Source organism: Anguilla rostrata, chromosome 1 (genome assembly GCF_018555375.3).
Source record: "Anguilla rostrata isolate EN2019 chromosome 1, ASM1855537v3, whole genome shotgun sequence".
Taxonomy (NCBI): Eukaryota; Metazoa; Chordata; class Actinopteri; order Anguilliformes; family Anguillidae; genus Anguilla; species Anguilla rostrata.
Window position 1 is genome coordinate 25,876,405 of NC_057933.1, and position 71,576 is coordinate 25,947,980.

At 42.0% G+C, this 71,576-nt stretch overlaps 4 protein-coding genes across 9 annotated transcripts; 3 read left to right on the forward strand and 1 right to left on the reverse strand.

Moving 5' to 3' along the window:
• Positions 1 to 14,985: 14,985 nt before the first annotated feature.
• On the forward strand, positions 14,986 to 44,891 carry emilin1b (elastin microfibril interfacer 1b). Its single transcript, XM_064331960.1, has 8 exons — positions 14,986 to 15,686; positions 32,897 to 33,022; positions 36,943 to 37,142; positions 37,427 to 39,535; positions 40,218 to 40,343; positions 40,564 to 40,581; positions 40,960 to 41,094; positions 42,709 to 44,891. The coding sequence occupies exons 1-8, from the start codon at positions 15,514 to 15,516 to the stop codon at positions 43,029 to 43,031; spliced, it is 3,210 nt and encodes a 1,069-aa protein (XP_064188030.1). The 5' UTR covers positions 14,986 to 15,513; the 3' UTR covers positions 43,032 to 44,891.
• A 3,314-nt stretch (positions 44,892 to 48,205) lies between these two features.
• Positions 48,206 to 60,518, reverse strand: khk (ketohexokinase). Of its 6 annotated transcripts, none has more exons than XM_064331988.1 (8): positions 60,264 to 60,518; positions 59,003 to 59,119; positions 57,484 to 57,705; positions 54,682 to 54,754; positions 53,578 to 53,724; positions 52,567 to 52,655; positions 51,738 to 51,895; positions 48,206 to 48,720 (listed from the first exon to the last, which is right to left on the reverse strand). In XM_064331988.1, the coding sequence occupies exons 1-8, from the start codon at positions 60,353 to 60,355 to the stop codon at positions 48,623 to 48,625; spliced, it is 996 nt and encodes a 331-aa protein (XP_064188058.1). In that variant the 5' UTR covers positions 60,356 to 60,518; the 3' UTR covers positions 48,206 to 48,622. The 6 variants fall into 6 exon arrangements, with proteins under 6 accessions (XP_064188058.1, XP_064188076.1, XP_064188067.1 ...); XM_064332006.1 differs by lacking the exon at positions 57,484 to 57,705 and adding an exon at positions 57,120 to 57,254 and having other exon boundaries at positions 60,264 to 60,517; XM_064331997.1 differs by having other exon boundaries at positions 57,571 to 57,705; positions 60,264 to 60,515.
• A 297-nt stretch (positions 60,519 to 60,815) lies between these two features.
• Positions 60,816 to 61,825, forward strand: LOC135241657 (ankyrin repeat and EF-hand domain-containing protein 1-like). Its single transcript, XM_064312216.1, has 2 exons — positions 60,816 to 61,061; positions 61,407 to 61,825. The coding sequence occupies exon 2, from the start codon at positions 61,412 to 61,414 to the stop codon at positions 61,823 to 61,825; it is 414 nt and encodes a 137-aa protein (XP_064168286.1). The 5' UTR covers positions 60,816 to 61,061; positions 61,407 to 61,411.
• Positions 61,826 to 61,999: 174 nt separating this feature from the next.
• ankef1b (ankyrin repeat and EF-hand domain containing 1b) lies at positions 62,000 to 69,806 on the forward strand. Its single transcript, XM_064331975.1, has 8 exons — positions 62,000 to 62,325; positions 62,846 to 62,995; positions 63,186 to 63,309; positions 63,900 to 64,752; positions 65,172 to 65,398; positions 66,945 to 67,093; positions 67,751 to 67,888; positions 68,646 to 69,806. Exons 1-8 carry the CDS (start codon positions 62,275 to 62,277, stop codon positions 68,733 to 68,735), a joined length of 1,782 nt encoding a protein of 593 aa, XP_064188045.1. The 5' UTR covers positions 62,000 to 62,274; the 3' UTR covers positions 68,736 to 69,806.
• The last annotated feature ends 1,770 nt before the right edge of the window (positions 69,807 to 71,576 follow it).

The following is a 71,576-nucleotide window of genomic DNA, read 5'->3' on the forward strand; positions in this document are numbered from 1 at the left end:
AACACACCCAACTATCCCTTTAAAATGTGTTATTAATAGTTTGCATGAAAAGGAACAGTTTTTCTAAAATAGTCTGTGCACTTTATTAAATCGCGTGCCAATGACAGGTCACTGACATGAAATTGACAAGAGAGTGGGGGGGTATTTAATTCAAACCATGTTTGAGAAGGGGAGTTCATGCATCACATTGGCAATATGCCAGGGTGGCTTGGGTTTTTGTCAGTTGTCACCGTGAGTTAAAATGATGCATATAAAATTGGAGATGTGACATCATCGACAAAAACAAGATCTTAGCAAGGCCTTTATCCGGCAACCCCCAACACCAGAATCTGGACACCCGCATCGTCTCTTCATCTTTCAAGCCCCTTCTTCTGATCTGCATCCAAGTTTTCACAGTTTACTTTTCTTTATTGTAAAATTGCAAGCATTTAGCTGTTTTTTTATATCCCTCTTTCCCAACACCACCCCCCAAACACACTCACACACTCGTAGCTGTTGTTCAGATTAGATTCTTAAGCAATGAGGTGAGAATTTATTGAAGCGGCACAACAATAAACAGGCATAATGCTCCGTAGTCTGCAATTCAAATTAGATCACTTTTTGTGAACAACGTCCAAGATGCAGTTGGCCACCCCCCTCCCCCGCCCCACCTTGGTCTTGTTGCTTTTCCCATGAGACCACTGAGTTTAGTGAAAACCACTAGCTTCAACCAGTGAAGCCATTACTGAGAGGCACACAGCTGGTTTATATTAGAGGAAGAGAAACACTGGCAAAACGAGTACATCTGGACTGGACACGTGACGTATAGCATTTCATTAATTTTCTCATATATGATTTGTACAGTGGAGATGAGGCTCTACCAGATCATTTTGTGTTTTTTCTGACTTCAAGTGAAACATATGATGATATAGCTGACTTAGGCCACTTAGCCTCCAGTCCTATCGAGTGCTGTAAGCTTCTGTGGTCTTTGCCACAGCATACCATTTGGAGGCTCTACAAAACCTTTCGGCAAGAGAGAGGGAATGTCACCATAATAGAGCGCCACCATATCTTTGGATCCACCCTTATTTATTCCATATTAACCCTGACATGTTTTAGCTGACAAATAAACATAAGAATAAATGATGTAACAAATGGAGTGCACAGTGGTGCAGTGGGTAGCACTGTTGCCTCACAGCAAGAAGGTGCTTGGTTTGAATCCCGGCCTGAATCTGGGCGGAGGTTGCATGTTCTCCTCATGTCCATGTGGGGTTTCTTCCCACAGTCCAAAGACATGCAGGTTTAGCTAATTGCAGAGTCTAAAATGATGTGAGTGAATGGTGTGTGTGTGTGCCCTGCGATAGAGTGCCAACCTGTCCAGGGTGTATTCCAGCCTCTTGCCCACTGCATGCTGGGATAGGCTCCAGCACCCCCCGCGACCCTGACCAGGAACAAGTGGGTATACATAATGGATGGATGGAACAAATGCAATAGGTTTCCTGTTGCCTCTGCTTGGATCCCTACATATCAGTTTTATACCTTGTGCCAGATCTACTTTCTCCGAGCGCAGCAGTCCCGGTTTGTACGAGCCATAGGAAATACGTCCAGCAGGAAATAATGGAAATATCCACAAACATACGATATCAGGAGGCACAATTTTGCTGTACAAGCTGCTTTGGAGTTTAATAGTTGAAGCATGCTTTTTGGCTACAGACCACAAACCCCAGAATCCCTCAATGCCAGCTATTGTAAAGATTATGAGTAACAAGACTTTTCTGTTAGTATATAAAATATCCTTTATCGCACACAAAAGAATTTCCGGACAAATCAAAAACATACATTTGAAATTAAATGATACAAAAAACCCACAATGCAAACTGTCCCTTTTTAATTGTTTGAAAAAAAAACATTCTGCACACTTTATTAAATAACATACCAATGACATTTCACTGCCATCCCTTACAAAGCGATAATTCAAGTGATTAAAAGTATTTTCACACAGTTAAAAATAGCAACAACCATGACTGAGAAAAAACATTAACATAGAACTGATATTAGTATCTTAACTCAAACTTCAGAGAGGTCTGTTTTCTGTTTTTCTTTTTTCTTTTCAGCTTTTCATACAAATGCCAAAAAGCTGTTGGGAACACAGTTCTCCTTGGAGCAAGTCAGCAGGGGTGGGGGATTTGTTAATGAGGAATGTTCCCAAGTCTGGTGTCCTTTGTCACACTTTAACTCCCTTCACAACAGAAGCGTGCTTCGATTCTTTAACCTGAGAATGCTTCAGCAGGGGAGCCAGTGTTTGTGGATGTTCTGCGAACAGATAATTGATTAAGTTATTTGGGCATGTATTGAATTCAGGGCTGTCTGTTTAACTTCTACACATTCTGTTCTATTATTGGGGAAGACTCGCTCCCCAATGATTCTCCTTCTTCACCCAAAAATGAATGCTATACATTTACTGTTTGCTTGTGCATCACTTCTAATACAATAACACACCCAGAAGTGGCTTTACAAAAAAGTGGCTTTATAAAAAGTTAACTTTCCCCAGATTCTGGTTATTCTGATTCTGATGCAACTTCTTAGCTTCTAAAGAATTTTTACAACTCAGCACATGCTGATTATAGCGTGCCACTTGTAGAGATAAGTAAAGGTTTGTACGACACTATTCTAACACTACATCCTGGATATTGTTGCTATGAAAATTACATGAATGGCAGTGAGTTTAATGCACCTTAGGACTGTCACAACAGCACAAGATAATAATAAAATTATCAATAAAACCGTAGTATTCATTCGTATATAATTTTCAGAAATCTCTGTACTCTGTTGACTTGTGTTAGACACCATGTGATCCCATACCTACAGAAACATTCTTTGCGAGGGAGGGAACATCACTATAAACATGTTTTGCTGATATTCTGAAATAACATCCAGAATTTTATTACCCTTCCAGGAAGGATGATTCAGACCTGATTGTAGTGAAAGTATAATTGAAATGCTGAGCTTGCAGGAGATGAGATGATGTATCAACACACAAGTATATTATGTAGACCTTCTATCTACTGTGCACATATTGATACATGCCCATGCACACATACAGTGTGTACAAACACAAAATCACACACCCCATCCTTTAACTCAATGAGCTTCCAAATCTCAAGGGAAAAATCTACTCTGACAAAAACTTGAGCATGAAATTTGTGTTTGTATTTTGGAATCCGTTGCTGTGATAAGTCTCAATGCAATAAACAAGAGCGGAATAAGCAAAAGAAAAAAAAAAAACATTTGCAGCGAAGATATGATTTAAAAAAATAATAAATTCAATATTTGTTATTTTTGTTTTCTTTTTGTTGTCAAGTGAGTGATTGTATGATTTTTTTTTTTCTCAGGGTTTGCTTGTATATTTTTGTTGTGTTGTCGTTCACAATAAAACATCGGTCTAGGTTTTAGTCTGGGGCCCTGGCTCACCACGGTATGCAAAGCATGGCCTTGTTTTGCCTGCATGGTCGCGGTGTGCTCTGTTTATTCCGTCTCTTTCCCAGGGGATCAGGTCTGGGCCTTTACGTTAATAATAACGTGCAATACTGTGGGACTAACGTGAGATAATTCCATTTGTGGGCACGCATTACGTTCCCAGTTTATAATTCGCCACCACAAAATGGCTTTGTGAGCCTGCATTTATGTGGTCTGCCTACTTCAATGCAAGTGGTAAAAAGTGTTGTTAAAATACACTGTGCAGGGGAATGTCGCCATGGTGTTTAGAGGAACTGAGTAGCACATATGCTTTAGGCTTAATGTCAGTAGCTTTTCTTCCATTCAGGCCTTTTCCCAGCAGACTCACAATGAGGCAAAACTCCCACCCTCTTTCTTGCAACACTAGCCGTACACAAAAAACTCCCGGCCCAGTTCCCACACTAACCATTGCATTACAATTCCAGATGGTAATACTAATGCGGATAACTTATTAAATACTTATTTGGAACTCATTCGTTCAGCATATCAGCACCACGTAGCACTGTGTAATATGTTTGCAGTGGATACTGGAAAGGACAGGAGTTACTGTTACACCGGCAATCTGGGGCATTTGGCCCGTGGGGCTCTGCGACGTGCATCCTTTTTAGTTTTACTGGCCACGGTATAAAAGCCCTTTTTTGTTTTACCGGCAGAGAGAATGAAGCCACGCTACGCTGCCTCATCTTCCAGCTGCAAACCTCTTTAAACGTTGCGCAAAGGAGCCAGCTAATGGAAAAACCTGTGGCACACCAGATGTGGAAACCTCAGTATATTTATCCTCATACATAGGTCACCAGGCAATGGCTTTTACCTGACAGTGATAAAACAAGAGGATAGATAGAGCAGACGTGTTTATTGATCTAGAGCTCATTTCCAAGGTGGCCAGTGGATAGTGTGAGAAGAGACAGACAGAAAATATTTTTGTTGAAAAAAAAAAAAAGCGGCTCAGATTTTTGTTTTCCTTGACAACAAAGATGAGAGGAAGTGACCCATTATAATTCGAAGGCTTTGGATTTATTCTTTGATCGGATCAACATTTTCCCTTACATTTAGTCTCAAAATTAGCAAGTGTTTATTTTTTCTTAGCAAACACAGCTTGGCAAGTTCAGAAATGAACATTAACATGCCAAACTGTTTGTAAGAAAACAAACACTCTCATTTATTTGTAAGCCAAAGCTAAGGACAAATGTTGATTGAATCCAGGCTCTTATCATGAAAGGTGGCATTTAACAAAGAGGAATGGAGTTTCCACTAAGGTTAGTGTACTACATAGTAATCAGCAAGATTATGCCACAAATACGAAGAGTCCCCACAAATACTTCAAGATCCAAATGTACATGAATATGTGCCATTTGAGTTGTCTTTAAAATGATTCAGGAAAAGAGATTCCCGACAATGCGTTTTGTATCCCATTGGTTATGTTGTTTTGTCTGGAAGGGACATCCTAGTCAACATGGCCGAATCCTGACTTAAGAATCCAAGCCATAAAATGTACTTCATCTTGGATATAATGCTTTTGCTGTGTATGTGTGTTAGAGAGAGCGCAAATGAGAGAGAGAGAGAGAGAGAGAACATGAGATGGTGGTTACCATATGCAACATGTGCTCCATAGTTGCACGCTGGACTCTTGCACTTAATGGAAGCAAGGAGGACAGATATAAATCGCGAGACAGACACAGTTTTTCATGCATGACTGGGGCCAACGGTGCCTTGGGAAAGGAGTGGAGGGGGGGGTGGTCTAGATTTTGGTTCTGAGCAACGAGGGGTCTGTGATCCGTCCCGTGATCCTACTGCTCTCAATCTCTCCTGTCTGGCAACGATAGAGCTGCCACCCCCACATCCTCAGCCTCCTCAGCCTCCTCCTGACCATTCTCCAGAGCCTCCCTCCTGCCTCGCATCACTGTCTGTGTCTGTCTAAACAGCCGCATTACCCCGAGCTATGTTTAGCGAGGGAAGGAGGGATAGCGAGAAGCCGCACGCTTGCGCTGTACGAGCAGTTTGGAGGAGGAAGTGGACGGGATGCCTCCGTCGGAGACAGCTGCTGCCTCGGCTCGGTGAGGGGAAGCAGCGTGCCCAATTTCCGTTCTCCTCGCGGCACCCTCGTTAAATTTGAGCTTTACTGCTTTTATGTTTTCTTTCAAAGCTCTTATAAACCAGTGTGCATCGTTCATTCGTTGTGTTCTCATCATATTGTGAGAAGGGGGGTGTTACTAAATTAGGGACTGGGTAACCCTAGGGTTCATGAAATATTCCCAGGCAGACCTCAGAAAAGACAAATAGCTTAGCTTTTGAACAAAGGTTATAAATACACATCTTTAAAAAATATACTGTGTTCTGTACTGTCAGATAAAAATAAACCTTGCATGGTTTACACATCCTTATTTTGTAATTATTGTCATCATTGCAATTGTTAAATATCTATATAAAGCAAAATCTCCTGTATAGATCTATGGTATAACAGCATCCCGATATAGTACTTGATATTGATCCATGTCCTAAAGTGTTAAATGGCCCTTGCATTACAGCTGGTAGTGGGTGTTGGATAAAGGTATTGGATGCTGAATGTAGATTTTTATCAAGGTGGAGTTACTCAGCCTGGGGGGGCTCTTGAGTTGAGAAATCTTTGAATCCGTTTTTCCAGTGATTACTTTTGCATCTCCTCTGGCCGTGCGGATCGTCTGCAAACGAACAAAACACCCGAAGTCGTCAGAGGGCCTGGAAACCGTGCAAAAACAGGAATCCTTGCGCCACTCTTGCACATTTGCTCTTAATTACCACAGATCGCTCCCGCTGTTGAGTCTGGGCTTCGAGAGGCCAAGCCTCTTCAGACAGGCCGTATAACCCGGCTGATTGCAATGCGAGGCCCCCGAGGCCCCGGTGCTGGGGGTGTCTCACCTGTTTAACGCTCGCGTCACCGATGCTTCCTGGTATTTCCCCTCCGGGAGAGGGGAAGTGGTCACTGTCTGGAATGCGGAGTGGGCCTTGCCGAGAGCCGGACACCTGGACCGGCTTCAGGGGCAGCACGCGGAAACAGGTAAATGGACGGAGAATAGCCCCGCCGTAAAACAGAACAAACAAAGGCGCCATAAAGTCATCCAACGATGCAGCTAGAAATGTCTTTTTTTTGTGCAGACTTCCAGGGATGAAAACATTCAATAACTGCATACAATGAGGTTTTCTCGAACTTTTTTTTATGCCACCTTCTTATTCCGAGCGCACTGTGCAACATCAGCTCAAACATCTACAAAGATCAGATCCAAATATTTTCGGCTGGCAATAATTCTGTTCCCATGAACTGGGAATCGTGGAACCTTTTCAAGAGAGAACAGAGCTGTCATGTTGGTTTGATTGAATATATTTATTTTAGCAGTTGGAATGAAAGCAGTTATTCCATCCATTTCACTTTAGATTTAGTTGCCATGACCACCATGCCCCCATGTTCCTCGTTTTGTACAACACTTTTGCATCAGTATAAGGCACCTCAATTTCTTATTATAAAAAACAAACTTATTAACAGCGCTACTAAATCAAATCTTGGCAGACTGACATGGCCTTCCACAGATTCACAACCCTTTTATGGGTGTCCAAAACTAACGGCACTAAAAATACCCCCCAAAAATGTAAGTGAAATGTGAAGACTCGCTTGTGTGGATAAACAGGACTTTGAAAAAGACTTATGGAATGTGTAGAAATATGAAGGCTGGGATCTTTTTCCACGCAGAAAGTTCAGACCATCTATCCTCAAAGGAGTCCATCTGCAGGTCACCAATGAGATGAAACATTCGCTGCTTTCCAGCCACGATATTTACACCTTTCAGGACAATAACACCCATCCTACAGGCTGGGTTTCATCACTCGCGGCACGCCAGCGTTTCTGTTTTTTCATACTTGTGCGGTCTGAGGTTATTGAAATGAACGAGAACAAAATGTGGGAGCATCAAAAAAGCCCGAGGGCCCTTACCGACAGGAAAAGGGGGGAGACGACGCGTGTGACGGATGGGAAAGGGGTCATGATTTGGTACGGCAGAAGTGTAAAACGTCCTGCTCGCATCAAAGAGGCCGTTACATGCGTGTTGCCGAATAGCCCTCCCTGAAGACCTTTGTTTCTGGTGCAACACGTGAGCGTTTCTGCTTGTAGAGCCTTTAATGGCGTGTTGCTCTAAGCTCAGAGAACAGCTAGATGGCGGTCATACAGAAGCACACTGCCGGCGGCGTGCGGATCGCCACAAAGCCTTCAGCTGTGGTGGCCCTGCGCTTTTCGCCCCACTAGACTAACCGCCCTATCATTACTGTCACTTAATCTGACTGCACATTTCTGCTGCATTAATTCACTTCGGGGGAAATGCAATTTGTAAGCTAACAAATCTGGAAACTTCTGAGAAGAAAATAACCTGGATCTACCATTTTGTCCTGCTGGCTTGCTTTGTCCATACGTTTACTACCGGTGGTGTCCTTATTGCTGATTGTGATTGTGCAAACACAAATACAAGTGCACACAACCTGTATATAAATCTACATATTCGCTGCCTATGGTAATGAAATAATTAACAATGAGATTGTGAAATATTTTTCATAACATAGTCCAATGAGTACAACGTATTACGTTTTTAATAAAATTGATTGAGCTCTTCTGGATTGGCAGTTCCTCACTAATTAGCCTGTACATCTGTGGCAATGCTTTTGAATTTGGGTACATAAGTTACACAATAGCACAGTTTTTCTGAAGAAAACAGTGTGATTAAATGTTTTAATTTTTTGCCTCAATTCAATTTCGACATAATGAGTAAGGATCGCTTATGAATTTAGCTGTGGAAGTTTACCAGTCTCCCAAATGACATCGTACACCCACGTCCCTGCTGTCACGACTACATAACGTAATTCTATTTTAGTGTTAAGGGCTAGAGATTAGTGACCTGTGACCCCTGGGGTCAGGGGTGAATCCTTCATGGGGCACCGGAGATTTAGCCAAGAGCAAGGCACTAAAATTAAGTGCCACTGTGTAGGGCTTCATAAAACTCCTAAATTAAGTGTTTCTCAAGAAAGCAATAAGACAAGAAATGCATGCCACAAAAAAACTGGTGACCAAACACCTGAGCCTTAAATCAATAATAAACTAATCAATTTAGACAATAATCTTAGGCAATATATTTTTTTTTCTCAGCTTTTAAAAAGATTTATTCAGCACATTACATTTATTTAAGGTTGCTGCCTTTCCATTGAACACCAGCTTATAACGCACAATGAGCCATTGTATGAAATATAATATTTAGGTCTATCTCTGACTGTAATATAATACAATACTTTATTTCCAGCTTGATATATATTTTGAGTTTTCATGAAAAATTTTGCCTTTCCTGCAGCTTAAATGTGGAGGTCCTTAAATGGACATACCAAGCGTGGACTGAGAAAATAACCTTTACACAGAAGATTTATAAATGTGTGGTAACATCCCCTAATGCAATTTTTCTGGGTCACTGGGCTGTCTTGGGACAACCTTTGGGGTCTTTCGGGGGTATAAAACATTATACCCCTTGAAAGGGAAGGTAGAGCGCATACATTCCTCTCATGCGCACGCTTATCTCCTGTGAGGTTTACTGAGGAATGACCATCACAAAAAGTCATTGTTTCCTACACCTGGGCTTGCCATGAGCACATTTTAGCATTTACTGCTTTTCAAGCTGTAAGACAATAATCGCTAAAGAAGATAACGATCTTTTGTAAAATACAGCATGCCAAGGCTCTCAGTATTTTCAAATACTGATCGAAACAGTTTTTCAAATAGAGTTTTTTATAACAACCGTTCATATTGGCTTTTCACCACTTAAGTTCATTTATTCGCAACGCATTTTCGATCTGAAAATAAATAAACGTCCGAATCACATCTGAGCGACCTCTTGTATAAGTGCATTATTAAGAAGGGAGACTCAGGTATTATGGTCTAACTCAGAGCTCACAGCTTTTGTCCCTTTACGGGGTCAAGGGTCACGAATGCTGCTCCTGTTTATTGTTGGTCCCCTGTGGCATCCGAGGACCGCCGGGGCGGGCCGGCCTGAGAGATTTAATCTAAGGCTACCACGCCTATCTTGATCCCAGATCAGCCATTACATTAGAAGAAACAAAACCTTAAAGGCTAGCAGAGAAGCGAAATTACCGAAAGCTAAATCCAGTGCAATCAGTGGGCTTGTTTTGGATTCTGTAGTAATCTTGCTGTTTTCATGGAGTTCAGTTCGGTAAAGAACAAATGAGCAGGACGCCTAACCTCTAATCCCAATGCTTGGCTGCCATTCACCGTTGGTGTGCGAGTGTCTCTGTGAATGAGAGGCATTCATTGTAGAGTGCTTTATGTAGCCACAATTGCTGAAAAAAATCACTATATTTACCAATTTATATATATATATATACAATCACCAGCCACTTCATTAGGTACACCTGTTCAACTGATCTAATCAGCCAATCACGTGGCAGCAACTCAATGCATTTAGGCATGTAGACATGGTCAAGACGATCTGCTGAAGTTCAAACCAGGTATCAGAATGGGGAAGAAAGCTGATTTAAGTGATTTTGAACCTGGCATGGTTGTTGGTGCCAGACGGGCTGGTTTGAGCATTTCAGAAACTGCATGGGATTTTCACGCACAACCATCTTTAGGGTTTACAGACAATGGTCCGAAAAAGATAAAATATCCAGTGAGCGGCAGTTCTCTAGGCGAAAATGCCTTGTTGATGGCATTTGATGAGGTCAGAGGAGAATGGCCAGCCTGGTTTGAGCTGCTAGAGAAAGTGGCAACAGGTAAACTGAAATAAACATGCACTTCAGTTACAGGCCGAAAGGCTATGCATCTTCTTCTGTTTCATCATCTTTTATCTTCCAGACGGACAGGAGATGAGTTAAAAGTGTATGACCGTGCTAGAGTATCAGGATATAATGGCACTGAGAATCCCATTAAACAGGAAGTCACTCAGAACAGAACAGTACAGCACACATTGTAATAACAGAGTTTGTCACCCTCAGAGCTACCCATTAACATCCTTACAGTAATAAAAGATATGCTCCCTCAATATGAACAATAAAACAACAGCTACAGTAACTTCTGTGTGTGGGTGGTCCTTCGACCACTCAGAATTCCCAAATGAGGGATAGAAAAATTTTATGAGCACTATGTTTGAATGTGAGGCAGGCGCTTTCTGTGAACTCTGTGTTAACACTGTGCACACATACCCCTCCCCCCAAAGCATCAGTCTGAACCTTGCTTGGTATGCAGTTGGCTGATTTGCAACTTTGCCTTATCAGAAGGCAGATGATATATGTCATTAGCATATCAGAAGGCAGCTAATATGTTTCAATAGCTGTAAAAGTGCCGTAAAAAGTTCTCCACCTCTTCATATCAGCCCCAGAATGCCCCAGAGTTACTGAAAGACCAATCAAATATCACAATCATTGTTATTTATTACTTGTTTATATGGCACCGCATATATCTCGGAGATCTATGGTATGTGATGCCCTGATTTACATATGGTTCTAAGGGCACAAGGGTAAATAGACCCAGTAATGCGGCCCATAATGGCCGTTGGCTAAAAGTGTCAAACGCTAACAGCTTTATTGAGGGAAGGTTCCCCCCCCCCCCGCCCAGTCCCAGAGTGGTCATTTCAGGGTGCCTGGAGATGAGGTTGTATAACTCAGGGCCGTGACATTCTGCAGGCGTGGATGCAGCCGTGGACATGGGCTTAGGCACTCACCGGCTTTAAGCAGATCTGCGTGTCGGACTGGACGACGACAGTGCTGCCCTAACAGCCTGAGTCTGACTCACGGCATTTTTGTGGGAGCGTCGGCACAACAGCTTGACAATGTCAGCTCGACGGCTGGTCCCTGCCTCCTTTTACTGTAATGTCCCCACAATGCAAGAGCACAGGGATAAGGACACAGGGCCCCCATTGTTATCTTGGTGATTTTGCAAGAGCGCACATTACTAAGATTATTTCCAGTTATCTTGCAGGAGACCGTTTATTTATATATTTAGTTATTTTTTGCTTTTCCATGGTTTTATTTGCAAATCCCCCTAACAACCACTGTGATGGAAACAGTTCAGCAGAGCAACAAAATGGGCAGCGGGGGACAGATTTGGTATTTGGTTCCCAGAGGGGGGACACACATAGGAACTGGGACATTTTGGGACAGTACACTAAAACCGGCCCAAATGAATGCAGGCTTAATATTATTGGAAATGTAATTTAGTTGGTTGTGCAACTCATTTTGTTCAACACTGACATCCATAAAAGGACTTCTGATCAGAACTATTCAGCTCCTGCATTTCACAATCACAGGAAGGAGGAAAAGGAAGGGCTTTTAAATTCTTATAAAATATGTTGAATGGTATATGACGTGTGCCTTGCCTCATTATCAAAGCCAGTGCAAAGTAGCATTGTGGCGTCTTCAAACCCTAATACTTTATTTGTATGGCATTCGGGACATCAAAGGCATTTTTACGGTACGTGCCAAAACAATGTGGAATTTCATTCACCAAAAGACAGTGATGAATTGTGTTTTTCACGCTTTTCTTTCCAGCTCTGTTCGATGCTGAGGGGCCCCTCACCCTCCACGTCTCTGTGAGCTCCATCCCTTATATGTTTGCCCCACAAAAGCCGAAAGCGCTTTTCGTGGAAACCCCATCGCCTGTTCAAAGCGGCTTTTCAGTGGCTCGGGGTCTCTGGTGTTGCATTTGGCGCAAAGCTCACAGTCTCCTCAGTATGGCTTCAGCAGGTGCTGCGTGGAAGCAGGGCAGTCCCAGGAACGGAGCTGTAGAGGCCAAAAGCTCATCAATTATCTTCTGCTTGACAGGTGAAAATTTAGAAAGATCCACATCAGTGCTTATTATATTTAAGAGCTTGAGCAACATGCTTGAAGAGCGCCTTTTCTTCTTGAGGACAAACATACTCCAGGGCAAGCACCCATGTCGTTTTTCTGCATAGGCAGGACATGGGTTGACAGGTGGCGTGTGCTGGGGGACCAACCCCCCCCCCCATGAAATCTGCGAAAGTGATTTGGCTCATTACTCAACCCGCCCCTGTCAGGGGGAAAGGTCGATTGAGGGCAGGCGCTGGCGGCCGTCTAAACCCAGCCCGGCGTTGTCATCCATCGTCCGCGATCTCCGCTTCTTCGGAGCACGTGCGTGCCGCTCCCTACCCCGCCGTTGACCTCTGACCCTTCGCGTGGCTCCGCCCTCCCGACGCCTCTTTGCCTCCCATCAGGCAGTTCAGCTGTTTTCTCCCAACGCCCTCGGCCTCTGGTCTTTGGTTCGCAGGCTCAGCCTAGCTGTCACGGGCCAAGAGAGGACAGAGGATGTGCATGACACGCATTCCAATGTGATATGCTGCTTACCAGAAATACGCCTAATGATGTGTGTTGTAGTGACACGTGGAAAGGACTATCACATGCACTGGGGGGTGGGGCTTCCCCTACAGACCCCCCAAAGAATATAACAAATACCACTCTGGGCCAAATTAGTGGTAAGGTTCTCTGCTGCAATTATGTGGTGCAAAAGCCTTTTGTACAACAAAACAAACAAACAAGTACAAAGGCATTGGCACTTTTATCTTAATGTATTACATAATGTAGGGCTTTCGCCACATCTAACAATGATCAGAAGTGTTCTTGTTCAATGAATGTGTTGCCATCTGGAATCTGATGCTCACCATGCAGGTGTTGACTGTAATGGCGGCCCAACTGAGCCATAGTGTTGCCGAAGACGGGCTTCTCCCAAATAGACTACAGCAACTCCCTGCTTGCTGGCCTCCCTGCCTCTGCCATCAGACCTCTGCACTCATCCAGAATGCTGATACTCATCTGATCTACAACCTCCACAGACCCAGCTATGTCATCTCCCTTCTCATCTCCCGCTGCCGGCTACCTAGATCAACACGTATCAGATTCAAAACCTTAGCGCTAGCCAATCAAGCAGCTTTTTTGCTTCAAAAGATCAGACCCCATACTCTTGCCAGACCCCTGCATTCTGCTACCGTTGGGAGTCTTGCACCCCCTCCCTGCATGCCTGCGCTTCCAGGTCTCGCCTCCTCTCTGTTCTGGCCCCCTGTGGTGGAATGAGATTCCCACTGCAGACTGAAGGCTCACCTCTTCAGATTACACCATGGCTCCCCTGACCCCCTCTAGATAACCTTTTTTCTCTTTCTTTTTTTTGGATTTCCCTTTGAATAATGTTCACTGCCAAAATAAAAAGTTATTCATGGATATTCATGTACAGCATGAATAACCACCAAAATAAAAGGCTAGGTTTCCCTGCCCAACTGTACATGAAAATGTGAATATAAAGTATTAGTTGCATTTGTGGCTTAGGTGGAGTCACTGACACACATGTCTGTTGCAGTTGTATGGTTTGGGAAGGTAGGCAAGTCCCAGATAATACCAAAATTAACAATACTTTATGCATGCAGTTCAGTGTTCAATGTGATTTTAAAAATCCTAAATGTAACTGAATGGCCTGCCAACCTATTTAATGGTCCTCAAATAAATAATGACAAACTTAAACTTCTAGTGAAATATGTTGGTTATTTCCTTTAGTTTCTACTTTTACATGCATGCACAAATTTCCTAGCAATGGTTAAAAATGAAGTGATTAGACAAAAAAAAATCCAGACATCTAAAAAATAAAGCAAAAAGGAGGGTCAGCTCTGCAAAGGACACCATAAATCCCAACATAAGCGAAATAACAAATACACATAATTAGTCATCCATTTGTCATAGCTGTGTGTATTTTTCCATCAATGCTTGGAATGAATTCATGCTAACACATTACACATTTCAGAGTAATGAAAGCCTCTTTATATAATTTACACATAATCACTTAAATTCACTTTAACTTACATTCTCAAACACAGATTGTTTCGTGTAAAGCAATGACACTGCTCAAAACAATTTTAAGTAAACAAAATGTTTAAGAATAACAATAGAAATGATGTCAGTCGTTATTCTTTATTAAAAATAAAGAACAATACAATTTCTCAAAATAGCCGAGGTCCCTGACTAGCAACAGTAATGCCGACCTATTAAGTTAATCAAATACAGATGCAGCAATGTTATTTGGTTAGAGATCCGGCTGCTCATAAAGAAAAATGTGTGGATGCGAGACAAGAAACATTTCCTAAGAAACCTAAGATGAGAAATACTGAGTGGGTGATCTCCAAAACCGCTTTATCCAATCGCCCTGAACTGTTCTTTCAATCTGACGGAAAGTTTGGCTGACTCATAAATATAAGCGCGCGTGGTCTTAAAACACTGTGAACTGAAATCCATTTCCTTTGAATCAGTGAGCCAGGATTTTCCTTCTTGGGATAAATCGCCCCAACGACCTTTATACGTGCGTATTTTCTCCGAAATGGTAGTGGGTGTGATCCTTTTTCGAGATATGTCATTTGAAGGGGGCTGGGTGCATATACCGGAGGGAGGGGTTGTGGAACGAAAAGAGGGAGGGAGAGGGGGAAATGGACAGAGGAGGGTGGAGAATAGGGATTCAGATGTGCGCTGCAGCGAAAGGAACACCTCTCCTCTATTAGAAAAACTTGCCGCATATGAAAGAAAACTTTTTCCCCCGCACCCGCGCCTGAACAAAAGGGAGACTTGTGTGAATCTCGCCTGGATATATCCCTGAATTTTTCCGACAGCTGTTAGATATGAGTAAAAAACGGATTTAACCTGTTTTAAAGTGAAGACGGGGAACTTGCGTTCACACCCAAGAGTGGTCCTATAAAATGCTCAGGTAGCCTGCTGAAAAGAGAAACAATCAAAGACGCCACCGCTGAGGCAGTGGACATATACCATGGAATGATAATATGAATCTACCCTACTTGCACGGGGCCGAGTGCGTCACCTCTTTTTCACTACGCTCTCCCCTGCTGTTCTTGTGGAACAGGAGCGCATTCAGTTGGGGAGTTTGACCAAAGATCTGCGTAAGAAATCTCAGGCTTGTTTTTCATCATTTTTGGGAGCGCTTTTTTATATTGTATTTTAATGAGTGCTTCATTAGGAATGGCAGGAACTGTTCCGTATTTTCTGCTTGTGGCTTTGACGCTCTCTGAAGGAGGTTGGAGTGGGTCTTATCCACAGCGGTACAATTTGTACGCGGGGCAAGCTCAGTCCCTATCCCAGACGCAGAATGGAGCGAGAGCAGCGAGCCGACACAGGTAATGGCAGTTATTTTCCGTTCTATTTCCTCTACGAACTTCTTATGATTTCAAATGAAATAAAATGAAGTGGTCCTTATTGGCCTGAATATGCATCCATTTGTCCACATGGCTCAATCATATACTGTAATTATAGCGGCATAATTAGTAGCTGGAAGCTTGGGAACGATAATCATAATAATTAGTCTTCTGGGAAGGTACATCGAGTGAAAAGATGTATTCAAACGGCCAGGAGGTACCGTATAGCAGTGACAGAATGTTATATGAAGTAAGACTTTAGTCATCATGGAGCAGGAAGACAATGGTGCACTTTCCAATAACTGGCTTACTATCTACTGTCAGTCCAGACAGTGCTGTTCAGTGTCTTGCCCCTGCTCCTGAGTGTCAGAGGAGAGGAGACAGTGCACGCTTTCCTTGGCGGCAGACACATAGGTGGGGGCGGGGGCCTGGGTTTGATCAGGACAAGGTCTTCTGATCAGGGTTGATTTATATTGGGGAGGAGTGAGGTAACCTACCCCTACCGAGCACCATGCAATACTCTGTTACGGGTTGATTCAGGCCATTTGCTCTCAGCCACATTCACGGTTACCCATAACCTCCCGCAAGGCCTTCAAGTTCTGTATTTCACAACAGAACCGTAACACCTTCTGTGCGTGGTCATTCGGGGAAAGTAAGCAATGAGATTGAGAAACATGAAATACTGGCATGGTTTTCCTGGACGAGGGGTTGGCCAACACTGACATGGGCCCCCCTGGACAATAATGCCTGTTGCACCCTTGAAACTACTGGCTGAGAATTATATTGTTAATTGGAATTGTGCAGCGGTGTGTGAAAATGTGTTTGTAAATGGTGGTAACCCAAAAATCATGATTGATAAAGAGACTGATTAATACTTTATATCGTGGGGCGATTATTCCTTCTTAATAATGCATATGAAAACATTTTTATTTATGTTCAACCACATTGTAAAGTCAAGTGATGCTATTGCAACTGTTAGCCTCTGTTACTTTGGCTTGAGACCGCTGGAAAATGTCTGAAGCCTTGGACATAATCTTCCTGGAATTCTGACACATTTGGATCTCTGTTAGGATCAATGGGTTAAAAAGCTATCGGTTTTAAATGACACTAGGCCCCTCTCCACTGTCGCCTAAGCCATTACCTCTGTGCTGCTCTGTATATTTAAATGAACTTGAAGTGTGATTGAAGTCTTTATGGGAATTTGAGCTTGGTGGAGTCTTGATGTGAGAATTGTACAAACTGTTTGAACTACTGTCAAACCGGGCGTATTTTTGGTGTCCATTCAGCTCAGAATACCTCAAATTGAAAAGGGAAGCTACTGTCAAATCATCTAAAGTCCAAGGCACACAAAGCAGATGGTCAGATTTCTTTTATTATATGGGCATAACAAATGAGAACAGACACACTGGAACCAACGTGCTCTCGTCAGGGTCGAAACTTTTATCATTTGCCAATTACGTTGATGCAAGTGCAATGCTTTTTAGTGGAGATGGGAGGAAGCGTTGCAACCATTTTTACCTTCTCCAGGTAAAAAAAAACCCTACCCCCATAAAATATTGAACACCTGGGCAGCGTTGGTGCTGTCTTCTGAATGACATCAGTAATATACAGTAGGTTTAAGGGTCAGTCAGCTGTTCCTGAATTATGTCACTGATGTAGTTCCGTGTTGGACCACTGCAGAACCCTATAGGGCGCCCAATCCAGTCCATTTTGTGAAGCAGTAAGAAAGGATCTGGCACAAGTGCTTGCTCATCTGTTTGAACCCTTTGTTTTAACAGATGTTAAAAGTATTCCACATGGATTGTGTGTGTGTGAGTGCGTCTGTGTGTGTAAGTGAGAGGGAGACTTTTTTTTGCCTTTATGATCATTTGTTTCAGTCATCTTCGCTCTTCCAGATATTTTTTCAAAATGACAAATGGATAGTTTTTTTTGTCTCATGTCAAATGGAGCAATATGCATTTTAAAGGGAACCCACAGACCTAATCAAATTTAACAAAGAATGTATGAGTGAAAGTGAAACTGAGCAGATTTTATGCTGGGGAAATTCCTTAAGTTTGCAAGCAATAGCTAAAATGTCTTTTCAAGAGTTTCTTTTTTTTTCCTGAGGGCAGCCAAATATTTAAAGGAAAACTCAGATATCAGGCTGCCCACAGGGAAACTGGATGCACTTTAAACCATGAGCATCCAACTTCACATTCTTTGGGTCACATTCTTGCAATTTTGGGGCGAAAACATTCTCTTGATTTTTAGGGCTTAGACAACTTCATGGATTTGATAAATGAAAGAAACAATGCCTAAACATGTTGTCCGAAAGAGCAAACCTACAGCCTTTGAGCCTTATTGTGACATATTTTGATAAATGTGGTTAGTGCTCTTTTTAAAAAAGTATCATTAGTGCTTAACTGATAGCACTTGTAACTGCAGATAATTGAGTTTTTGCTGTAGATTGTAAAATAAACCCGGACAAAAACAAAGAATATACCCTGTGGTGCTGTCCACAGACCCATCGATTGTCTCATGTTGTCTGGCTTATTACTTAGCCTTGAAAAATTGAATGAAAAATGGTCACTGAGCTCCTCGTAATTAAGATTACGGAAGAACAAGTACTGTCAATCATTGGACCTGCCTGGAGAATTGTTCCTCGAGAATCCTATGTGGCCGTTGAGTGCTTTAGTCTTGCAGGCATTCCTGTCATTTTATTTCTTTAAAATGACATTTTTCTATGGATTAGTCATTGTCATTTATGTCATATATTGCAGTGGGAAAACCCTAGTCCATAAGTGCAAGATTCTGCATCTTGTTACATCTTTTAAAAGCCCTTTGGCAGCAAGGTCACTTACATTGTAGATCACTATGTTCAGACACCAACATGAGACCAGACTGAAAATATCTCTGATGATTCAACCTTTGTGAAAGTCAAGCTTTTCAGTCCAATTACCTCAAAGCTAGATTCTTTTCTCTTTTTTTGGTGGAGGGGGGTCTCACCAAGGGTCCAGTGATATTTCGATATGAAGCTCATATTGATATCAGCAATATAACAATTTCACTAATATTGAAATATTGAATATATTGAATACAGCAAAAATATTGTTTCACAACAATCCTTCAATTAAAAACTTGTAAATGAATAATGTTAATGGTACGGTATCGTTCCCAGTCCCAACCTAATGCAATCTTGGTTTCGTTGGCACACATCAGGAACATGTTTTGCACATAGCTAGGTAGCTAGCTTGCTAAATAACTAACCAGCATGCTTGCTTGCCAACAACCAAACTTTTGATCATTTGAAGACTTAAGGTTACTCATGATGGCACGCCTGTAAATTTGCTGTGTTCTGGAAGTATCAGGGATAAATTGATAAAGTGCAATCCAAAGGCCTTTGCAGGGCAAAGGTTGGGGTGGGGGGGCATAATAGTCAATAATAGTAAAAGAATAATCCAGTGAATGTTTACCAAACAATATAGAGGAGAGTGGGGAAATAACTAATGGTTTTCGTACATTTGGCTCAATTCTGAAAATATTAGAGAATAATGGAGAGAGAAATTGTGAGGGAAAGCTGTTACTTAAAGGTACCAAAAGGAGTTTGTTTGGATGTTAGTTCCATCAGTTTATTTTGTGAAGAATGGATGAAAGTAATCTAAGTATTTTCTCTTATCTGATGATGCATTACTTGATTCGGCAGTGGTGGGTGTGGTAATTATGTGGAGCTCAGGAGAAATGCTGACAGGATTTTGTCTTTAAAAAAAAATGCATCTGTATTTGTTTAGTGAGGTTTTGCGATTTTACATGCCTGCATCCTGTTGCAATGATGACACTACATTTTCTTTCCCTGTGTGAAACCATTTTAGAAGATGATCTGAGAAGTCTACAATGTGTGGCTTTTTGCCATAGAATCACTCAGGAGTTCCAAAACTCATGTTCACTCCATAAATAGGGTCAGCATGTGGCTTTACAAGTGATAGTAAAGACAAGCAAAAATAAATGCTTTTATTTATAGAGGGCTTTAGTCCATTCCTTTCAAGGTATGCTCAAGATAAAATTGAAATGAAGCAAAAAGGCAGAAATAAAAAAGCAGTTTTAACAACACAACAGCAAGTTTGAGAAGACAAAGCAGGGCAAGATCAACAACAATCAGGTAAAAAATGAAGGGTATTTAAACTTTGCAATGCAAAGTCATATAAATCTAAAAACGGTTTCAAAAAAGTTGTTTTAAGAGACTGAAAATGGCAACATGGTGCAGCACTGCTGCTTTCTGGAAATGCTTTTCTGGGTCCATGTGCTCTCTGGAGAAGACAACATATTGAGAATGAGATGTTAGTTTTTTCTGGAGAGACTATCTCACGATTCTCACCGATAACGCAAGAGGAAGAGGCCTATTGAAGCAATACAGATTCTAAATTTGTACATATTTTTATATTAAACATAACACATCTTATTTTTAATATGGCACTGGAACCAAACCATCTTTCACATCTTTGCAATTAGAATGTTTTAACCACCCAAGTGCATGTCATCTGGCAGTTCATACATGGAAACAGAAGACTCATTTTTTATTGCCGTATTGAAGTGTTTCCTGTAAAGACAGACAGATTTGGTTCATGCATCAGTCTCGTCATTCTTTTGTTCTCATGCCATGTGGTCAGCATTGAAAGCATTGTCTTCATTTGAAGAATTATCAAAGGAGAGTATGAAGAAAATATCCACTAATGTCAAATTAATCCTTAGACGTGATTGGTTTAGCCGAAGGTACAGTGCCAGGGGTAAGAGAGAGAAAAGTGGTCTTGACCTTTTATCAGGTCCCTCCCTTGATGTAATCGACCTCAGCAATTCCCTAGAAATCTAACTGCCTTTCGAGCAGAGGATGGTCTGATAAACTGAAAAAGGAAGTAACAGTGTTTATCATAGATCTTGGTTCACGTAGTGTATATTGTACACTATCGATGTTCTTACTGCTTTGACCTATCACTTAAAACCATGAAATTTTATTTTATGCACAAGTTTCAAATGTCCTTTTTGAAAATACAGCTGTGTTCATTTTTAAAAGATGTTAGTCATTAGTTAGCTATAGCCATGGCTGACATTGAGGATGACATTTTTAGTTTGTTGCTGGACCGGAGTTTCCCTTGCTTTTATGCAAGCCAAGTTTTCCTTGGAGTCCAATGGCCAAAATTCTGACTAAAATTTGCCAATGACTCCCCTTTTCGATTTGTAGCTTGGATTTGGATGAACAAAGAAGATTGTTTATGTTGTATAGTTTATCTTTTACAAACAGACTGTCGAGTGCTTCCCCCAGAAAATGTTTTAGGGTAGGTGCTAACCAGGGAGTGGGGTTGGGTGGGTGACAGCAACTGAAAAATAGAAGTGCTTTTCATGTGAGGGGGGAAAAAGAGAGGCATGCTAACAAGGAGATACCTTTTTTACAAGCGTAGTTACCCAACATCTGTGCTTTTCACAGCATATGCCAAACTGCTTTCGAACCATGGGATTCCGACCAATACCACTTAGGAGTCTTGTATTTATTATTATGTTCTGATCACATAAATTCTGGAAGGAAATTATTGATCCAGTTGCATGACCAACATTACTAAGTTCACTGCTAACTTTTTTACTCTGTTAGAGGCTATGCCATACAACGTCAGTCACAGCATATGCCTCCAATTCCCATGGTCTCATTGAAGTGATCAGATTTGCACTCTTTTGACATGGTTAGCATCTATCCAGTGTTCTTTGTCGACAGCCTGTTTAATGATGATAGTGATGTTAGTCTCACCACAGAACCTGAAGATGGCATCAAGTTCAGTCAGGGAACTCTTGTTGCAGCAGATCATAGTTGGCCTAAGCACTCACATTCTCACACGTTTTCATAATCAACCAATCACATACATGCAACACATTTTCTCATACACATCCAATCACATGCACACATCACCAATGGATTTTTAAACCAAGAGTCAAAGCCTCCGGTGCTGCTGATTGCCTGCACTGCTTTTGCTTGCTTTACTGCTACTGCACAGATATCGCGCTCACTCTCCACCACCCCAGCACCACCTGTTGGTTGGATCTGCTTCTAGGTACTAGGGGTGTGGTTGGGTGGGTTTTCTGGCCAAACTAAAAAATGCACTTACATATTTATTAAAATATTTAATCTAAATGTGTCAGTTGTCCAGACTGAACTGGAGTTGTGCAAAATGGTAGGAATAACTTTAATAACCATTTTGGGCCACTTGTTTAATTTGACTTATTCTGTGTTCTATGAACTATTGGGCTTCTTCAATATTTTTTTCAGGAACTAACAGCAGTGGAAAATATGTATGTGGGTATTATTTCATCATCTTCAAACCATTCAGTCAACATTTTAATCAACCGTGCGATAGTATTCTGCAGGGACCACATGTGCTGCTAGGTTAGGTACCGGCTTCTATTGCAGTAATTAGGCTTGCAGTTGGTAAGAAAATTAAGTGTTTTTAAAAGACGACAGGTCGTTGTTGCATCGTTAATTTAATTGTGAGCCTACTTTTTTTTATCTTTTATAACGGAATGCAGCAAGTGCCTATTTCAGCATTTTTCCCTTATAGGCCCTGGGTGATTTAGGGGACGTGTATTGCCTCTCCTATAAAGGGCTGAGGGAAACCCTGCTGTCCACACTGGAGTCTGAGGAATGTCAGCACCACAGTTCACTCTATTCATGTGGGTTAAGAAACATGCACTGTATGGAGTCAGCCAACAATAGGGAAAGTTTCATATTTCGTCAGAAATGAGTCATCACTAATATGCTAAGCCTAAAATGATCAAAATAATGTGTGAACTACTAATATCTGCAAATTTTAGAGACAGAAGCTAAACTTGTCATTAAGAAATGTCTGGAAAGGTCTGGAATTGTAGTATGCCCAGTTACAAAACCCCTCAGCCATAGTCAAACTAGGATATACTACTAGAGCGAGAGTAAGCTGAGTACTGCCAAGTGAAAATGAACAGCTCTAGAGTACAGTTTGTCACTGAACCTCATGAACTGAGGCCATGGACCATTCTGTAGTTGGATATGCCAGCATCAATATCACTATGTACCCAAATGCCTAAATGCCTCAGCTGGAACTTGGATGGGAGACACCTTCACTTATACATAAAAGTTTCCCTTTACAGTAAAGCGCTTTGAGATGTGCTTGTGCCTAACATAAGTGTATGTAAACTGGCAAATTATTGCACATAATTGTCGTCAGCTTTAGCTAGGGTTGCCAACTCTCCTGGATTAGCCAAGAGTCTCTCGGAATTTCCTTTGGCCTCCTGGAAGAATTTTTTTTTTTCCATTGGAACAAACAAATTGCAAAAAAATATGAATAATGATGTGAGACATTTGTTTAGTGCTCCCCACACGTGTTACACGGGTAAGTTATTTCCAGAGAAAGCTAACACAAGCCTTTCACAGAACTGCGGTGAATGGACTGTGGACCGTCATAAATCTCCCGGAATTCGTCCGGTGGGAGTTGGCACCCCTGGTTTAAACCCTCAGCCCAGAGCAGAGGCAGTGTTAGACTCAGGTTTGAGGGAGACCAGCAGGAAGGGTCCATTTTGAAGCCTTTTCTTTGACTGTGGCAATACATGGACCCACAATTGGTGTGTCATGGAGTCTCCACATTTCCAAGAGTTTTCTCATTCTGTCCAATTGATTTTATTGTTCATTGCAAAGTTGATAATAAATAACTGTAAATGTAAATGAGCAGCCTGGTTTAGAGGAAACAGACGGTCTGCAGGGTCTGACTCCTCACGGCTGTGGTGACTATGACACACTGTGCAACCGCAGAAGTGCCCTGCGGTCATCATCAGTCCTTCAATGATCAAGACTACCCCACACCTCCTGCCCTAGACAGGAAATTCAAGCTCATGAAGTGGCCCCTCTGTGTTTAAGGCAACTTCCTGTGTTGGCCAGTGCTATGGGGCCAGGCTTGAGGAAGGGGAGGGGGTTATGTGGGTTCAACCAGTTTATATGGCCAAGACTAAACACTTTTGTTATTAAAGGTTCACCAGAAAGTGGTTGTAAAACTGAAAAGAACAATTGTTCAAACAACAATGTGGTTCAAAACAGGGATCAGTTAATATGTTGGTCTTGGATAAATGAAGACTTAGGGTTGCTTCAGAGGTCATTGCATTTTTTAATTTAAATGGAAAACACATGGAATAGTATATACACGTTATTTAGAATGGTCACTGTAATCAAACAGGCAATGATACACAGTGAGACAGCAAAAATATAAATATTATTAGGGTAAATAAAAGATCACTCCCCCCGTTCTTATATTTTTGTCTGCAGAAGATAGATATGTGTTTCAGTTAAACATTGTATAATCAAAGTGTTTAGTCTTGGAACCTTTCTAAGCTGAGAAGTGAGTAGCAGTCATATTTTGCAGTATGCAAGTGTCCATTAGATTCATTTGTATACTGCAGTGTATATGACCGTAGTAAACACCATCAAGACCTGGAAAATAGTTTTGTGCCATTTGCCAAAAGGAGCCGGTTTAAGAGAGATATCTGTTCATCAAGCATTGTCTCAAACACATGTCAGTCATTTTTTAATGTAGAGTTATCTTGTGTGAAAGTCATAAAAAGGCAAAGCAAATAGTATCTGGATGCATTCAGTGGATGGATTCAGCTTTGTATTTAACTAACTGCCTTTCAGTCTGTGGAGTGAAGACATAAGGAACTGTGGGATACGTCAGCCAAGAATACATCTGAGGGAAGTTATTGGCCATGGATGTGAATCTGAATGATAGCAGACATTGTAGGGTCTGATTTTTTGGCACATTAAGCATATACTGTACATCTGTATGCTATTCAGTCGCCTTCTCCTCCAGACATGGTTGTGGCTGACGTGATAAAGGTCCTGAACCAGGCCAGGCTTTGGGAATTGCACTATGGTTTGACCTATTTTGGAGCCTGTTTTAGTGATGAGTGCCGTTCTGGTGTCACAAAGGCAAAAAACTTCTTACTCCTTACTTTTGACGTTCCATTCAATGAAAATGTTCGTTTTTTTACAACAGCTAACAATTTGGCAAGTTAATGTTGGTGATTGCTGAACTGTGCTAAATGTGCCAAAGCTACAAATACTTTAATGTTTTGAAAAAACATTGATCGAATCCCGGTATTTTGCATTGTCCGAACGGCGAGTGCTACATGGTAGTTTGTGGGTACTTATTCATCATAGCATGTCTTAGCACATTAAAAAATGTGTTTTGTAGTCCATTGCAGCCAGCTACCAGTCAGCTAGGGTCGCATGGACCAAGCTGTGGAATTGACAGCAGACTGGTTAAGAGGTCATGACCTTTTGGCAGTGTGCTTACACCCTCCAAACCCACTGGTGGGAGGAACTGGTTCTTTTCTCGTCTAGACTGGGTTGAGTCCCTTCTCTTGCTCCCTCCCCTTCTGCCACAATACTTAAATACATGACATGGGACAGTGGTCTGGCATTCAGCCACTCTACAGCTAAGTGGAAATACGATGTGGAGGAACGAGCGGCCAGGGGAGGCCTGTGGCCCAGCGAGCGCACAGAGCAGTGCAAACCGAGCGCCCCTGAGGGCATTAACGTCAGACCTGTGGCTCTGACCCGTGAGCGCTGGGCGCTCCTCTGGTAGCTGGTTCCGCAGTGACGTGCACACAACAGAATGTTATACACAGTATGTGCTCTCTAACTATGTTGGTCTTGATTTAGCCTTGAATATTTTAACTTTACCATTTTGAGGTAACACATATCCCGCATGGTTCTGGTCTTTTTTATATGTTTTGCACTTAATGTACTAGTTTTGTGCATTAAACAGTTTTATAATTTCTGGATATTGAATCTGCACTGCAGGTCATATGATGCACCTATTTATTGTATTGTACCATTTTTATTGGGTTTAAGGAAATCTTTTACAATGGCTGTGTTGTATCAGTGGTGCTGCTTGAAAAGCAAATTTCCCTCTGGATTATTTATATACAATAAGTTGTATTCAATAATGTTGCTCCATTTTAAAATCTTTTTATAAAACAATTTTTGGCACGTTTGCTAAATATTACTAACAGACTAAGTTTTGAAACTGGAGTATTTGACCCCTCTTAAGAAGGTTTCTAAATAAATATTCCATATATTATTTATTCCAGTACATGTTTAAAGCTTTATGTCAGCTGACACATCACTGAATAAAAACAAACATTTTCTTCCTTGAAAGTGCTTTTCAAACAAGTACAAACAATTTGAACCATATTGAGGTTTCTGAAAAATCTGAATCAGCTTTGTTTTGGTGTTTTTTTTAAGAATCTGCCCTCTCCCAATTTTTTTTTCGTTCTCTCCCCAATTTGGAATTTGACTCTCGTATGACGGAATGAGCCACCTGCATCCCTGCAGTGGAGCATTGCAACCAAAGTGCTTGCACTCCGATTCTGGCTTTCTTGTTTTATTTCGTGGTCAGGCTGCAGTGGTCGGTACACTGTGTTCCTGTCCTCTCTGGGCACGCTAATGACACGGACTCTGGGGACACTGATGGGTGGACACCACGTCCTCCTCTCATTCCACAAATAAACAGTGTGTGATAAAAAGTGGGTGGAGCTGTGACAACGACAGGGGGAGGGGCCGAGGGAATGTCTCCAGTTTCTCACATCATGTGGCCCTGGCTCGTTTAGTGTTCATCGTTCCAACCATTGTCAAATTCAGTGGGAGGATGGAGACCCAGCTAACTAAGACAGGCTAATGTTTTTTGGGGGGTCGTGGAAAGTTGTGAAAATGTGGTGGTCAGTTCCACTCACAAATGACAGCTGCAGCTGCACTACATTGAGATGTTTTAATGGTTTAATGGGCAGATAAAGACCATATCAGAGCCTTCATACCAGCTAAAAGATTTCTTCTGGGCCCGTAATCACATGGGAATTAGTTAAAATTCATTTTTGTTTTTATTATTAAGGCAACACAATGCCTTTAACTGGTTGTTCTCCAATTCAGTGCCCTCTCTGTTTCTCTCTCTTAGGCTACAGAGAATCACAGGGAAACAATCCATCACCAAGAAATCTTGTATCCTCAGGGCACACATAAACATTTTTGAACATCATTTTTAGTTTACAGGAAGATGACTTTCATTCTTACATCTGACTGAAATATACTGCTGTTGAACTAGCTCAATTGCTTCAGTGAATAGAAAGCTATTTAATTTTATGATATAAAAGAAAGTAAGATATGCAAGTCTTCTTAAAGATCAGGTTGGATCAGGTTCAAAGTCCTGACCCTCGCCTACACTGCAGCCAACAGGATGGCCCCCGCCTACTAACAGGACATGATTCAATCCTACACGCCAGCTCGACCACTCCGCTCTGTGGCAGCAGGGCGACTTGCACCCCTGTCATCCAGGTAAATGGTTCTCAATCATCCCTACCACGGAGCTTCTCCACCCTAGCTCCCCAGTGGTGGAATGAACTCCCTGTTCCTCTATGATCCACTCCCTCACTGCCCATCTTCAGCCCTGGTCAGAAGACTCATCTCTTCAGACTATACATGAAATAACTATCACCACTCTGCAGGGCACTCCCAATCTGGGATCATTTTTATCACTTAAATCTCCCTCTTTCATGCCACACATGTACCTCCTGTGCCACTTTCATGTTACATGTACCTCCATCCAGCACTTATGGTACTTTGGATCATTATCTTGAGTTAGTAGAATAGGTTAGGTTAGAGTAATGTTTACTGTGTGAACTGGACTTAATGTGTTCATAGCTATGAATAACTGTTACAAAATGAATATTGTACTTTATCGGATCTGTGTTTTGTAGTTGTTCCAATGACCCTCGGTATGCACTTATTGTGCGTCGCGTTGGATAAAAGTGTCTGTCAAATAAATGCAATGTAATATAATGTAAATGAGGGTTTCTAATAAACAAATTGTTAATGTAATGTAATTGAGATTGTAAAATGACCTGAAAAGAAAGTGTTTAGCAGAAACTTGCTACCGCTGCATGCCATGCATTTCCGATTTGCAAATCCTGCGTAAGCATAACCAGACACTTCCTGTGGGATTGGTCATCTGATAATCATCCCATGCTTCTCTTAAAGTGTATGCCCAAGGGCAGAGCTTCCATTGCCAAAGTATTGTCCTTGGCCATGCCCCTTCATAAATATTCATAAGGAGCCTCAAATTTAACAATTTCAGCTTCAGTGGAAGGGAGAAAGAACTTTAAATGTTAAGAATATGGAGCTCACCATATGATTAGTCTACAGAATCTCAGAAACTGCAAAAAGTGCCTGAATTTGCATCTCAAGAGCCCTGAATCCCCTTTATTTCATGAATTATATCAGTAAATTTCCATTTTTCTCTCAAATTCTTTTGGCTTCTCGGCCTATTGGCTGGATGGAAACCATGTGCTATAGTAATACTGTTGAGTCATTCAAAATGGAAAAATTTTGGGTCTAGATGGTCCAATTTAATGTTCATGTATTCCAAATGTGACGTATCCAATCTCACCTCACCCTGTTGGCTCAAAATGATTTAGAGACTTACTGAAAGCAGGAGTTTTCCCCAGGAGATACAAGTGCCTTGACCAAGTTAACTGACTCCCCTGACTGGCATTCCATGTGATGTCATCAGTGGCCAAAATGTACAAAAAATGGGAAATCCAAGGAGAGGGCAGCTAAACGGGATTAAACAGTGTGACTCTGTTTGCTGTGCATGCTCATTTAAAGCATTCCACCCTAATGGCTGTTTTTTCATATAAGCATCAGTGTAACTCTTTCTTCTCTGGAGGAAGGGGGAGAAGGGCAGGATGAGGTGAGCAGTGGAATGTCTTTTTTTTTTTTTGTAACTGGGAAGTTGACAGAATCATTGGACACTCTTAGTGATGGATCTAAGATCCTCCGGTCATTGAACGCTGATAAAATTGTGAGAAGCCACGTACAAAACCACAAATGATGAAGAGAAAGTTAAAGACAGAAGACAAGAATGAAAAAATTCCAAATAGAGTAAGGCTTCAGGAAGAAGCTCGTAGATACATGCAAATTTATTTAACTTGTTATTATTGGTTTTTTTAAGGCCACTGCTAGCTATTAACACATCTGACAGCTCACATTTCTTAAGCCTAAAATGTGAGATGTTTGTGCAGTGTTTGAATAACATTTGTGCAAGTTGTGCATTAATGTCATTCCTCATACTGTGTATTGTTCGTTCAGTTGGCACTAAAATTAACAAAATTATTTATAAGGGAGGGTGAAAAAATGCAACGTTTGTGTGAGCTCAGCTTCATATTGGGAAGGGTCAGGCTGTGCCATAGGGGATCCTCAACAAAGAGGTCTTCAGAACACACACGCACACACACACAAATATGCATACTGCTAGTGACTTGTGGGGACACACGCACGCACACACAGACGCACGTGCACACCCACATTCAGGCAGACATGCACGCACACATGCACACTCTGTGATATCAGAACAGTTAAGTTACAGTTTCTCCATTGCTGGCATGCAGTTGTGTGCAAGTAGGAGACAAAAGTGCATACTGTTTCAGAGTGGAAATTGTAAGAAATTGAATACTGATGGCAGGATATGAGTGGGGAGACTACAGGAAGAAAGTGTGATATATAAAGAGTCATCCTTTTCTACTTCATCTGAGTCATGTCACCACAACCGCCTTGTTTTTAGCAAACTGAGTTAAGTTTGACTGGGTTTAGTAATTTAACAGTGTAATAGTGCTTATCATTATATTATAATGTACTATTATGCTAGCAAATTGTAGTTTTTTCAGTCTGTTAAATTCAGAAAATTAAAAAGTATTTGTGCATTAAAATGACAGAAAATGTGTAAGTTTGTTCCCTGCTTAGGTTGTATTAACTTCTTTTCACATAGAAAATAAACAGCACATGCAATTTGATCAGGGACTACCAAACCTTTTCCTATCACTATAAAGTGTCTCTGCTTGTATCATCTGCATGCATTAGCTCTCTGTCTAAAATAAATATTCATCAGTTATTTGCAAAAGAATATTTCTAAATGTTAGACTCCTGGTTGCGACGCAATTTGGATCTGTGTTGCCAAGTGTACTGAACATAACTATGGGAGATTTTCAAGGGGCATGGGCAATTTCTGATCCACAGACAAATGGGGGTCCTGTGACCCCTTGTTTGCCATGATAAACATGTGTTAAGTTCTGTGTGTGAAGGAATCCTTCATCCATCTGGACAAATGCAGATTTACAAATATGTTACAAATGGGAGAGCAGCATGAGCAGGAAGCAGAATCCTGCGGCCTAACAGACAGGAAATGTAGGGGTCAGAGGTCGTAAATGCACTAAAACATCCATTGAAAACATTCAGATAGCAAGCCATTTGTGGGGAGAGCCCACTGCTAATGTGTGTTGACATTCACACAGCAGTTTTGTACAGTGTTCCAGCTTCTATGCATACACTTTTTTTCAGTCTGTTCCTTTCAAGGTAATTACCACCAAGGTTGGGGTAGTTTGGGCAGGGCTTACTTTATGAACAGAATGATATGAAATTACTGTTTTCTGTTCAAGAAAACACAGAAGGAGCACCCTGTCTTTAAATCAGCTGCGTCTCATCAAAGGCTATCAGGAAAGAGAGTAGCAGGAGAACAGAGAATGCTGTGACTGTTTTCAGTCATGGTAATCGCTTTGGCCTTATTGTGTCAACGGGATCCAGGATACTTTCAGTTTGGTAAATATATGCAGTAGTGATTTTTGTTCTTTATAAAGACTGCATCCTTTGAAATGGCAGAATTTTAAACTATGAGCTGTGAATAATTGGCTTTTCTCTGTAGGAATGTATGGTTTGTCTCACTATTTAGATTATTTCACTAAAAGCACTATAGGTTGCTTAGTTTCCTGTTGCCTTTTGAAAGTAGCTTCCAAAGTGTGGGCTTCAAACATGCACATTCTGCACATTTGAAAGGACCATAACACAAATGAAATGACGGAGATACACTGAGGAATTGTAAGCTCTGGAGCTTCCTCTTCAGAGTGCCGTCACACCTTAAAGGCTGTAGATCCCTTCAGAGGGATCAAATGACATGGTGAGTGTAGCCATGGTGCTGGATGATGAGCAGACCAAAACAGACTATGAATTAGCCAGTTGGTATATTACTTAGAAGGGGCAAGAAAATAATTATTAGTAAAAATGTAAATATAAGTAAATAAGCCAATCAAATAAGTGATTTTATTTGACTAAGTAGAGTAAAACCAAATGGTTTATGGAAAAAAAAGTCAGAATAGGGTGTCAAATAAAACACAGGCAGCATAATTTGGAATGCTGTGAGGGTCCAAGACATGCAGCTATATCCATCTTGCAGGCTATGCCTATATACCTGTAGATGGCCTCGTGAAGGTAACGAGCACCAGCTGTGCTGATTACCTGTCAACCACAGCTGTGCACTCCTGTGTGTGAGGCTACTCCTGTTTACCCATATGTTTTACTCAAACGATTTTTCAATTACATTCCTCCACAGTCAGCACCCTTACATATAGCACAACTAATCCAGACCCCAAATAAATCAGTTGTCACAGAAACATTCTCAATGGTATTTAGCGTGCAGCCAGTGCTGCGGTCACTTTTGGACTCTAGCGTAGTCCCAAAGGGGGTTTTTGCCTCCTTCCCTGTGGCTGTAATCATAAGTTATGTTCTTTTGCAAGTTCTTTTGTCACTGGTCCATTTCCATTTGTATGTAAATGTGATGTTCTTCTGTGCATCCCAGGAGCCTATTTAAGGGGTTAAGGACTCAGTGTTTCCCCCATATTATGAAATAAAGACTAACTGATTGATACCCGAATAAAGTCCATTGCCATATTCTTTAACCCTATATTGCATCTGTATATTACCAGGCAGCTAAATTTGTCTCCCTGTTGTGTGAATGTAATGTGGATGCAGTTGACAAAGGGAGTTTTGTCAACTGAATTCTTTTCAAACTGCTATTAGAACTGAATAGCTCGGGTCAAAGTGTGAAAGGGGCTTTCAACTCTAACTCTTCAGTACTGACTTGACAAGGGCGACACAAAGCCAGTGTACAGTGGTGACTTCTGTGGACCATGCCATCTCTGCATACATAACATGGTCCTGTTATTACGATAATTTCAGAATGTGTGTTCCTGGGTGGTTTCCTCAGAAAGTATTAGGAAAAGAAAGAGCCTTTTAGAGGGAGACCCGAATTACCTCATGAATGAAATTTGGCACAAAAAGTCGGTATTGCGAGCGAATGAAAGTAATGAATACTGGCCACTGAAGAAGGGAAGCATGTACGCTTTGCTTTGTCTGAGAGAAGCTCCTGTCTCTGTCTTCTGCATTGAGAATCAGTAGATGAGAATGAAAGGGCACACTAACCCAACCTGAAAGCATCTGTGAAGTGTGTATCCTCCATGACCAATGTTTTAGGAATGTGGATCGCCAATAGCTTTGAGAAAGTGGGGCCCACAGGCTCTGAGCCTTCTTACGATGTGGTCAAATAAAGAAAGAAAGAAAGTGTCAAAATAAAAACAATGAAAACTGTGGCTAGAGACCAGTTCTTTGCACTTGCTCATCTCCTGTGACTGCTCCCTGTATCACCAGAAAAAGCTTCCCTTACTCATGCTGTACCACAGAAACCTTCCATTCAGCAACACAATTCCTTCCTCATGCTGTGGTATAATTAAATTTGGCAGATCTGCTCTGTCTAGAAAAAGGTGCTCATTTTTGTCAACAAAAGCATGGCCAAGACTAACCAGAGCTGAGCTTCACTTACTCGTGCTGTATACATAAGAGCTATGGATTTGTCTCATTAAAAATTTGTCCAGCACCGAATGAGATGACATTAGGCTGCTGGTGTTGGGAACAGTTTTTGGGCTTATTTGAAGAAATTTCAGTCAGAGACATTGTTCTGTAGACTATCCACTTCAAACCTGAAGTGGAATGGTTTTCAACCTAGAGGCTGGGCCTTTTTTTGATAGCAGTCATGGCTTAGCAAATATATCATCACTGAAATGTGAAACCAGAAGCTTCTGTCTTTTACCAGAGCTGGAGTAAAGACAAAACAGACTTTTCTTTCATGTGACCACAATCAAACTTATCATTATGTTTATAGTTACCCATATTATTACTATATATATATAGTGTGTGTGAGTGTGTGTTCATTTTTACACGTTGACATATGGGGAATGGGGAAACATTGGGTGAATTTTGTCCTTTTCTCTTTCTGTAGAAACTGGTGTGCATATGTGGTGACACGGACGGTGAGCTGTGTGGTGGAGGATGGGGTAGAGACCTATGTGAAGCCAGACTACCAGCCCTGCTCCTGGGGGCAGGTGCAATGTCCCCGCGTGGTGACGTGAGTATGCCACACTGACACTACCTATAAATGTATGCAAAGAACTCAGCGTGTTTGGTGGTTCATCCTGCTAGGACCCTGGCCTGTGTACCACAATATTTTTATACAATTTTTTTTTTTTTTTTTAAATAAAGAACAGTTTGGCAAGTTATGCAATCATCAAGAGACACCTGTCAGTTTTCATACATCCTAGTGATTAATTTAAGTGCCATTGATAAAGGCAAAAAGACAAAGAGAAATGAAAAAGAAGGGGAAAAGCTGGTTACAATCACACTTCAACTTACTTCTCTCTTCCAAATATGCATTTAGTATTATCTTTGTGAAGTAGTTTTGTTAATGAAGGTAACCCCCAAGGCTCTCTTCAGCTGGCGAACAATCATAGCTATTGAGACGTCTTAGAGACGTTTGAGCCAATAAGTAGGGTTAGTTTGTCTTGGAATGTTTAACTGTAGTATGATTGGTTCAAAATTCAGGTAGCTGAATCTCTGGCAGCCATGCAGTAATTTGCATGGAGACAGAGTGGGGAACGGACAGAACAGGCTATTGGCATAAAAAGTAGCAGGAAAAATGTTGGTTAAAAAAAACAGCAGTCGAGAAGAAGTGATTTATTATGAAGCAAGAACAAGTAGGGGGCCAAGCACCGAGCCCTGGGAGACTTATGGAGTTAGTGCGAGAAGCCAGCAAGGAGCCCATTTAAGCGGCTTGATAGGGGCAGTCTGAGAGGTATGAAGCAAACCAGCTCAGGGGAATAGCATGATACCGCCCATTGTCCTCTATGATTTCCTGATAATCTCGAATGTGAATGTTTCAGATTGCAAAACAGGGAAAAGGGGGGGGGGGGGGGGATCTTGATTTTTTCTGAATCTTATTCAAATTTTAGGTCGTTAAACCATGGTAAAAACATTAAGCTTGACGGTTCCCATTGACATGCTTCCTCACATGTTAATACACATTCACCATTCCCCATTGGTTCCGCATGTCCCCCTCAGGCTTGAATTAAATTAATATTTTCAATGTAGGACATTAAGTCATATTAAGTGCTATTTTTTGCTTATTTTCAGATTTTTTTTTATTTGTCACTTTATCCTGCTATGTCATGGTTTTCTTCTTCACATAGCAAGACCTCACGAAGAAGTATGTCTGAAATGCAATTGCAAATCCATGTTAAGCTCTCATTTTTTTTAGTTTTGAGGCCAATTTTCTATTTTGTGAATTTATTTAAAACATTTCTTTATTTGACTCAATGCTTTTCTTTTGCAAATAGTGTGCACGTGAGAATATGTGCCATTCTTGTTTTGTTTTTTTCAAATGGTTTGACCTCAATTTAGGCCACTAAGCCACATCAAGCTCAATGATTCCCATTCATTTTCAATTATGTGTCTTGACAAATTTGTATGACTACTGTTATGATATTTCACTAGAAACTCTCAGCAGAATATCTCTTCACATCCCCCAGGGGGCTGAACTACCTTGGAATTTTTCTATTTTGATGTTAAGACATTAAGCCACATTAAGCTGTTGTTTAAGCTTTTGGACATTTGCTTACTTATGGATTTCATTACTTATTTTTGTTACACCAGTTGTTTATACCCTTATAAGTAGCCATTGAAAAGTTGATTCAATTTTATCTATTTTTAAAATTTTATTTTTATATTCTTTTTAATTTCAATATTAGCTTATTGAGCCTCCTTCACTTTAAGGTCATGTCCATTATATTAATACATTTTTAAATCATAGTGTATTTTTCATTTTCCATTTCAGTGCTGCTAATCATGGTGCCCTACACCTCAAAAAGTTTCATAGTTTTCATCAGCCTAAGTTTATGTGCCTTGTTAGGCCATTTTCACATTCAATGTTTTAGAAAGTCTGTATTATTCAGGCATGCATTCACATTTATGAATAATATGAATAATAACATCTCAGCACAAGTAGTAATAATCTATGTTGTCTATCAACTTGGATTGCCTCCAGGTAATATCTGTGTGTGTATGTGTGTGTGTGTGGGTGTCTGTGTGAGTGTGTGTGTGTGTCCTTTATACTGCAAATGAGACTGTCTTGGTTGGTTGCAAGCAGAGAGTCTGTGTTAAAGGCTGCCTGGCTCCCTGTCCCCAAAGACCTTCAGCACACACTTCCCCACCTGGTACCATTTAAGACCATTTCCCCTGGATCGGATGAATGTACAGGGCAAGACTATGTTAGGAATGGGCCGGCCCACAATTCCACGCACCACAACCAGACCACCACAGGAAACGGGTGGGAGCCCACTAACACCACTGCTGTTTCCACTCACAGAAGCAGTGTGGCTTGCACTCTTGTTTTTCTCACACTGGTCATGTAGTGGTACACAGCCCACCAAAAACACATTGGCCTGGATTCAATCATCATTTGGCCTTAATTGGTTTACTGTTAAATTAAAGGTTAACTCTTCTCTTCACAAACACAGTTTGGCAGGTTACGTGCAGCGATCGCTAAACTCACCAAAATACGTTTGTGAAGAAAATTGTTACAGTTGCACTTAAATGTCAAAGTGAAAGTTATGGACCAATGTTGATTGAATCCCGGTCTGTTTCTTATCTACGTTGCCAAGTATACTGCCATTTGCTTTCAGTTTATGGAATACTAGTCCTAAAATCTGAAATCCAAGGTTAAAAAAAAGAAAGTTATACATTACAAAAAAATGTGAAAACATTTCTAACACAAACTGGTACCAGATACCGACTACCTGGGTAAACGTGCCACAGCTATGTTAAAGAATTAAAAAACCAATTATACAACAGTTTCATAGTTGTCATAGGATTCCTTATTTATGTAGTCTGCAATTCTTCATTGTTAAACATGCTCGTATGCACAAAGTGATTAAATCTAAAGAGTGTGCTGTAATCAACACAGCTTTGAAATTCAGAAGCTCAACACAGTTGGGTCTTTCAGAAATTATTACAAGACCTAGACCTAGTTACAGCTAGTAAAAGTGTTTCCTTACAGTCACGCTAGGCTACTCTTTAAACAAATTTTTCACCCTGTCTGAGCATTCCCCTGGACTTACTATGGAGCTCATGTTTCGATGAATGAACATTCAGTAACAAAGAGGACAGGCCCTCTAAAGAAGGACCACGCGGATGTGAGCACTTCAGGCATCGTGTGCCGATCTGGCCTTAACAGAGCCACAGTTACACAGCTGGATGGCAGATGGAACAGTTGCGTCACAAACACCAAAAGAGAAAGAGCACACAGCTTTTTCTACATGCAGCAAATTAATTGTGAAACATTTGTTTTTTCCCCGCAGTTTAGTGGAACACTAAAATAAAACAAAACAACCTTTTGAAAGAAAAGGCAGGCTACGTTTGGACAAGGGCTAAAGTATGGTGCACACCAGTCTGTTTATAGTTTAACAGTGCCCCAGGAACTAATTTGGGTTTTGGCAGTGATGCTTCATTGCAACACACAGTACTCTTTTACTGGACATTTAGACTAGGGAGACTGAGATTGGAAGATATGGCTGGAGATTTGGGGTTTGAAATGCTCTAAGGTTCTTGGCTGGAAATCTTTGTTGAGTGCCGTTTTTCCTTCTTTGTATTATATCTAGATTTTATTACAACAAATTTATAAATCACTATATTTGCATATAAGAAGTCAGATTTCAAAAAGTAATTACCTGACCAATGTGTTTTGTAGTGTAGGCATTTAGGTACTTAACAGCAATGAACTTAAGCTTTAATATTTCGACTTTACTTGATTAAACTTGAGCAACATTAAACTCGCTGTTGCAATTGAAATTTAGCTACAATTTCTGTTGTGTTCTCTGGCCCTTATGTTCCAACAAAACATGGTGAAACCAACAAAGTAATGAAAATAAATTTTATTCCCAGGTGGTTTTCTATAGCAATTTGATTTTCAGCTGGTTTACTGTTTTCATGCTCCAGGTATAGGACGTACATGAGGCCCAAGTACAAGGTAGCCTATAAGATGGTTACTGAGATGGAGTGGAGGTGCTGTCATGGGTACAGTGGAGATGACTGCAATGAGGGGATGACCCAAATCGGCACCGCCAGACCCTGGCCCAAACCTTCGAATCCAGGACAGACAGGCTCAGGCACAGGCTCAGGCCAAATTGGAGGAGACGGTAAATAATCCCAAACATTTTTTACCTCAAGGCCTCCTAAAATGGCAACCCTATGGCACTGGCCCACCATCTCCATACAATGGTTAGAATTTGATTGTTAGCATTGTGATATCACAATATGGATTTTCATAATGGATCTTTAAGTTATGGAGCTAATTACAGACAAGAATGACCACTGAGTAAAGCTATAATAAGTGTATAAATCCTTCCAATTCAACTGATGTTCATAATAGCCTTTTTGCATCAAAAAATAAAAATAAAAACAACATAAATCCTCCTTTCAGGTAGAGGTGACAGTGACAAGATGAAGCAGCTGGAGGACAAGATCTCAAGCCTGACCAAAGATCTTCATGACCTACAGTCCACACTGCGGGGCATGAATGAGAAGTTTCAGGAGGAGATGCGGAAGCCGGGGTTTGGCGGCCGAACGCCAGCAGATTCTGCCCAGCCCGAAATGAAGCAGACCATTCACAGCATCCAGGCCAAGCTGGACCAGCTGGACAACAGGACCCAGGCACATGACAGGACGCTGCTCAACATTAGCAACCACCTGGTGAACGGCAACGGAAACAGTAACAGTGTGGAAGGTGGTGTAGGTGGTGGTCAGTGGAATACGCTGAAGGAGGAGGTGTTGAGGGAGCTGGAGCACAGGGTGTCCTTGTCCTGCTCCTCATGTCAGTCGGGTGTGGAAGACCTCCGGCGGCAGCAACTGGAAGACCGCGAGAGGATCCGTGCCCTGGAGAAGCTGGTGAACTCAGTAGACCAACGGCACCGAGTGATGCTGGACAGCCTGCGTAAGGATGTGTCACGCTCCCAGAGCTGCTGCAGCTCACTGGTTGACGTCGGCCATAGGCTTGACCAAGTAGAGAAGAAGATTACCTCAGCATCAGAGGCCTACGATATCATCCAGGTCCGTCTGGACAAGCAATTTCCAGGAACCAGTGGTGGTGGGGCTGGTGGAGGTACCTTGGTGACAGAGGACAAGTTTGATGGGCGCCTGCATGATCTTGAGAGACGGCTGAACAGCACGATACAGAAGGCAGAACAGACTTGTGGAAACACAGGCGCTGACCTGAAGGACACCTTCGGGAGGGACCTCATCAATATACGGAATGAAGTCAATGGCCAGCACAACAGGATAACCAGTGTGGAGGAGGATGGGAGAATCCTGAAGGACACCATCTCTGACCACGGAGACCGACTAGCCCGGCTTGAGAACACGACCAATCATCTCAACCGCAAGCTGAGCACATGCTTGGAGTCATGCGGGCGTGGGCCAGGGCAAGGTGTCACTGAAACCGAAAATGAGGTAAAGTCCCTGCAATGGAAGGTCATTGCCAACCAGCATGAGATCAAGACGTTTGACACTAGGCTGAAAGACCTTTCCGTCTCAGGCGACTCCTTGATGGACAAAGTTCAGGACCTTGGCCACGAAGTACGCAAGATCAAGGCTCTGACTGGAGAGAATGGCGAGCACTTCAACCGCATCGTTACTGAAATTGAGACCCTAGGTGAGCGGGTGGAAGACTGCGATGCCTGCGGCTCACTGAGGAATGATCTAGGCACCCTCAGGAATAGCACCAGGCACATTCTTAATAAGCTTCGGGCAGACATTGACAGAGTGAGCGATCAGATGGACTCAGATGGAACTTCCTGTTCCCAGGTGTGCTCGAACCTGCAGGAGGAGGTGGGGAAGCTAAAGGAAGAGGTTGAGAGGTGTACAGGGCAGTGCAGCATTGGCTCAGGTGGACCTGGTGAGGCAGGTGGGGACCCCGACCCACAGAAGCCCTTGGACGGACACAGTGTCATCGGTGGTGCTTCTGATGAGACACTGAGGTCCATCCAAGGTGAGCTCTCTGAGGTCATACTGACCTTCAGCTCTGTCAACGACACCCTGAGGGGCCTGGAAGATACAGTGCAAAAGCACGACAGTACCATCACAGACCTGAGCAACACCAAGGACAGGATCTTCTTAGAGATCGACAAGATCCAGCAAGAGATGACACGGCACGTGGAGGATAGCCGCGGTCGCATTGACCACATTGACCGTGAGATCCGACGTTTCACAAACAACCTCGTGGTGGAGATGGGTGACTGCCGGAGATCTACAGACGGGCTGGAGAAGAGGATCTCCAAGGTGGAAGATGTCTGTGGTAGGCTGGATTCAGTGTCAGATGGCCTGCAGAAGATCAAGGATGGTCTGAACAAACATGTGACTGGTCTCTGGGGCTGTGTCAATGATCTTAATGCCACCGTCACCACACATGGAGGGCTCATCGAAGACATCCGGGGCACGCAACTGGATGTTGTCCACGGCAAAATAAAGTTTCTCAACTCCTCTGTGCTACGCATCCTCAACGATTTTGATCATTTCTCCAAGCAGGACTTTGTTGGTTAGTATATCCTCAATGCAGACATTATGCGACTCTCAATCAGTATGTAAATGTCACGTGAATATCTTGTCGCTCAATGGTCTGTGAACATGTGGTATCCTAAATAGTATTGTGCCACACCGCCCAGGAATAATATAATACGTTTCCCCCAGGCAGCATTGGGTTCAGTTACACATTACTGAGTATTTTGAGTTATTGAATTATGAGATGTACAATAGAGTTGGATGATAATTTCAATGTATGTTTAAAAATAGTATGGACATTTGTAGGTTTTTCATGACACTCTCTTTTCATAATTATTAAGTTGGCATGTTAAATGTCAAAAAATGAACAATATATGAATTGCAACAATTTAACATTTATTGTTCTTTTAAATTAGAACAAAATTAATCGTTTTGGGGGGTTTGCTACCCTGTACAATAGTGCTTGTTGGGAAAGATACAACGAAAGTAGTTTAGTAATCAGTCAGATCTTTTTTCTAAATGTGTAATTTTAAAATTATGATAAAAAATTGAGATGCCACAGAGATGTCAGCTGACTGATATGATAACCTAACCTTTTCAAGGTAAAGTTAATATTTATAAGCACCATTTTTTACTCATGGAAATGCTGTGCAGTTACTACAGTTCTATTTAATTTCTTTAAACACATTTTAATAAATACTATTAATTTCCCCCACCAGGGCCACGTGGGCCCCCAGGTCCTAAAGGAGAGACAGGGCACCAGGGGCCTCCAGGGCCAAAGGGTCCACCAGGCAGAGAAGGACCCACTGGCAAAAATGGTGTGGAGGGCCCAAGGGGACCCCCAGGTAAAACAATACCTTCATTGCCAGGAGTAATTGAATTTCTGTAGCTTGCTGGCTGCTCAGACTTTGGTATGGAGAACTACATCTGCTCACACTTATATAAACAAACCCAGTATAAACAAAGCTTCTATGAAGCAGACATTTTTTTCACTAGCAGTTATGTTTTGGTTCAGTAGGTTATAAAGTCAGAAAGGTACTAAGTTTTTGTTTTCTTTTTTCATAGGACTCAGAGGTGAACGTGGTAAGTTTTCATTTTCAAATACAGTATATCAGCAGCATGATCACAGTAAAAGTATTGTATCTGCAAGGTATTTTCTAGGCCAAGACTTGCAAGTGGGTCAAAGGTTAAGGATGGGGGTCAGTGGGGGGGTGGGGGGTGGTGGGTGTAGAGAGATACAGAAGTCAACACAGGGTCAGAGGTGATAGAGATCATTGTTGCCACTGGGATGTGACTATAAGGAAGAAGATATAAGCTTCAATCTGTGTATTCATGTGTTCTGGAGGCACTGCTGTTACAGACTATATTTAGTTGGATTAATAGCTTTGGCATGATCACAGGGGGTTTAGTTTTATTTTTGACTACTCAAAGAGGTCTCTCCTTGTTCTGTGACCTGCTCAGGTATGCCGGGAGCCGATGCCAACGTGCCTCGACTGTCTTTCTCCGCTGCCCTTACAAACCAACATGACAACCCAGGAACCATAGTCTTCAACAAGGTGTTTGTCAACCAGGGAGATTTCTACAACCCACAAACTGGTAAGCAGACTTCATATAACAGATAGCTGAATGCCTGACACAGAAACCACACTGGTCTACTGGTCTAAGTCTTTCTTTCCAATGCAAACAAATTCAGTTTTAGTGATCAGTAAACAGTCACCATCAAACATTCTTATGTTTAAGACTCAGGTGAAGCCATATCGAAATCATTTAACCAGATAAAAGGGATACTTTATGTACTATTGAGAAATAATGACCAAATCAGAGAACCTCTGCGAAGGTCATTCTTCTCGATAGCTGACCATCTCAGAGTGGATTATCCCACTTATTACACAGCTAATTAACTTAGAGAAAATCTATCAATAAATTGACACAAAATATTGATCTATAGTGATTTTATTAGTTCAAATAAATTGAAATTAATATGAAACAAATTTTCCATGTTTTCTCATAGGTAGGCTCATGTTGGTCAATTTGGGGGTATTGACTAATGGGAGTAGGCCTATTTAAGTAAGCCAAGTTAACACTAGAACGGACTAGATTCCATGCTATCTCAAGTGTAAAACATTTAATGTCAACAATTGTACAAATAATACTTTAGTTATTCATTTTAAATTTAATAACAAATTCTCTTGAGATCGACATTGTATGAACACCAAAAGCTGTAGGTACACAGAACCGCTCTATTAATAGCCGAAAGACAACTTTTTTCTTCACTGCTTCCGTATTTCAGGCTCACTGTCACTCTCCTCAGTGTCAGTATTATCGATATTCATTTCCTCCCCATAATCAGCTTTTGCTTTGTCGTTATAAATCTCTGTACGACTTTGTACAACCTTATACGACTGAGTTGTAGCTTTCGTTAGCTAACTGGATGCAGTACTGTTTAGCAAGCATGAGTCATACAGTAATACCTGTTTATAGCAATTAGATTTAACCTACTTGTCAACACAAGTGCACATGGGATTTGCAGCTTTGTCATTTCACATTACAGTGATCAAAGCATACAGGTGAGATATATGGCATTTAATTTGATCATTTGTGGCCATTTAATTAAGTAAATGTTTATAGTATCTTTACTTCCTTATGCAATATTGATATTCAAATTATATCCGAATGTTAAATACATGTTAAAGACAAGGAACAGGGGGAACCACATCGATTTCATGATGGCCGACTTACTGATTTTCTTGAAGTGACAAAGATCAAATTGAACACTGGGGCACTTCTTACGGTCCCTGCGGAGTGAAAAGGAATGAGTTCTAAGTTAAAGCGGTCTGTTACTCATAGCAGAGGTCACTGTACAGAAATATCTGATCGCAGAATGCCTGAAGTGACAAATCAGAATTGAGAATTCAACAAAGTCGTGTAATAAGCTTCAGGAATGGATTTATCGGAATTGTGTGAATGATTGGCATAGTTATCATGGAAGGTTAGGCATTCCTTAGACTGTAAAAAAAGTATAACAAATAACAAATACATCAATAAAAATATAATTGTAATTTCACGTACCGTTATGGGTTATTGACAATGAATATTTTTATAAGGAGTCTTATCCTTGTGTTAACATAATGACGAGAACAGGCCATTCGGCCCAACAATGCTCACCGTTTGTTTTTAAACAATTATCAACGCCTTCCTCTGCCTCCTTAGGGATCTTCACGGCCCCGCTAGACGGGCGCTACTTCTTCAGTGCCGTCCTGACAGGCCGCAAGAACGAGAAGATCGAGGCGGTCCTGTCCAAGTCCAACTACGGCGTGGCGCGGGCAGACTCGGCCGGATACCAGCCTGAGGGCCTGGAGCACAAGCCCGTGGCCGAGACCAAGCCCACGCCAGGCTCCCTGGTCGTCTTCAACATCATCCTGCCGCTACAGGTCGGGGACACCATCTGCGTAGACCTGGTCATGGGCAAGCTGGCCCACTCCGTGGAACCACTCACCTTCTTCAGTGGGATGCTGTTGTACGAGGACGTCTGAGGACCAGCCACAAAACGAGGAGAAACTTTTAAATACATACAAAATAAAAACACGTTAAGGAGGGAAATCTTTTTTTAATGCAGTGACTTTTTACATTCATAACTTTACAAACAAAAAAAAAACAATAGGAAGACAATGGCACCATTTTTTTTCTTGGTTTCATTTGTAAACCCTATTGCCACTGAAAGACTTAATTGCTTGAAGACAGGATATAACAGAAGTTATATGGAGCAGAGACTTTGCCTGTGACGTACCTTTCCCATTGCTGGGATAAAAGTTTTAACAGATGCTACTGCAGATTTATTCTAGTTTATCTGTGTCTTTGCGTTTCACTTCAGACAAGAGTTATGGACAATCATACGCGCACCAAACCTGACCTTGATGTGCTGTCAAAATCTTGTGGCTAACTTTCTTCCAATGTGGAAGTTGGAGCTCTACAGTTCAGAAATGTATTTTTGTGAGGTTGGATTTGAAATTATTGCAGGGAAGTGATATTTCTGTGCACTTTTAGTCTGTAGTTTTACCTCGTGGTTCCACTTGGGAATGGCACTCCACAGCACAGCCGCGCTGACAGTGTATAAAACTATGCAGTTAATGTGCCTTAACTCTGTTCACAACAACACAGGGCCTGTTGTTCTGTGTGGAAGATCATGCTGATTTAGCCTCAGTGATGTAACTTTTTTGCATACATACAAAATGCATACATTTTATTTAAAGGTTTATACGAAAAGCATTTTAGTAAAATAACCAGAGGATACAGTTTGGCTATGTTGTGATAATATTCCAGAAGGTCTGCAATTTCTTGAACCAATGCCAAAGATGACAAGTAAGGGGCTTATTTTAAACACTGCTTTTTGCTTTATTAAAAAGGACAAATTTCATTCATTAATGGGGCCGTGGGTATACATGTTTTTTATGGCCAGAAATAAATATCAGCCCTAACAGATGACACACGTCAGCTTTTCCAGTACATCTTCATCTGGTTTAGTAATTACAAGAGGAGTATATGGAGAATACATTGGCCTTTATCCAGTGTCTGGGCTTGAATGTTACACGATGACAAGAGGATGCACAGAGACACCAGCAGGCCAAAACTGAGGTCTTCCTCTAGATTACAGCAATAAGGTCCAGAAAATTTGCTTGAGTCTTTATTATGCAGTTTCCTGTCCTGTCCTGTGTCCTGTCATTTTGAGGTTCACTCTTTAAGTCAGAATTCCTGTCAGGGAAAATTTGTTGGAATTAACTGCTCTGATACTTTCTCTATTCAAAAAGTAGTTGAAAAGAAGTAAAAATGCATGTCATTCATATAGGCCTATGCTAAAATTTTGATTGACGAATTCAGACAAACACAAAAGGATGCTCTCTCTATACTGAAACAGCATAGCTACACGAAACACACTGAACGAATCAAACACCTGTCATTTTACCCCACAGAATAATGGTACCAGTTTTTCCCAAAAAAAAAAAAAAAACACACATGATCACATATGGAATTGACAATTGAACATTTAAATCTACTGACTGTATCCATTAAGTTCCCCATCCAAAAATTTCCCCAGCACTTAACACTCTGGCAGTTGTACATCTCAACAGCATTTCTATTTGGTTTTATGTCTGAAACGTTAGTGTGTGACTATTAATTTAACAAATTCCAAAGCCTAAGAGTATCACTTTCATTAAAAGACTTTTTTTTGTTAGATGAAGTTCTAAAAAAAGACATGTTCTCATTCAGCATGCAATCCAAAGTGGCTGTAAATTTTTGTATATTTTTTTTGTACAACTGCTCACAGTTTATCTTCAAATGTGCATTGGCGACACGACACGTGTGGTTTAAATAAAGATATTTAATTTTACACAGCTCCTTGAAGCATGCGTATGGCTTTGTTTCAGCAGCCTGAAGTGGCAGTCGCCAACCCTGGTCCCGGAGGGCCACAGGGGCTCCTGGCTTTTGTTTTCACTTTAAAATCAGCAAGTGAGAAACCAGATGAGGTAAGTTAACCCCTGACTTAACTGATTCATGCTAGGCTGGACACTGGCACTGAACCCAGCAAAGTTGTTTTTGGCATACATGCAGGGCCAGTGCCAGCAGGAAATTATGTCACTGAATTTTCCACGAGTACGGACACCATGAAGGCTCTGGCTGAGCGCAATAACCAGTCTTTTTCCGCATGGCTGGTGCCTCAGTCTTCATCCTTCTGCCATGAGTGAGTTATTTTCAAGATTCTCCATATGCGGGGTTAACAATGAAAGTATAAACACAGACAGGCCTATGAACATATTTCCCCATTCTCTTTTATTTTCACTATTGTGATATTGTCTGTAAGCCTTACTTCACTTTTGTTTCCTTTTATTCTCTCTCTGCACAAACTCATGTGAGCAGGGGGAAGGAAGACGCAAGAATGGGAGATTCTGATCGCTAACTGGGGCAGCTGGAGAGGGGCCAACAAAGTACATATTGGCCCCTCCCCAAAAATTTAAATTCAATTTGAAGCGAGAGCTAACCTTCAGCACAACATATATAACTAAATTTGAAGTCTGGATTCAATGAACATTTGTCCTTAATTCTGACCCACATTTCAAGAGCAAGTGTTTCAGGAAGTGTCAGAGGAGTAGATTTGGAAGCAGCCTCAGACTGGACCTCAAGTACAGCTACCACCTGTCAGGCTGTTTTATAATAAATCACTTATAAATGGCTGACAAAAGTGCAGTACTTCATAATTAATACTACACAATGTTTTTAGATTAGAAATCATTTCCACAAGTGACAAGTAACCTTAGTATGCTGTGTAACTGGCTGTGCTGAACTTGAACTTTTGGTGTTTATATTCTGCGTATGTATTTTACAGGGACATTTACAGTACATGAAAATGGAAGTCAAAGCAGAAAAATATGTCTGTGCGATACATCAAAATAAGTGCTTTGAATGCGTCTGTTGTCAATGATGCTGATGTGTCCACATTCTGAAGAGTTGAAACTACGGGTAGAAAGTCGCGAGCCAAGAAAAATCTTCCAGAAGGCCGGCCTAGTCTAAATGGGAAAACCAACATTTCTGGATGCACTTCAATAGCGAAACTGAGCTTTAATTTACGAGGTCCCTGGTCTTTGCGGTTTCGCACAGCAGTGACCTGTCTTCTACAGACTCCCGCGCACAGACGACACATCGGGAATTGAACTGCCTGCCCTCTTAGATCCTTCTCACTCCAGGGAACTCACACTCACATTTTCCACAATGTTTTCCAGTCAGTGGTCAAGAGTCTGACTTTCCTTATCTGTTAAGCAAGTGCAGGTATACACCATAAAGCAGTGTCCATGCGAACAACTAAATAACTGTCAAAAGGACAAATCATGAAGAGTTATTACAGTGGCTGAGCTGGAAAGGGCCAAAGTTATTCTATATTTGACAACTGAGATTGCAATGAAAACACAGGGCTTCTGCTCTACCTTATTGTGTCTCAGCCTGTCCAAACACAAGAATCTACTGAAAGACAAAATGGCTGAGTATAGAATGTCACAGACAAACACATTTTTGACGTGAAAAAAAAGCCTGGTGATTTAATAGAGCAGCTTGATTGTAAAATATACAGCTTCAGTGACCTCCTACTCGACACATATATCAAATTCATGCCGTATTACAATGATTTTGTACATGTGCTGTATGCACTCAGTGAATACAGCACAGTATTTTTGCTAAAGTGTGTCAGTGGAAAGGCCTTGCATTTTAAAAGTAGTTTTCTTAAATGTACCATTTAAACACATACGCCTGATCAAAACCTGAAATGAAACGAGAAATTCTTGCATAACAGACAATCAGTTTTGAAAAGTAATTCCAGTGAATTTATTATGCTAATTTAAGATTTATTTATTTATTTTTATTTAACAATTTAATTTAAGATAAGGTTTTCTCTCAATTTTGAAGTTGAAAAGTGTGCCTCTCTAGTCACTACTATGCCACCTACAGAAGCTCCAGTGCAGCTAAAGTGCCTGCACACCTCACTATTTTACACAACACAGGCAACACAGTGCTACAGAAAGGTTAGCATGGAGTAGAGGTGCATCTCTGCCTATTATTCTATGTGCAGTCAGTATAAATGTAGTATAGTCTTACTGCAGTAGTGCAGGGCTGGTCAGAAAGATTTAAAGGACCAAGTTCAGCAGCTGGCTATAGTTTGAGGACAGCTGATTTACAATATACAAACATACATTGCAGAAATCAAGTTTATCATGTTTTCCTTTGTGTTTCCAACTCATGGTAACAGTTTTAATGCTGCACTGTAAAGTCAGAGAACACATAAAACTACTTCAGCCAGGTGCAAAAGTTAAATAAGCAAACTAGTGCAAATTCACACTATTTCAGAAAGGTATTTATGCAACACTGCAGCAAGGAATGTTTTTTTCTCTTCTTTCCAGTCAAATCTAGAGTGAGGTTCATCAGTTTGAAATGTGTTCTTTGAATTGCATTTCAAATTCTTAATCAAACACTTGTGTGGTTTTTTTTTTAAGCTCTGGGGCGCAGTGGTATGGGGACTGGACAGCTGCATCTGCCTAGGACAGGGAGGGAGAGTGGCAAATATCCTGTTTATCTCTCTCCATTTCAGCAGCGCCAAGTATTATCAACACATCTGTGGAGGGCTGGACGCGCTGGCCTGCCGTAAACAAACTGCGGCTGGATACGGCGCGACCGACCGCAGTCGCTGACTGCCGACAAATCATCGGCTACCGCGCGAACCTGTTCCAGCGCGCGGCCGTGGAGACGAGCTAAAAACAGCACAGGCATGCTAACGAACGCCTACCGCAGCTCGGGAAAGAAATTCCTACTGTACGAATCCAGCTGAGAATTCGGAGAGTTCAACTAGGATTTTAACCTCCCATTTGTAAAGACATAAGTCATTCGAACAGAACCAGCCTTGTGTCTATTGTTAATGTTAAAATGTGGCTCCTTGGAACTGAACTTTTCTCGGTGCTGTGCCTATGATTGGTAGTTGCTAGGAATATTAAGTTCGCCATTGAATCTGGTATCAGTGGCAAAACCATTATTTCACAGAAAATCCTCTATCATACTTCATGTAAATGGTTCTGGGCAGATGTCTGCTGAATAAGTAAGTGCAAATGTGAATCTCATTGTACACAGTAAGCCACAGAGATAAACGACTGATGGATAGTACAGTCACCCCACGTCATCTTGTCAATTATTTATGTAAACATAAAATTAAGAAATTCAGATTTCACTTACACTTAAACCAGTGTTAACCCAAGCAGCAATCATTTCTAGTAATTTAAATTAATTAACAATCAGTTAAACAGACGCTCTGAATGTACAATTTAAGGTTAAGACATTATTATAACAAGTTTATCTGACAGATGGAGTATAGTTTCGAAAACAGAACCGTTTTATACCTTTTTATACATTTTTTAATGTTTTGTTTTCGTAATTTCAACGAAAACATTTTTTTTTGTAATATATCATTTGTCTGCCACTAATGTCATGTGGGTTGCCACGTTGGGTCTTTTTCACATCCACAAATGCTAACCAGTCTTTGTAGCACTTGTCCTATGGTTGTTTCCAGCTTGATTGCCTTCACCAGCCTGCTTCTTTACTGTTTCTGTGGCACGATGTCATCGTATCCATGGACACCGCACTTCCTCCCAGCGACCTGGCAGCCGAACGACAGCGCCTCCTGCAGGCTTTTCCCTGTTTTGACAGTAAAGGTGAGAATGGGGTCATTTCTACCACAGTCAAAAACTTACCCACGGATAAACTGCAGAAATTTTTAAAATGCAACGTCCCACACGGACCCAAAAACATCCAACTTTGAGCCCACCTCTCACTGGCTAGAGTACATTGCATGCCTGGGTCAAATATGTATTTGTTTTGGATTCAAATACTTTTCTGTGCTCTATTGATCTTCTCTGGTGTAATTGAGCCTGCCAATATGACCAGAAGGCAGGGTTTGCACTTTTTGAGAATATTTCATTGGTTCCAATACATCAGACAAGATCAGTAAAGTGTAGAAAAGTATTTGAATCCAAAACAAATACATATTTGACTCAGGTTTAGTACATTGCATAAGAGGAAGTACAGTGGACTGTTTCCGACGTGGCAAAATGTGGCATATGAAAATGAAGTAATGAAGGATGGGCCCTTGCCCACCTTTAAAAATTGATAGACGGGGGGCTGCATGCTGGCAATTGGGGGAATCCCGTTATGGCCCTGTTCTTGTGCGTGAACAGCAGCCATTAAGGGTCGCTAGTTCCACACAGATTCCGGACCATGACAGTGCCAACTGTGGCCAGCAGTCCCACAGGGTTATGCACAACAGGGTGTGCCATCTAGACGGGAGGGCTTCAGTCAGCTGGTGTAACTGTCTCATCGGCACTAGCGACATCCACTGGTCGATCAGGCACCCGGAAGTACAGCCGTTGAGCTGTACGTTAAGGGTCTTCCTCCGACTCGTGTCTACGTGTGCCTGACTTGCAAACTAAAGTGCGATAAGAAGTGGCATCTGACATCACATGTTTCGAAGAAGACCACATTCTTGCCGGCACTCTCTCAAATCAATAGCAGGAGTCGCGGCAACGACCGCTGATAAAAAAGTATTTCATTTTTTCAAAATTATTTCAAAATGCTTGTGATTGCTTGTGGGTGTAGATTCCAGAAACTGTGGTTGCATTACGAGTGCCAACAGGCCAGTCAATGCTATTAACTGCAGGTTGCTGAAGGACGTTCAGTGCAAAGAATTTTGATGAATAATATCAATGCGCTTTCTCATTCCAGATTTTTAAACAAGTAAATTGAATTTTTTTTAAACTGCGCCCTTCTCTGTGATCTAATGGGCGGGGCGTCGGCCAGCACTATCACAAGCGTAGGTCGTGTTCAGACCCCTGAGACCGGGTACTTCCTTCTCTTGAAACTCCACCTGTTTGTATGCCTTCAGGCGGTCAATGTCATGGAAACACAGCCGATGAAATCACATCTAAGCAGGCCTCTGTGCGCTCACTCCAGGGACTTTGACTCTGGGATTACTTAAAGGGTGTGGGTTTTCCTCTATGATTACAACAACCATCAAACATTTATGAGCAACGCACCCAAAACAAGTAAACGGCTCTTTGTGCTCATCTCCGATCAGTCTTTCTATTCGGCGCCAGGCCGCATTTACAGAATTCGTGACAATTTCACATGAAATTTGATTACATGAGCAGTTCCTAATTTGTGTGCACGCGTAATGTATATAACTTGCATAGGAATGAATAAAGTTTCACAAATCAAATGTATTTTTGATAATAAATTACAAACATCCCTAAAACAGTGTTTTTAACCAGCTCTGTTCCTGAAGATCTACCATCCTGTAGGTGTTCATTTCAACCCTAATATGGCACACCTGATTCTACTAATTAGCAGCTCAACAAGATCTCTAGCTGTTGAATGAGGTGTGCTTTAGTAAAAACCTACAGGGCAGTAGACCTCCAGGAACAGGGTTGGTTACCACTACTCTAAAGGTACTCTCGTTTGTGAACAAACTTTATGACTTTCAGCCTTATATGGAGGCGTACTGTAGTTTACCTCACTATTCATCTATTTGGACATTATTCAAGGTGCAAGGAAGTCTGCCAGTACTCTAAAAACGCATTTAAAGGTCTGCTCACAACATCTTTCAACAGATGGAAGAGCAGTCGTGACTCCCCGAGCGCGAAAAGCTTGCGCACCAGGCTTACACTCGCGTCTGCAGCGACTTCATATTTCAGCCCCGTCAAGCAACGTTCTCTTTTGACTCGAGTCCAAAATAAAACCACGCTCCCGCGAGGAATAGTCCGTGCGCTCGGTCTGCGGCTCGCACCGGGGGTGCACACACTCTCACGTCATGTCGAGGTTTATAAATCACAGCTTTTTTGGCCTCTGCGATTCAGGATTTCGGTGCACGCGCAATTTATGTTGAGGCCTCTGGATACAAGAAATCATGTTGCAGGCATGGCTGCGTTCTAATGTGTACTCAGTGTTACAGCTGAATACTTCTTGCTTTAAATGCAGCAGCAGTGATTTACAGATCACAATACCTTGCATCCAGGAATGCAACTTTAAAATTAAGAAGCATATTAGAAACAAATAAACACATTTTCTGCTTTCCAATTTCCAATTTCTGGCGCTAGTGTACAATACTATAATATTATAACAAAAAGGAATACAGGAGAGACATCCAAGGTGGACTGATTCTCGGAAAGGAGTTGAAGCACAATAAATGACAAATTTCTCAATTTTCCACTTGGCTATACATATGGGCTCTTTGGAATGTCCAGGTAACTCTGAGGAAGACGTCAGATGACATCAAAACATCAGTTCCCTGTTCCCCATGGATTAAGCCTGAGTGTAAGAACAAATTAGTTCTCAGCCATTGTCATTTATGTGTGCTGCAACTAGACCTTTTCCAAGAATCATTTCACATTGGAAGTCTCAGTTGGATTCCTTTTCGTCTCAGTATTTTGCCACAGTATTTCTCTGAAGTAATGCAGGTTCAGTACCGTGCTCAAGGGCACAACGGGGGACTTTCTGGGAACTGAACCCGTGACCATTAGGTTACAATACCCCATTACGCTACACTGCCGCCCAAATGCGGCTTGCGAGTGGTGTTGGTTAGTAACCTCCCATTTTGAGACTCGCAGTCGAAACAGATCAGCACCCGAGTCTGGCGGGGGGATGTACGGCAGCGCACTCACCGCGGGAGAGGGCGAAGATGACGGACGCGTTGAAGGTGTCGCCTGCCCCGAGCGTGTCCACGAGGGCCTCCGGAGGGAAGGCGTCCGAGTGGACGACCGCTCCGTCTGGGCCCATGGCATCTGCCCCTTTCTCCGCCCAGGCGCACATTAGCACCGCCCTTCAGGGAAGAATGGAAGAACAAAAATAAAAAAGGGACCTGACAAATCAGGAGTACAATATGACAAACAGCACAAACAGTAGACGCAATTGGTTCACAGTACCCGTGCCCAGAATTTCATCCAGAATTATATCCATATGCAGTCAGGAGTTTACGATTTTAAAAGCAGTGTGGTGCTGCCTAAACAACATACCATTGTTTCAAATAAAGTGCAATCAGTCAAAATAAACTGCCACCTTAAAAACCTTAAAACAAGTAACATCCTTATAATGTGCCAATTAAATTAATAGTTTATTCCTTAATCATATCTGTCTTTATTACATTGGTTGCCCTGGTTCTTTGTGTTTGAAATAAAAAAACAAGGCTTTCCCAATGTGTGTGGAACTAGCGACCCCTAATGGCCATTGGTAGGTACATTCAACAACCTTGAGCTGAACTGCGGAATTGAAGCAATTACTTCAATTCAAACCAGTTACATTTAGCTATCAGTCAATGAGAACTGAAATCATGAAGACATCTCCAAGACAGAAATGCAGTTGACACTTAACCATGTAGAAATAAAGATAACAAATGTAGCCCATTGTGAATTCCACGGTTGAGGGGCATTTTTATATATTCACATAATGATTTTTTTCAGTTTATCTTTTCATAGACTCATTCGATTTTCTTACCCCTTCTTCACTCTACCATAGAGACCCCTCAGTGCATCTGCTGCAGTCTGGAACCCAAAGTGTTTGGCCACATCCTTACTGACAAACACCTGCACAGAACAACCAAGGTGTAAGAGTATGCAAAGCAGAGTAACAACCTCCACCAACTGTGAAGTCTACAGCTACCATGTAATTATGTGATGTGTTTTTGTCAATCACACGGAAGCTGGAAAGCATTGCTGCTGACTGGCTGTCTTAGGAACACATAACAGGGGTGATGTTTTTTATCCCCAGAAATGTTGCAAGTGGCCTCTGCAGTTTGGATGTTTACTTCCACATCAGGTACACTTGAAGAAAAAAAGATGGCAAGACGCCACATGGTAGCGATAATCGTTATTGGCTGCAGGACGCTGCCAAGGTCAGGCTCAAAGTTCAGACTTTGCCATACACTGCAGCCAACAGGACAGCCCCTTCCTACCTGCAGGACATAATTCAGCACTACACTCAACCACTCCGCTCAGCTGCAGCAAGGCAACTTGCAATTCTTGTCCTCCATTTCAATGATTTTCCACCCAAGCTCGCCAGTGGTGGAACGGACTTCTCATTCCTCAACAAACTGCTTAGTCACTGCCTATTTTCCATTGTGGTCTGAAGACACATCTCTCCAGACTCTGCCTTGACTAAAATGACTCTACATTTCTGCAGAGCTTCCCCCAATTGAGTAGCACTTTCATGTAGCACTGGTATCTTGATCTTGATGTTGTACTTCTTAACTGTATCTCTTGTAATCATGCCTCACGGCCTCTCCAGCTTAAGACTTAGCCATAGCTTTACTGACGAAATAAAATCTAACGTAATGTTATTAGATACATTTGTGTGTTAACTAATAATCACTTAAAGTATTTATTCATAATTTTAAGTATCATTTAAGCAGGAATCACACTAAGCCCACAAATGAAAAAAAATGAAAAAATGAAAAAGGATCAAAAGAAAGAAATAAAAAGAAAAAAAGACAGAGACAGCAGCTCATACCACATCTCCATATGGAAATAGCTGGTACAATGGCTCCCTGGTCTTTTCTATCTCCACGGAGATGGTGATCCTCTTGTCCTCTGGTAGCGTGCTGTTGTAATGCTCCACCCGCTGGATCATTTTCACTTGCTCCTCCGCATTCCGACCCTGCCAATCAACCAATGCGGCAACAGCACAAGGCCATTCAGCCAAGGACGATTACCAATGATGTGTAAATCAGAGACGTGGTTCTTGTATCTGAAAGTCTAATTTGTAATGTAGTAAGCATGGGAATATAGACAAGGGCTGTGACCGAATCAGCCTCCGAACTACTGTGTCCTCAAAGTATTCACTCTCTACTAAGCATACTACTGTGCGCTGTTTACTGCGTATGTTTTAGTACACGATGGGCAGTACGAGAAAAAAATCCTATGTGCTATTTTTCAACCATTCGGTGGAAGTGTCGAAAGACGTTCCAACCTTGCTCAGGTGTCATGGCTGTTGTTGAAGGGAAATGTCAGCGAAGCTATGTCTCATTTTTAAAGTAAAGCTGCACATCATATCTATGGGGCCAAAAAGGTTGTTTACTGCTTGAAATGTACAGTATGCCTTCAAAAATACTCAGCGAAACCCCAGAAATAACTACCTCGTCTTGGGATTTTAACTACACTATATTTAGAGAAAATTCTGCCTTTTTAACGACTTTCTCCTTTAGTGTACTCAACAAATATGATCAATAGTAGGCAAGTGTGCTGATTCAGACACAGCCAAGATATGCTTAAATAGGAAAATGATCCACTTTACAGAGGAGCCCCTGGGACTCCCTTCATGGTCCCCAGTTCTGTAAGCTCTGTAACATGTTATATATCTGTGGACTGCGGTTCCATGATCAGCTCTTTCAACCACAATCCAAACCCCAAACAGTCAGAAATAAAACTTGGTTTATCAATTTATGAACACGTGGTTTATATAAAATTTGGGGGATGAAGGCTTTCAAGGTGATCACCAAAAAGCTCTCAACACCAAAAACAATCAAGCACTTTGAAATGACCTCTGTCAGAAAATGGTTTTGCAAGTCCCTTTTTTTTTGTTTTCCTAAATTGAAGAATGCCCCCGGGCTCTCACCTCCCAGTGGATCCACTTGTACTGGCTCAGATCCACCCTGGAGAAGTCTTCTGCCGAAACATCTGGCAGGTTTCTGAAAGAAAAAAAGAAAGTTAACACGACTAGAAATCCGATGAGGTAATAGAGGCAATCTTCCAACAAAATAAGCTGTCCCCTAATATCAAGGACATAATCACTGAGATTTTTCCCCCAGGTTTGTGGATTCAGATTAAGCATAATTACGATTGGAAATTCAAATTTTTCTGTTCAATTAAGAGCTCAAGGCACTGTATTACATACACATATAAACAGGGTACATATGGGTATTTAAGGATATGTAAAGGTACGTGGTGCTTTCCAGGGGGCCGGTGTTTATATGCTTGCGTGTGTAATTTCACCTAATGTACTGCGAGTCCTGTTTAATGAGTGTGGAGCACCAGCAGATCCCAAGACTTTTCTAGGTTTAATTCAGAGCAAATGAAATAGGGATAAGACAGACTGACGTATCCAAGTATTGGTGCCAAATGGAAACGAAGGAGATCTACTTCTTTAAATGGCTAGTTTCCTGGCGTCCTGCCACCTTAGTCCCATTTTATTTGATTGATGATTCCAGGTTGAATGGGGCAGGCCAGGTGTCTGTGCGTTTTGTCTCTTACTGGATAACCAATCAGCTAGAAAGTTACACACAGACATCCTCTCATCTACGCAACAGTTTTATTCAACATCTGGCTAAAACTGCTTCGTCTGTGCTTAATTTGCTGCCTTTCTCTACAGAACATAATCAAAGACTTTCCTCAACGCGGAATTCCTCCACTCCACTTTGCACCCATTCGGAATTAAACACACACTAGCGATGGCCTATATTCCAAAATGCTAGGTCATTGGCAATTTCTGCATACAAAAAAGGTTAATATTTCAACTTCTACATTTCCTTAGTATTGTTAGCATCAACTAAAGGAATTATTTAATGACCATTAATGTTCTGAGTACAATGAAACTGAAATTATAATTTGTAATGGGCGGTCATATTTTAATGGGAAGTGATATATCAGTTTCATCCAATGTTTGGTTTGCCACAATCAAGCAACATTGTAAATACGTCTCATTCACAAGCCTCAATTATCTCAGCAATTACTCTGCCTCATTTTAAATTAATAATTACCCACATTTCTTTCATTATGAAGCAACTTGTTTCAAAATTATCATATTAACTGCTAATCATCCTCACTTTTTATCATTAAAATTACAGCAGAAGAGATAGGCTCTAGTCCTTGATTCTTTGAATACGCCTGCTGACTATTAACTTTTAATTAAATACAGAATTTTTTAAAAATATATATACTTGTGTATGCTTAACAACAATACAGTGACAATACTTGACTGTATTGTGGATAGGCATATAGCATTTTGAATATACTTTGACTAGTGGATGAGTCAAATAAACCAATGCCTGTTACCCCTTATCTTGTAAATTGGGTAATTGTCATTATAATGGTTACACAATTAAGTACAGAAAACATACACAGTATGAAAGGGATTTAAATGGAAGTCAAGGCGCTGTAAATTCTTGTGTTTGTCCATTCACATTGAAACACTCTTCCTATCATTGGAGTAACTGATCTGACGATGAAGCATGCAGGAAGGGATAGGAAGTTTTATTTAACGATGATTTTATACGGATGTTTAATTTAACGTGAAATTTTCATTTCTAAGCATAAATTAGCGTGATGCCACAGCAGAGACCAGTCTAAACATGTTTTCCTGGATCACATTAGAATATCCTCCAGTACAATCACATTACTAAGGAAAATACACCCCACAAGCTTACAGTTACATGCACAGGCCGAGCACTAAATGCACAAAGACGTGTCTGGTGAGACTACCGCAGTACTGCTTGATCAGTGGTTCCCAACCCTGTTCCTGGAGATCTACCATCCTGAAGGTTTTCACTCCAGCCCTAGGAAAGCACACCTCATTCAACAGCTAGAGATCTCATTGAGCTGCTAATTGGCAGAAATAGGTGTGCCTAATTATGGTATGAAATGAAAACCTACAGGATGATAAATCTCCAGGAACGTGCTAGATGGACTAATAGTCAACTTTTGAATTTTCCCAGGCCAGTGACTTTTGGCACAAAATGGCTGCTTTCCAAGCTTTACCAATACAGTAATGCTGCCAGAGGGAGGTTTTGATAAAGTCTGAAATCAAATTTAGAAAAGTGGGCAGTTTAGGACTGCAAGCTAAGTGCATGCATCCACATGCTCATGGTCCTTCAATGTCTATGGCCTACATTACAGGATCCAGGCTCTGCTTATTGTGAGCACCTTTAATGGCAAAGTGAGTCAGCAGCCCCAGAGGCAAAGATCTGAGTCATTTTTTCCCATGTGGTTCTTAGGCCCGTCTCTGCGGTGGCACGGCTCAGCTGACCAGGATTAGCCCCGCCCGCATGCGCGCATTACGTGTCAAAGAGAACGACTGTGCGGGTGCCGCTGATGGGACACACCACACAGCAAGCACACGGGGTCTCCCCCTCCTTCTGCCACGCCACACCCGAAATGTCCACCCCACGACGCACAAAATCGGCCGTTATGAAACTGGAGATGGGGGGGGGGGACACAGAAAAAACAAAAAAGCAGTCAATCCGCTAAAAAAAAAAACACGAATTTCCATGACAGCTTTGGTGGGAGTGCAGGGTGGAACGTTAGCTCGATCTCGGCGTCACCTGAAAGAGGGAAGAACGGTGGTTTTGCTCAACTTAAGACTTTAAACCGACGTGCCTGAGAGTGAGAGAGAGAGAGAGAGAGAGAGGGCCCCCTGACAAACCCACGACTCCGAGCTGAGCCGTGTCCGGACGAGGGGCGACGCGATAGCCGTACCCCCGCCATAGCCCCGGGCCACGCCCGCACAAACCTGTTCATGTGGAGGATGGTGCGGCTGCCAGTCCGCACGTTGCTGATCACCACGGAGGCGGGGAACGAGCACTCGGCCCGCTCGGCCAGGAGAGACACGTCGATGTCGTACCTGCGGAAGTCTGCGAGCACGAAGCTACGGACCGACGTTCCCGACAGACGGGGTGAAGCAGGGAGAGGAGGAGACGGAGACGCAAAGAGAGAGGGAAAGGGAGATGAGAGGAGACACAGAAAGAGAAAGAACAAAGCAGAGAAAAAAACAGTGAGAAAGACACGGGATAGATAAATAGTGAGTGAAAGAGAAAGACAGAAAGAAACAACAGACCAGGGATAAAAGAAAATTGATTATCTGCAACGCCCCATGACTTGACGGTCATGTGAGAGAGACGTGAGAGATCTGGATGGGCACAGCAAGAAGGACATGGATGACAGTGCTTCCTGTAGTGTGGTTGATTTATCAAAGCCACCAGCCTGCATCAGGAATAGCAATCAAGCCCATTCAGTCAGATGGAACCGAAGGAGGGGCACACACAGACATGTTGGGAATAAAACAAAGAAAGAAATGCTGTTTGCTTCATTAAAAAAAGGTCTTAAAAAGGTTGTTGTATGCATTGTTACAACGCTGACAGCAGTAATCATCACCATTGTGCTCAATTTTATTCTAATCTGATTATAATCTTAATTCTGCTCCTTTCCTGGGATCAGAGAAAAAAGATTATTAATGGACACTGTTTCACAACATGTGCATTCATAATCTTATATAGCATCCTCTAACGGCCAACATCAGCCACCAAAAATAAACTGTGACATGCTAAGAATTAAACAGCTTAGCAGGCCGCAGTACTAAAATGATTAATTTGCAGTACATTAAGATATATATAAATATATAAATTTGTATTAATTATATAAAACAAATGGTAAAATGGTAAAAACTGTAGCATTAAAAGTGATAAGAAAGGTCAATTTTATTCAAAAGGTTCTCAAATTTGAGAATCCCTTCAATAAATCTGAGGATCTGCCCATTAAAATAAATGTTGTAAATGCTTTTTCCTGTCCAATTTTTTATTCCCAATCACATTTATAAGCACTCACTGCCACAACAGAGTACAGAAGCATTTATTCTCTTATGAAGCACATAATGTCAGATACTGCTTCTTTTCATCCGAATTTTACATGTCTGTTTCACACAGACATGAGCCAGAGAAAAAGTGCAGTATGTGCAGCTAGTTTCAATCAATCCCCATCACTTTTGTTTTGTTTCTTGTTTTTTAAGCCAGGAAGCCTTACAGTTTAGCCTCTAGTTTTTTCCAAGGTCCCGCTAAGACTCCTTTGTGGACCTTGGCCTTCCCAGGACCGCCATTTTGAAACCCCTGGCTCTGCTAATGTTTTGTCGTCGTTACTGATTAAGCAATAGGACCTTTGACTGTACCTACTCTGCTACGGGCCCAGGTGCAAGAGACCCCATGAAGGCGCACGGAGCCCCGAGAATGGAGAGGACGGTGCACGAGTTTGACGCATTTCCACCCCTCTGCCAACGCTGAGACAAACACCTGCACACAGACATGCCAACACACCAATCGCATTATCACTTAGCCTGCATCGCACAAATTTTACAAACAAATGAAAACGAGTGAGTAAATATAGTTAAATTATTCATACTTACGTTTTTTATAGTTAAGGCTTACATTTTGTAGAACAGACACTGCTTTTGGATGTGCAATTTAAAAAATACAAGATGAATACGCATAAAGTTACAGGCAAATCACAACAGGCAGGGGGCATCTTATCCTATGCTTCCCTGCATACAAGCATCACTGCGTGTTTTGAACTGCATGCTGTACGCCTAGAATTACCTCAGTAATAAGCTGGTATATCCCTTGAGCTTTCATTAGAACTGGGACACATAACTACACATATGCCAGATAAAATCATTAATTAATTTGGAACACAGAGCTACTTGTAGACTAGAATTATAAGTCAATTTAAAATAAAATTAATAAACTGAAACAGTTCTGTACTGAACGTCCAAAGGCTATTACTATGGCTGCTGATAAGGCGACTGGGCAAGCCTTCAATGCGATACGGATTCTTATAGCCTGCGACAACTTTCGGTACCATAACGCCCCTGGCACGCCCACCAAACGTGGGCAAACAGATGCCTAAGACTGCTGCAGAATGTCGCAATAGTGATCGTTATATTGAAGGCAAAACATAACAAAACATTTGCATCCTGGATCTACCATTATGCACTTAATGATGGAACACTGAATAATAATAATAATAATAGGCCACATAAAACTCTTGCTTATGCTGATGCTGAAATATTCTTTCGATGTATTTCTTTGCCTGGTGGTTAAATTCATTTGCTAGCTCAGCAGGAAAGAAACTACCGAGCTGCTAGCTGTTTCTCAAGTGAAAGTAAAACACGTCGATAGCATTCAGTGTAGTTATTTTGTTCAGCGTAAAATGAATAACTGGTTTCATAACAACTATAAAAGAAGCATACACTATGACTTTCTCATAGCCTATGCTAAACACATGCTGCTACATAATTCATTCATTGCTCCAGTCGAGCTGCTACCACTCCAAATGTGCACTAATTAGGCATTAACACTACCCTGGCTTCATTCGGCTATTGCATTACTAGCCTACAGTTCAACTTTACGAATTATGCAAACGGGTCACCTCACCAACCTGCTGTCCGTGTCCTCTTCCGGGTACTTGTCCACAACATTGATGATGTCCAAACATACTAATCCGATGCACAAAATCTTTTTGTCTCCCATGCTGCCTTCATATAACAGCTAACGGACGTCGTTTGGACTTTGAACAACAAAGTTGCCTGTGTCATGCTCATGCTGCATCTAGTCTTTGAACTACAAACGGGGCACGTGTGTGCCAAACAACGGTTCGAGTCCGACTCGACTCGCCTCTGAAGTCGGCATTCAACATGGCTGCGCAACGAAGGTATTCCGGAGTACTCCGGAAGATTCCGAAGTTACGCGCTGGATTTGCAAAGCCATTTGCCAACATACAATCAAAACAGTAATAATGACCACATTTTTCTTTTGTTTTGTTTTTTTTTTATTACGCCGCAAATATATTAATGTGGTTATATCCGTTATTAGTCTATAAACGTTAAAGAAGCATCATCGGTGTGTTTACATGATAAATTACCTGTTTTGCCGATATTCGTTTATGATATAAATTTTTATTTTTAAAAATGGATTTACATATGTGACATATGCATCACCGCATTTGCACTAAATTAAAATAAAGATTCAAAGTATCACTGTGTCTTGAGTCAAGACTGCCCTCTGGAACATCTGTGCTGTTGCTAAGGGGACAGAATATCCATAACAAAATGTATCCGAAGCATTTGCATTTATCAAACCATCCCGTCACAGACAAAACGGTTGATTTTTCACCGGCTTCTACCGTCAAAAGAAGAAAAAAGCTTGCAAATGTAATTAATCTCAAACAAGTGACCGGGTAAGTAACTGTAGTAGTGCTATTGGAATCAAATTTCTAAGTAGGCTACCTAAACAGGTTGTAAACCTTCTTTTAATTTCATTGGGCTAGCTTGGCTGCTTTTACCTAGTAAGTAGCCTACACAATCAATAATAATAAAGGGCTATTCTTTACCTTATAGTTAATGCTGATAATTTAATATAGCTACATATTAAGAATGTTTTGTCTGTGATTAATTCTTAGAGGTACAGTGGTTTTATTAGACAAGTATATTATAATCATGTGTAATGGCATCACATAAAAAGGTAAGAGACGTAAAGATGGTAATGACCCAAATGTATGTTCTCTTTTTTTTTTTGCAAGCAGTCAGCATGAAGGGACTGGTGGCGGAGGGGCGCCTGGAGCTGATGCAGGTGTACAAGCTGCTTCAGTGCGTGCGCAACCGGGACAAGGCCCAAATTGAGAAGATGGCCCGACTGGGGGTCCCCAACCTGATCAACCTCTCTGAACCCCAGGAAGGCCTCAGCTCCCTGCACCAGGCAGCCGAGGCTAACGACGGCAACATGATCAACTTCCTGCTCGCTCAAGGGGCCCTGCCTGACCTGCAGGACAAGGCGGGGTGCACCCCGGCGATGCGGGCCGCCAAGCTGGGTCACTACGGCATCATCGAGCTGCTCGGCAGCAAAGGGGCCGACATGAAAGCGGTGGACCTGGAGGGGAGAGGTACCGTCACAGTTCGGGTCCTGCAGTGCGTTCACATGCTCAACAAGGTGTTGACCAGATAGGACTCACAGACATGGAAAGGCTTTCAAATGGCAAGAAGCCTTTTTTATTTACAGTGTCAAAGGCATTGAATGGATGGGCATGTTTATTTTTTTGTTGACAACAAGGAACAAGAGACCAAGAGGCTCCCAAACCCTAGCTGTTATGTCTTCGGAAACTCTCCCCGTGCGGTCATTATATACAAGCCTTCATTTTTAATGATTCCTGGTTCTTGGTGCAATCAATCGGTTCAGCCGTGTAACTTAAATAAATAGGAGAAGGCTCGTCTTGTTTGTTGCCTCACCAGCCCGGTTGTTTCCCAGGGGTCCTGTTTTACTGCATCTACCCCACCGAGGGACACCTGCACTGCCTGGAGGCAGCTCTGAAGAACGGGGCTGATGTGAATAACATCTCCCACAAGGGGAAGCCCGTCCTGGTGCTGGCCTGCGAGAACGCTGAAGAATGTGAGGAGATGTGCATCGATCTTCTGGACAAAGGAGCAGATCCAGACAATGCTGATGAGGTCATTTCCACCTTGAAGTTCAGATTCAGATTTCATATTTTTATTTATTAATAGCTAGTTGCTCGCTGCAGCTTTATTTCATATGTGGTAATATTATTTTTCTCAGCCTGTTAGAGACAGAAACTACAAAACAATAGTTGAGCACAAAATTGCTTTTAAGCATGTGATTCATAAGACAAAATGAAACAGCACATTAAATGTTAGGTATTTAAAATGTTTATGATTTATGGAACTTGACATAAAGCTTTGGGGAAATAGACATGGACTAGTTTTCCAGGAGACAAGTTTGAGTGTAAGGTTGAGTGATACCTGCTCTTAAGCAGTTAGAAGGTACACTGTAGATATTAACTTTCCATGTGACATTCTGATTGCTATCTCCATGCTAGTTTGTGAATTTTAACTCTCCATGATTGATGCTTGATATTAACTCTCAATGGTAGATATTGCGTATTAGCTGTTTGTTTTGGATGCTGGATATTAACTCTCCATATTAGACGCTGGCTCTCTTGTCCTCCCACAGGAGACAGGCCGAACGGCCCTAATGGGAGCAGCAAGGGTGGGAGCCGTGAATCTGGCTCGGGCGATCCTCCAGGACTACGGCAAAGTCAACGACATCGATAACAACAAATGCCACGCTGCTCATTTTGCTGCTGAAGGGGGCTTTCTGGAGGTGGGTTCCCACATAATTACCGCAGGCCAACAGCCCTGGAATCTGGATGTGCCCTTTTTGAGGCTATGTATGAGACGGACCGCTTTGTTTGTGAGACTGAGCAATGGGTCGTTACGTCTGCGGGTGTGAGGGGGGGGGGGGGGTTATTAATGGTTGCGGGTGTGAGCGGTGGGTGGCTTTGTGTCTGCAGGTGCTTCAGCTTCTCTCGGCATATTTGGCTGACCTGGGCATGGTGTCAGCGAACGGGAACACGCCGCTACACTTAGCAGCGGCGGGCGGCTTCGCAGAATGCTGCAGGTTTCTCGCCCAGAGAGGTACGAGGAGCCCATTACCAGCTTAACATTAGCTTGGAAGCATGCCAGCTCTGTCTTCTGCCACACAAAGGTCACAACGTTGCTTTTGTGAATTTTCACTTTGTTCCAGTAATTGATTCTTGGTTCCCGGAACATTCCAGAAGCATTAGCGTAAAAACATTCCCAGCATGTCGCTCAAGTGTATTTAAATCACAGGGAATATAGCAGGAACAATATTAAAGCATTATTCTTTTTTATTCCGTTCTTTTTCAGTTAAATTAGAATTTAAATTGTGGACAGTCACTCATTTAGTAGACTAAGTAAAGCTGCAGCTTTCCCTGGTGTTTAGCAAATCCTTGCAACATGACTGGAATGCTTTTCTGTAATTTGTGTTACTATAACTTTGATACTGTTCTTGAAACAGTGTGTTAACAAGGTTAATCACTGGACCACATGTGTCTCATTTTTTTGGTGACAGATGTCTATTCATTCATGCAAGGAAGCAGCTGTTAAGCTTTTTCCATCAACAGCAGGACCGTTCATCTATCCCTCTTCCTACCCATTCATGCCACATGTTGTGATGCACTCTGTCTCTGTGCCCTCACCGTCAGGTTGTAACCCCAAATTGAAGAATGAGGAGGGTTTGATTGCGCGACAGATCGCCAAAAACTTCGGCAACAAGGCAGCGATGAAGGAGGTCAAAAAGGCTGAGACGTTGTACGGGAAGTATGTCGAGGGCGGAGAGACCAACCCCAATGAGCTGTGGGCCCTGACTCTCCACGACTGGTCTTACGAGAACGAGGAGCGCCTGCGCAACTCCTTCGACATGGAGGAGGAGCAAGACGACGAGGAGTCCCACGAGCCCGTGCAGGTCATCTCCAAGAACACTTTCCTCTCCGTAATGACGGACGGTGGCGCGCCGGTCGACGCCGAAAAGCTTGAGAAGATCTTCGCTGCCCACGACAAGAAGCGGGAGGGCAAGATGAACATCAACGACTTCTTCAAGGGCCTGGAGTACCTGCAGAAGGCTTTCGTCTCCATGTCCTACGGCCCCAAGAAGAAGAAGGCTGGCAAAGGGGGGAAGGGAAAGAAGAAGAAGGGGAAATTTGTCCTGCCCTTCCCCATATGCGTGGTTCCGCCCGACCAAGCCCCACGACGGAGCGACGGCGGGCCGCCCCACTATATGATCGAGAAGTACCACCACTTCACGGACACCAACCGGTTCAGCCGCGACCACCCCCCGGCCCACCCCATCGTGGACGACTCGGCCTGGTACATGAAGGAGCCCGAGAAGGCCTTCGTGGACATAAACCACTGCGTGAAGAGGGGGGACCTGGAGTCGCTCAGCCTGGCCCTTTCCCAGTCCGTGCCCGTGGACGTCACGGACCGCTTCTACAAGACACCCCTCATGACTGCCTGCAGCAGCGGCAACTACCAGGTGGCTAAGTTCCTCATTGGCCAAGGGTGAGCACACGCAGCATCATGGGAAATGTTTTCATTCAGGCTGTGGATATTCATCTTAGATGTGCAACGGAGTTCAGAGTGTCAGAAATAAATATTAAACCAAACTTCTACTGTAAATACTAATTTAGTGTTCCGAATAGACATAGAATTTAGGCTGGGATTCAAGCAATATTTGTCCATAACAATTCCCTCTTAAATCCAAGTGTTGATTCATTTTTTTATCTTTCCACAAATAGCTACATTTTCACTGAGATGAACTCACCACTGTTTATTTTTGTTTGTGAAAAACAGTCAAAATTAAAAGTCTTATTAAAAGTCAAATCTTATTTTTAATTTCAGTGTTTGTCGTACCACTGCCCATGATCAGAACCCTCTTGGCCTTTAACTGCCCCGGCTGTCGATTGTCTGTTGGGTCGCAGGGCCGATGTGAACGCCTGCGACCAGTTCCAATGGACCCCGCTGCACCACGCCTGCCACGCGGGCCAGGTGAGCATCATCGGCCTGCTCGTCCGGTCGGGCGCGGACATGGACGCGGTGGCCATGAACGGGACCACGCCGCTCATGAGAGCCATCGAGAGCTGCCGGCCCGCCTGCGTGGAGCATCTCCTTGACGCTGGCGCCAATGTGCACGCTCAGAACAGCAAAGGTACTGCACCTTACTTGCGTGAGATAGCATTACCGTACACACATCTGCTTTTAAGTGCCCGTTATCCAAATCTGCATTATAACTCATCCATATGTTACACAAATTAATAGCAGTAGTATTACAATAAAAATAATAATACCTGTTATGGAAACATATACTGCCTGATTTACTAAGACCTTGGGCACATGCAAAAGCAATAACATGACCAGGGATTGGTCATGATATTTGTTCAGTCAGGACCACTGTCATCAAAGTAATGTCTTTATTGACAATAAAGGCAACACAGTTATGTTTGGCGGTATGGCTCTGTTCTGGAGCTCTCCCGCGTGGATAAGGCCAGGAGGCCAGCAGCCAAACCACCCTAGAGGGGTACATTACATTACATTACATTACAGGCATTTAGCAGACGCTCTTATCCAGAGCGACTTACACAACTTTTTTACATAGCACTTTACATTGTATCCATTTATACAGCTGGATATATACTGAAGCAATTTCGGATAAGTACCTTGCTCAAGGGTACAACGGCAGTGTCCTTACCCGGGAATCGAACCTACGACCTTTCGGTTACAAGCGCAGTTCCTTACCCACTGTGCCACACTCCGTACACACAGAACAGATCCAGCAGCAATGCAAATTCTTAATACATAGGGATGGAGCTGGGGTGGTGGAGGGGATTTACAAAGCAACGTGCAGCAAGCTTGCATGCAGCCGAATGAGTAGAGGGAGGCTGTTTAAGTAGACCGCCCTGTTATGTGAATGTACTGTGATAGGTGAACATCACTCAGCTGAGCCATCAGCTGATTCAGCCGGAGCGCTTGACTCTCGTGGCCTGCTAGAACTACGCAATGCTCCATTTTTGCACCAATCATTGGTAGTGTTATTAGTTTTTTTGCATGTTCTACAAGGTTTCGCACGTGTTCAAGGTTTTGGTAAATCAGTCCAATACTGTTATTGCAAATATAAATGTAAATGGCTATATTCTTACAGAGAGTAAACTGCAGCTGTGTCTTATCTTTTGTTTCATTCTGTTCTGCATGTAAATATTGTTTTATTTTGTTCTTAATTTCATTCAGCATAGGTTGTAGCTTCCCTTCAGACCTGATTCACAATCCTTTGGGATGGTTATTTCTTTATCTTTTTTCAGTTAAAATAGGCCCGGTTCAGGATCACAGAGATAACTGACCTCTTGAATCAGCAACGGATGATATTTCTCACTGTCACACCTTATAACTCAGCTTAACAGTTAAACTCCACTGCAGGGAGACATCTGCCATCATCATCACCACGGCTGCTGTTCATTGATGCATTATTCATTGTTTTTAGCAGATTCTGTCATACAAGCACACACATACACATTCTCAAGCAATAAACTGAAGTGTCGTACAGCAGCGACATTGCCACGCTGATGTGTTGCGAGCATTCCGATACAAAATGGCTGCCGTGAGTCACCCACGTGGGTGCTTCTGTTCTTAAGTGGGCAGTGTTTTTAGAGAGAAAAATCAATTTTTATTATAACTGATGTTTGGATGTTGTTTAATTGTAGAACAGAATTGCTTGGAGATTGCAAGGGCCTATGGGGACCAGAGGATAGTCTACTTGGTGCAAACTAAGCTCGATGATCCTAATGACATCAAGGAAGACAAGCCGCAAGGAACACCGGCCACTGCCCAACCAAAACCTTCACAAGATGAGGTAAAGCCACATCACCCTTACATTTTAGACAGCTGTCCATTTGTCTGATTATGCCAGTAGTTCCCTTTCTTGTACCGTGGAATGCCGAGATTTAATACACATTCAACCAGAGAGGAGGGAACTAATTAGTCAAATCAGTAGGCGAAGTGATAGGTTGGAATGAGAACCTGCATACTCTCGCCCCTCCATGGCACATGATTGGGCACCACTGGACTATGCCACAGGTAGTGAGCACAATTGGTATAAGGTCACGTCATGAATGCCTGCAGTCTATTGACCTCCTTTTGTGTGTTTTTCTATTATTTTTTGTCTGTACTAATTATTGTAGCGATATTGCCACGCTGATGTGTTGCGAGCATTCGGATACAAAATGGCTGCCGTGAATCACCCACGTGGGTGCTCCTGTTCTTGACTGGGAAGTGTTTTTAGATTTTAAAAAAATAGTTCTGTTCTGCATGGAAATATTGTTTTATTTTGTTCTTAATTTCATTCAGCATTGGTTGTAGCTTCCCTTCAGACCTGATTCACAATCCTGTGGGATGGCTATTTCTTTATCTTTTTGTAGGTGTTTATGAATGTTTTATGTTTGCTGTTGATGGTCAGATAAAAGTCCTCACTGGGGATCAGTAAATTGTGTTTTATATGTATGTGCCTCAGGCCCCTGCCTCCCCGCGCACTTTGACCCCTGAGCTGGGGGCAAAGAAGCCGTCGCGGATGGACAGCGTGGTGTTCCAGAACGCCCGCATTGCCAGTGGAGCCGTCGACAGGCTTGACATCACCTACGTGCCCAAAAAAGTATGCTCCTCCCCCTGTTATCCGAGCCGGTTCTCCAGGGCCCTTGGTTCGTGATTGTATTTGTTCTTGCTTCCGGTGTGATGCAGGGCTAGGGGTAACCACTGTATCACATGGTGAACAGACAGAAACACAAGAAAGGGGATAATTGGCTTGGAGTCCTTTGTTTACTCTTTGAACAGAAAATAACAGAAGCCTTTGGAAATAAAGAAAAGACCGACCTGGCAACCAAAACTTCCTAATAAGTGTGAAGAAATAAAAAATCCAAAGGGGAAAAAAAAACAACCAATGGCGCAAAGATCATATACGCAGCTGCAAAGTCCAAAAAACGCAACTCCCTTTTGGCCTGCCAACCAGGCCTTTTATTAAAACAAATGATTTTGTAATGGTCCACAGCTGTAGTGGTTACAATGCCTCATAGCTCTGGCCATGCGTATGTAGGGCCGGTGCTGCCCCCTGGTGGACAGCACCCTAACTCCCTTACTGGCACCACACCAGTCATACTGTCTGAAAGATGCCAAATTTTGTCATATACAGTGACATTTGAGACACCATAGCCACAAAAGTGGGTAAGAGCCCATCACTGCAGAACATTCCGGCAAGAAAAATTTATGGAAGTGTATTTTGTAAATGATGTTTAATGGATTTTAAATCCACCACACCTCACACAACTGCAGGACAATGTCATCTTGTTAGTAGCATGAGCGTCGACGATTGATGTTCTTGGAATGGAACCATTAGTCCTTTCTATGTGTCTTAGACGTGGGGCCCACCTGTCCCGAACAAGGAGGGGCAAAGGAAGATCCAACCCAGAAAAGCAGACCTGGAAGGGGCCAGTACATCACTGTAAAACAACAACACACAGACTCAGGAGGAGGCGGAGCCATCAACCCAGCAAATTGGGACTCGTCTTAAAGCTACAGTCACGTGATCAGGACTGTCCTTTAGTCTGCTTGTCTTTATGCACACTATATGGGTCAAGCTCAAATAATACCACTTGTGCTCAGACAGCTAGAAACAGCTGTGATACAGAACAACTGAAAGTATTCAAATGCTATCCTTATGTACATGGAGTCTAGTATTGATCTTTTTATTTTTTACTTTTTGGGAGCACTTTCTGTGTTATATTTAGATATTCACATGTTTGATATTGGGTTCTGCAATGTTTAAGTGCCAGACTTCCCACAGCTGTGTGGTCATACCATTCAGTTCTCCAAAGGTGATGCAGTTAAAAGAATTACTGGTGGGTTCTCTGAAAAGGATGTAATAATTTGAAACAAAGGGGATTGTAAAACGCTTGTCTCATTATATCTCTTTGAAGCTGTATATCAGCGCATATCTGAAGGTCTCACAGTGTAGTAATGAGTTGTCAGGCTGAGTTGGATATTTAAAAAATTAATCTGACAAACCATTCTTGATGTACCATCAAAAGATTGAGACAGCTGTGGAATCAATTTTTAATATATTAGCCTTTATTTCCATTAGTCTATTTCTCTGGAAATAAATAATCAAGCGCGGTTGACAGGAAATCCCACCTGAGGGGTCACAAGGGTTCATGTTTTAATTGTTCTAACGGTTCGGGTTATTTAAATTTGTCTCAGTGTCTCGATGTGCGGCAACTGCGTCTTGTTTACTTGTGTAAAAATGCCGACTCAGACGACGCTGCGATTCGTATCTGGGGAAGCTGGGGGCAGCTGGTTTTCGGAGCCAAGTTTCTGTCTCTCTCGCGCCGGAATCCGGGTTTTATCGACAACAAAAAGCCGCGAAGGCGCCAGCGAGCGCTGCTCAAGCTGTGCAGTCACTTCGCTGATTGAGAATGAAGTCGAGGCCTGAGAATTTGAGTGTTTCCTGGTGTCTCTTCAGTGTAAAGTGGTCAAGCAGTGACTTCATTTGCTGGTCAATTCTAGAATAGTAGTGGAGAAGAACATGAGATTATATAGGCTTGTTTTACTTACTGTCTAGGTAGCATCCTGGTCTTGAACATACTGGAGTTCTTTGCTGCATGATCTGGCCAGCAATTCCATGCATTAAGAACTTGTTTAATTGAATTTAATTTTACGTTTAATTTGTTTTTATCTATGGCCCCTTGTTTTGATCACTGAACTCAACTCATCTGTTTTCTACTTTCTACTTTTAACCCCTTTCAAGACAGTAAACAAACAAAAAAAAACAATGTAGCAAATAGCTACTAACAATAACAACAATTATTTAAATTATTGAATGTTAGTGATAACAAGAAAATAAGAACAGCAGTCATATTAATAGTGTTGGACTGTCTGGCTTCAGCAATCCCTCGGGCATTGATAGTTTGTTATGTAACTATACTGTGCTTTCAATATTGCACGGCTACCTCCCCCTCTTGGGACAACTATTGAGATTGTGTTCCACAAAATATATTAATTAATTTCCTTTATGCCAGCATGTGGATGCTGTTGTGAATATACCCATTTCAGGTGATTTAAAACAATATTTTGGAGAACGTTTTTACAAGCTCTGTTTTAAATCCAGGTCTTATAGCCATACTGTAGCTCTCCCACCAGGGGGCAGTGCAGAGCCAACTGTGTAGTTGAGAAAAATGACTGCGATGAACAGCAGTGGGAAGAATATCTGCAGGCCTCAGAACACACCCATTGCAACAATGAACAGTAAAATAACGTTAATGTGTGTGCTGGAATGGCATGAATCATTTAGTATATGAGTGCACCTGTATGACAGCTTTGCAAGGGTTATATGTATTCACATATCAAAAATAGTCTCAATAAAAAAAAACACTTATGAGGTGCCCTCTTACACAGAAGGCTGTTTTTCTTGTTATGTCCCTCAGACCGCTGTGATTTTGACCATGATGATTCACGCAGTAGCAGAGTGATGAAATCACTGGAGAATGAGCATGTGGTGTATGTGTGTGTGTGTGAATGTGATTTAAAGGGATGGAATAGTTAAAGAGGTGCATCTCAGCAGGACAGAAACCATCATCTGTTTCGTAAGACTTTTACGCCTTGAAGGTTAACGTTTTGTGGCTGCAGTATAAAATCTGGAAGAAAAAGGTGCATTGGCTCAATGAAACCAATGTTTCATTTGATGAGAACACTGTGCTTTAGCAGATGCTCTTGTATGAGGCTTAATTCCCTATGTACACACATCACACATATGTGCAAATAATGTCCTACTGCATAATACATAAATGTAATAATAAATGCATTATGTACACACCACACGTGCACATTGCCCTGCTCCCTGATACACAAATGAGCTATTTACACACGGCACACACAAGCGTGTATGCTCTGCCTTTCTGCCTGTTACATAAATACTCTATTTACACAGACCATGGTCAAACATACACAGTCCTGCTTTTCAATGGATAAAGCCCTATTTACACACTATATGCATGCGCACACATTATACACAAACGCGCACATACACATGCACGCATGCACCCATAACACACACACACACACACATTTTTATCCCAGCCCGCTGTTGGGAGGAGCTGAATGTCCTTGTCCTTGTCAGCATTGGGATGCACAGGGCAAGCAGATGTTGTGTGTGTGTGTGTGTGTGTGCATGTGTGGGTTTTGGGAAGGGGGGGGTGGGGGCGGTAGGTGTGCGGTTGGTGCAAAGAGGCTCTTGGTCCTTCAAAGATATATCAGATCTGTATAATAAGAGAGACAGGGTCCATGTGGCCTTC

Excerpts from the sequence above, each read along its gene's own strand:
- khk (XM_064331988.1), bottom strand. The coding sequence starts at position 60,355 with ATGGGAGACAAAAAGATTTTGTGCATCGGATTAGTATGTTTGGACATC. Across the intron at positions 54,755-57,483 it reads GGCTCAGCTCGGAGTCGTGG|AAACCTGCCAGATGTTTCGG; the intron begins GTTTGTCAGGGG and ends TTTTTCTTTCAG. Across the intron at positions 53,725-54,681 it reads ACAAGTGGATCCACTGGGAG|GGTCGGAATGCGGAGGAGCA; the intron begins GTGAGAGCCCGG and ends GTTGATTGGCAG.
- ankef1b (XM_064331975.1), top strand. The coding sequence starts at position 62,275 with ATGTGCATCGATCTTCTGGACAAAGGAGCAGATCCAGACAATGCTGAT. Across the intron at positions 63,310-63,899 it reads CAGGTTTCTCGCCCAGAGAG|GTTGTAACCCCAAATTGAAG; the intron begins GTACGAGGAGCC and ends CCTCACCGTCAG. Across the intron at positions 64,753-65,171 it reads AAGTTCCTCATTGGCCAAGG|GGCCGATGTGAACGCCTGCG; the intron begins GTGAGCACACGC and ends GTTGGGTCGCAG.
- LOC135241657 (XM_064312216.1), top strand. The coding sequence starts at position 61,412 with ATGAAGGGACTGGTGGCGGAGGGGCGCCTGGAGCTGATGCAGGTGTAC.
- emilin1b (XM_064331960.1), top strand. The coding sequence starts at position 15,514 with ATGAGTGCTTCATTAGGAATGGCAGGAACTGTTCCGTATTTTCTGCTT. Across the intron at positions 15,687-32,896 it reads AGAGCAGCGAGCCGACACAG|AAACTGGTGTGCATATGTGG; the intron begins GTAATGGCAGTT and ends CTCTTTCTGTAG. Across the intron at positions 41,095-42,708 it reads TTTCTACAACCCACAAACTG|GGATCTTCACGGCCCCGCTA; the intron begins GTAAGCAGACTT and ends CTGCCTCCTTAG.